Source organism: Eschrichtius robustus, chromosome 6 (genome assembly GCF_028021215.1).
Source record: "Eschrichtius robustus isolate mEscRob2 chromosome 6, mEscRob2.pri, whole genome shotgun sequence".
Lineage (NCBI taxonomy): Eukaryota > Metazoa > Chordata > Mammalia > Artiodactyla > Eschrichtiidae > Eschrichtius > Eschrichtius robustus.
Genome location: NC_090829.1, coordinates 31,583,420 through 31,655,508, shown reverse-complemented (window position 1 = coordinate 31,655,508; position 72,089 = coordinate 31,583,420). Strand labels below are relative to the sequence as shown.

At 41.3% G+C, this 72,089-nt stretch overlaps 1 protein-coding gene across 1 annotated transcript; it reads left to right on the top strand.

Annotated features, from left to right (window-relative positions):
• Positions 1 to 31,074: 31,074 nt before the first annotated feature.
• ERICH6 (glutamate rich 6) lies at positions 31,075 to 64,986 on the top strand. The gene is made up of 14 exons (XM_068545627.1): positions 31,075 to 31,375; positions 32,184 to 32,241; positions 36,784 to 36,875; positions 40,632 to 40,688; positions 41,010 to 41,065; positions 41,166 to 41,282; positions 43,992 to 44,105; positions 45,308 to 45,465; positions 45,909 to 45,979; positions 46,823 to 46,968; positions 54,528 to 54,613; positions 56,610 to 56,765; positions 59,234 to 59,462; positions 64,723 to 64,986. Exons 1-14 carry the CDS (start codon positions 31,093 to 31,095, stop codon positions 64,984 to 64,986), a joined length of 1,887 nt encoding a protein of 628 aa, XP_068401728.1. The 5' UTR covers positions 31,075 to 31,092.
• The last annotated feature ends 7,103 nt before the right edge of the window (positions 64,987 to 72,089 follow it).

Sequence of the window (72,089 nt, the reverse complement as noted above, 5' to 3'; positions counted from 1 at the left end):
AACTAACAAAAGGGGCCACAGCTGACATGACCCAATCCAAGGCAGGCCGTTCACTGGCTGAGCTCAATCAGCTAGATTCTCTTGATAGAATGGAAGGCAGTCAGTGGTGGGCCCTGGAACCCCACGGCCCTGGGATCCCAGTCGGGGCTCCACCAGGTTGAGGGAACAGGCACCAGCAAGGAAAGCACAAACGTGGGAACAAGAGGCCCTGAGACGTGGAGGGAGGCAGGTTATTTTCAAAATCTTTTATTATGTAAATTTTCAAAAGAAGGAAGGGTGAATAATGACCCATCACCAACTTCAACAATTATCAACTCTTGGTCAATATTGCTTCATCTATACCCTAACCTATATCCACATGTGTATTTTTCAAATCAAATCCCAGGCATTATGTCATTTCATCTCTCTATGTATATTTCAGTATAGAATAACTAAAGATTAGGACTTTAAAGTATATGACAATGGCTTTAAACTATATGACAATACTGATATCGCACCTATAAAAAGTAGTAATAAGTCCTTAATATAATCAAATGCCCAATTAATATTTATATTTCTCTGATTGATGTATACTCTGAATTGGGATCCTTTGTTTGCATTGGGATCCATGTAAGATCCTTACATTGCTACTGATGAAAGGTTACATCACTTTTAATCTATAGATTCTCCTTCCATCTCTCCTTTCCATGAAATTATTTATTCAAGAACCCAGGTTTCCATAAACAAGAGGAAAAGACAACCCTCAGAATGGGAGAAAATATTTGCAAATGAAGCAACTGACAAAGGATTAATCTCCAAAACATACAAGCAGCTCATGCAGCTCAATATCAAAAAAACAAACAACCCAATCCAAAAATGGGCAGAAGACCTAAATAGACATTTCTCCAAAGAAGATACACAGATTGCTAACAAACACATGAAAGAATGCTCAACATCATTAATCATTAGAGAAATGCAAATCAAAACTACAATGAGGTATCACCTCACACCAGTCAGAATGGCCATCATCAAAAAATCTACAAACAATAAATGCTGGAGAGGGTGTGGAGAAAAAGGAACCCTCTTGCACTGTTGGTGGGAATGTAAATTGATACAGCCACTGTATCAGAGAACAGTATGGAGTTTCCTCAGAAAACTAAAAATAGAACTACCACATGACCCAGCAATCCCACTACTGGGCATATACCCAGAGAAAACCATAATTCAAAAAGAGTCATGTACCACAATGTTCATTGCAGCTCTATTTACAATAGCCAGGACATGAAAGCAACCTAAGTGTCCATCGACAGATGAATGGATAAAGAAGATGTGGCAACATATATACAATGGAATATTACTCAGCCATGAAAAGAAATGAAATTGAATTATTTGTAGTGAGGTGGATGGACCTAGAGTCTGTCATACAGAGTGAAGTAAGTCAGAAAGAGAAAAACAAATACCGTATGCTTACACATATATATGGAATCTAAAAAAAAAAAAAAAATGGTTCTGATGAACCTAGGGGCAGGACAGGAATAAAGATGCTGACATAGACAATGGACTTGAGGACACGGGGAGGGGGAAGGGTAAGCTGGGATAAAGTGAGAGAGTAGCATTGACATATACACACACACATTTGCGTGTTTTACACAAATGTAAAATAGATAGCTAGTGGGAAGCAGCTGCATAGCACAGGGAGATCAGCTTGGTGCTTTGTGACCACCTAGAGGGGTGGAATAGGGACGGGGGGAGGGAGATGCAAGAGGAGGGGATATGGGGATATATGTATGCATATAGCTGATTCACCTTGTTATACAGCAGAAACTAACACAACATTGTAAAGCAATTATACTCCAATAAAGATGTTAAAAAAAAAAAGAACCCAGATTTCCTACAACAGAGTTTCCTATAGTTTCATTACATCCCCAGAATATCATTTAACATATTCCTCTGTCCTCTGTATTTCCTTTCAATGACTAGTTAAGACAAGAGTCTTGATGAGATTCATATTTGATTTCTTTTCTATTTTTTAACAAGCCTGCTTCATAGGTGGTGGGGGTATTGTGTACTTCCATAACAGGAAGGACAAAATAACCTGTCTTCCTCCTTCTCTCTCCCTCTCCCTCTCTCCCTCCCAGTTTCTCTCTCTCTATTTAGGTGATGTTATCAGCCACTGATGGCCCGTATTCATTTATTAGGGAATTACAGAATGATAATCCAAATCTATTATTCCTTCTTTATTGACTGGAAAACTTCTATAATAAGAAACTTCCCTCTTTTCAACTATTTGGTTACCCTAAGGTACACTTTACAAGGGAAAGGAAAGATAAATGCTTGATTATTTTCCTTCATCAATTTCCAAAATAATGAGGTGATTTCTTAGCATCCTCCAAAAGTAACCAGTGAAGAAATAGTTTTTTAAAACATCATTATGAATCATGGATTTAAACATTTTTTTAATGTATTTCAGTCCATTGTAGTTATTATCTTTACTGATAATCATATCATTCTATCTTGGCCTAGTGAATGTTTATGCAGCTTGGTTTCTGGGTCCTTTTGATATGACCATAGATGGCAGTCTTTGATGTTCCAGGCTTTTCCTGTCCTCAACCTAGAATCAACTATGTCTCCAAGGAAACTTGGTTTCTTTTAGTGGAAAATAATAATTCAAGATCACAGTCTAATGTTTATTGCAGTATTATTTACAATAGCCAAAACATGGAAATAACCTAAATGTCCATCGATGGATGAATGGATAAAGAAGATGTGGTATATATACACAATGGAATATTATTCAGCCATGAAAAAGAGTGAAATTTTGCCATTTGTGACAACGTGGGTAGACCTAGAGGGTATTATGCTAAGTAAAATAAGTCAGACAGAGAAAGACAAATACTATATGATCTCACTTATGATGTGGAATCTAAAAAAGAAAACAAAAATTTAAAAACTAAGCTCAAAGATACAGAGAACAGATTTGTGGTTGCCAGACGCAGGGGTTGGGGGTGGGCAAAATGGGTGAAGGGGGTCAAAAGTCACAAAATAAATAAGTCATGGGAAGTAATCTACAGCACAGTGACTATAGTTAATAATACTGTATTACGTATTTGAAAGTTACTAAGAGAGTAAATCTTAAAAGTTCTTATCACAAGAAAAAAAATGTTTATAACTGTGGTGACAAATGTCAGTTATTGCAGTGATCATTTTGCAATATCAAAACATTACTTTGTATACCTAAAACTAATATAATGTATGTAATTATACCTCAATTTCCAAAAAAAAGCTAAAACATTTTGAAAACAATCACAGTCTAGGCATTAGGAGCATTCCCTTTATTCTTGAACCAGTTTGAAAGGATTTCCTGCCTTATACCTAAATAGACTTTAACTAGACTTCTCAATGCTTCCACCAAAGTAAATCACAAAGAAGCAAATCTAATCACAAAAGTCTGATTTAAAATCTCCCCTTGTTTTAGACAAGTCTGCCAAAACAATTCAATGGGGGAAAATAGCTTTTTCAACAAATGGTGCTGGGACCATTGGATATGTACATGCAAAATAATTAAGTTGGATCCCTACCTCACACCATGCATTACAGTTAACTCAAGATGGATCAAAGACCTAAATGTAAGAGTGAAAATTATAAAACTCTTAGAAGAAAACCTAGGTGTAAATCCCTATAACCTTGGGTTAGGCGACTGTTTCTTAGCTATGACAGCAAAAGCACAAGCCACAAAAGAAAACTGAGGTAAACTGGACACCATCAAAATTTAAAACATTTGTGGGACTTCCCTGGTGGTCCAGTGGTAAACAGTCCACCTTCCAATGCAGGGGACATGGGTTTGACCCCTAGTAAGGGAACTAAGATCCCACATGCCACAGGGCAACTAAGCCCACGCGCCACGACTAGAGAGAGAAAACCTCATGCCACAACTGGAGAGACGCCCACGCACTTCAACAAAGAGCCCGCATGAGGCAACAACAACAACAAAAGATCCCGCATGCCACAACAAAGACCCGACACAGCCAAAATAATAATAATAATAATAATAATTTTAAAAAATCTTTTTAAGTTAAAACATTTGTGCTTCAAAGAACACCATCAAGAAGAGAGTGAAAGAGAGCCCACAAGTTTTTGTAAATCATATATCTAATAAGCGTCTAGTATTCAAAATATATAAAGAATTCTTACAACTCAACAAAAAGACAACCCAAATTTAAAAATTGACAAAGTCATTTCTCCAAAGAAGATAGACAAACAATCTATAAGCACATGAAAAGATGCTCAGCATCATTAGCCATCAAAGAAATGTAAACCAGCACTATTTATAATAGCCAAGACACAGACACAACCTAAGTGTCCATCATATATATATATATACATATATATGTATATATATATGTATATATATATAATGGAATATTACTCAGCCGTAAAAAAGAATGAAATATTGCCATATGCATCAACATGGATGGACCTAGAGAATATCAAACTAAGTGAAGTAAGTCAGACAGAGAAAGACAAATATTATATATCATTTATATGTGGAATCTAAAAATTAATACAAATGAATTTATTTACAAAACAGAAACAGACTCACAGACATAGAAAACAAACTTATGTTTACCGAAGGGGGAAGGGGAGAAGGGTTAAATTAGGAGTATAGATTAAAGATATACACTACTATATATAAAATAGATAAACAGCAAGGACTTACTGTATAGCACAGGGAACTATATTCAATATCTTGTAACAACCTATAATAGAAAAGAATCTGGAATTATATATGTATATATATATAACTGAATCACTTTGCTGTACATCTGAAACTAACACAAAATTGTAAATCAACTATACTTCAATTGAAAAAAAGAAAGGAATGAAAACCAAATTCACAAATCATTTCACACCTCCTAAGATGGCTATAATAAAAACGACAGATACTAACAAGTATTGATGAGGATGTGAAGAAGTTGGAAATCTCATACACTGATGATTGGCAGTTCTCCAAAATAAACATAGAGTGTCACATGACCCAGCAATTCTATCCCTAGGTATATATCCAAGAGAAATGAAAACATATATCCACACAAAAACTTGTACATGAATGTTCATAGTAGCATTATCCATTATAGTGAAAAAATGGAACAAACCTAAACATGCATCAACTGATGAATGAATAAATAAAATTTGGTATATCCGTATAGTGGACTATTATTTATCAATATAAAGAAATAAAGTACTAACACAAGCCATAACATAGATGAACCTTGAAAACACTATGCTAAGTGAAAGAAGCCAGATATAAAAGGTCACATATTGTACAATTCCATAGATATATATATACAGAATAGGCAAATCTACAGACACAGAAATAAATTAACGGTTGCTTAGGGCTGGGGGGATTCAGAGGCAATAGACAGTGACTGCTAATGGGCATGAGGTTCTTTCTGGAGTGATATAAATGTTCTAAAATTGGGGCTTCCCTGGTGGCGCAGTGGTTGAGAATCTGCCTGCCAATGCAGGGGACACGGGTTCGAGCCCTGGTCTGGGAAGATCCCACATGCCGCGGAGCAACTGGGCCCGTGAGCCACAACTACTGAGCCTGCGCGTCTGGAGCCTGTGCTCCGCAACAAGAGAGGCCGCGACAGTGAGAGGTCCGCGCACCGCGATGAAGAGTGGCCCCCGCTTGCCGCAACTAGAGAAAGCCCTCGCACAGAAACGAAGACCCAACACAGCCAGAAATTTAAAAAAAAAAAAAAATGTTCTAAAATTGATATTAGTGATGATCTCAAAGCTCTGAATACATCAAAAACCACTGAATTGTATACATCAAGTGGGTGAACTGTATGGAATGTGAATTTTATCTCAATAAAGCTGGTATATATATAGTTTTAAAATCTCTTCCTGATACTCTGATGCCTCCAGAACTTGAGGCAACATTCATTCATTCATTTATCTGTTTATTCAATACATATTTATTGGGCTTCTATTCAATCATTTATTTACTCAGCAAATATGTATTGACCACATACCCTGTGCTAGGCACTGTTCTATACACGGAGGATCCCACAAAGCATATTAAAAGAGTTGCTTACATTCTTGTGGATGAAAACAGGCCATAAACAAAATAGGAGGAGCTTATACAGTGTAAAACGTTGAAAGTAATTGATGCCAGGGAGAAAAATAAAGCCAGGAAGAGGGATGGTCAGCAGGGGAATAGAGAGGAGGGGTCGCAGTTATAAGCAAGGTGGGCAGGGAAAACCTCACTGAGAAGGTGACATTTGAGCAAAGATCTGCAGGAGGGAAGGGAGTAAACCATGCAGATAGCTGGAGGAAGAACATTCTAGGCAGGGAAAATAGCAAGTGCCAAGGCCCTGAGGTGGACATGCCTGGTGCGTTTGAGGAATATCTAGGGAGCAGAGTCAGTAAGAAGGAAAGTAGAGGATTCGAAGTTAGAGAAGTAAGGGGAGAGACAAACTCCGTTATTCTGTTGAGGTAGGGCATAGTGGAGTGTGCACATCTGAAAACAGCAGAAATTATTCTGGCCACTGGCTCCAAGCTCCATGCACATACAATATGCCTAGTTTCAAGATAAGGCTGTGATCACTGGTGTACTGGAGCTGACACACACCAGTGGTGACAGAATTTTTGAGGAATCTGGAGATTCAGTTGATAAACACAGCTCTTATTAAAAATTAAGTTATAGCAATTTATAATTAAATAAATTATACTAAAAACAAAAGTATTAAATACTGGCAACTTCCAAATTATTTTGCTACATCTAACTACTATCTAGGCTGTTACGGTTATTTATGTCTTTTGTATCTGTACAGTGGAAATATTATAAAAGGTGAGCTCTGCCCTTCTATTCCCAAATCTGCATCACACTCAGTGGTGTCACATTGGTAATTTGAAACGGGCCATGGTAGGAGTAGTTACACCACAGAAATCGGCAAATGCTACAAATTGGGGCTTGATTTATTGTCTTATTATCTAGACATAATAAAGTGAAGGAAAAAGTGTTACTAGTTCAGCTTTCACTTAAAAGTTTGTCACATTTGGGAATCCATTACATTGCAAACAGAACAAAAAAAGTGAGGAAATATTTTCCCAGGATTCAAAAACTCTTACCCAATTCAGCAAAGAAGTCACTCATATCATTGATGACAATGAATGGACTAAGTGAAATTCTGACAAATGTCTTTGTTGCTTCACTTTAACCTTGACGATATCAACCAACATCCATGTCTTAACACGCTCATTCGTCAATTTCAACCACAGGTTGGCCACAGATGGAAGAGTTCAGCAAAAAGCAATGAAAGCATTCTGAAGTAATCAAATGGCTATACAGAATTTACAATAGAGAGTTCTGTGTCTTTTTTAAATTTGTAAATCGTGTGCTATACAGGTCATTGACATCAGTAAGATTTATACTATGTGTGCATAATACATTCATTTTTGGAAAGCCGGTTATTAAACATTTACTGGCTACTAGCACACAATCCAATTTCTTCTTTTTTTTGGCTGCGTCGGGTCTTCGTTGCTGCGCATGGGCTTTCTCTAGTTGTGGCAAGCGGGGGCTGCTCTTTGTTGCGGTGCACGGGCTTCTCATCGCGGTGGCTTCTCTTGTTGCAGAGCATGGTGTCTAGGCACGTGGGCTTCAGTAGTTGTGGCTCACGGGCTCTAGAGCGCAGGCTCGGTAATTGTGGCTATGGGCTTAGTTGCTCTGCGGCATGTGGGATCTTCCTGGACCAGGAATCGTACCCATGTCCCCTGCGCTGGCAGGCAGACTCTTAACCACTGCACTACCAGGGAAGTCCCACACTATCCAATTTCGAATCAGCTTTTACAGATCTTAGGGACCAGACAGAGGGGAGAGAGGCTGCTCAGCCAACCCTCAGAAAGGGATGGAGTTAATTCAAAATCATTCTGCTCTAGAATTCAGAGTCAGCCAGGCTGGAAACCAGGAATTCCTTTCTATTTATATGGATGATCAACTTATTTTTTTTTATTTATTTATTTATAAATTTATTTGTTTTATTTATTTATTTTTGGCTGCGTTGGGTCTTCGTTGCTGCGCGCGGGCTTTCTCTACTTGCAGCGAGCGGGGGCTACCCTTCGTTGTGGTGCGCGGGCTTCTCATCGCGGTGGCTTCTCTTGTTGCGGAGCGCAGGCTCTAGGGGCGTGGGCTTCAGTAGTTGTGGTGCGCGGGCTCTAGAGCACAGGCTCAGTAGTTGTGGCGCACGGGCTTAGTTGCTCCGCGGCATGTGGGATCTTCCCGGACCAGGGCTCGAAGCCGTGTCCCCTGCATTGGCAGGTGGATTCTTAACCACTGCGCCACCGGGGAAGCCCGGTCACCTTATTTAAGGTAGGTGAGTCTAGCTCTCCGTTCACGGTAGTGATCCAGCTTCCTTTTCAAACAAAATTGCTTACCGTACCAAAAAAAGTTCATTTTCAAAAAAATATTAAGTAAATGATAATACAGGTAACACAAAGAAAGGACAAAAATTCGGCCTGAATGACTGAGAACCCAGCCTCTGGAGGTGCACACGTGGGCTCAAATACAGACATCCCTAGTGACCGATGGGTTTGTCCTCGTCTGGCCAACGGGGGCGACACCTACTCCACAGGGATGTTGTGGCAGTCAGTGAGCTCAGGGAAGCCCAGGGGCTGGCACAACCCGGCGTAGTAAAGATGGGCCCCAGGGAGGAGCCTGGTCTGGGCCTGGCCTCCTCCCTGATCCAAAGCAGGCACCGCCTTCAACTCACCCCCACCCTCCTCCACCTCCCCCTGCTCCCCCCTCAATATGTGTCAAATGTAAACATTCACACACACGCAGCATTTTTCCTTCTGTAATCACCTCCCCACAGCAGCCAGCACCCGCTCTCCATGACTCAGCATTCTGAGCCTAAAGTTGCTTTTTGCTCCTGTCCCTGGAGTTTCAGCTGGTTCCTGCAGCAGGACAGCTGCCCTGAGAGAGTGGAATAAAAACCCACCAGCACAGTTCATATATGAGTTTTGCTTTTTTATCTTTTTTTTAAACTCCCGGGGTGGGGGGCGGCCTCAAAGGTTTTTGAATTGGTAAAATAAACTTTAATAGATAAATACAGTGAAGCGTTGGTTGTGAGACTTTTCATCCCTAAGTATAGCTTCAGGGTGCATCAAACAGCTCGCGATGTAAATAAAAAGGCCTGATGCTTCTCCTGGGCGCGCAGGATAGAAAGCAGGGGCAGCCTCTGTCCTCCCGGCACCAACGGTTGCCCAGCGAGTGAGGGAGACCAGCTGTCACAGCGCAGCACACGGCGTGCTCTGTGGCTCTCCTTGCAAGGAATGAAGATTTGTCAAGTCTTCAAGTGACAGGCATTCACTGTCACAACAGTCACAGCCACCCTAGCCGGCACTGGTGCTGGACAGACGCCAAGGGCTGCCCCTCCACTCCCCACCCTTCCGCAACTGCCCTGGGCCCTGGCAGGCTGACCTCTGGGTTTCGCATCCTCCTAAATGCCTTGCCGTTTGCCCTCCAGTTGGATTGGCCTTTGCGGGGCAGGGGCAGGAGATCACAGCGGGGGAGGAGAGGGGTTCGGGGGTATGTATCCCCTCCACTCCTGCCCTGCAGGGCGGGCTGGCCCAGCGGCACTCCTGGCCAGAGCCCACAGTTGCCGTCCTGCCACCCTTGCCTGAGACTGCCAGCTGGCTCGTGACTGCCCCTTCCCCTCGCCCCATCAGGCCCAGGAATGGAACCGGCTTCCTGCAGGTACCATTCTGTCAGCGTCCCTGCCTCTGAACCACACCTGTGTCAATGGTCCCTTACACCCACCTCAGTTACCCAGCTGAGTGTCCCGCCCAGACCCGGACCGCCACCTGGTTACAGAGCGCTTCACACGTGCCAGGCTCTTCTCTGCATATTATATCCATTCACTCACCCAGTCCTCACAACAGCCCTCTGAGGCAGACACCAGTATTAGCCCTGTTTACAAAGGTGGAAGCTAAGGCACAGAGAGGTCAATTACTTGCCCGACTTCACACAGTAGTAAGCAACGGGTCAGCATTCAGACCCAGGCAGGGCAGCGCCTGCCGCTACTCCGCGTTAGGATGTGTAAGGGACCAGGGAAGTGGGTGTGTCTATTTTTGCTCCAGGGAGCACAGGTCCAGCCCTACAAAGTTTCTGGAGTCTGGGGTGTAGTTCAGAAACAAAAAGACCCTCCAGGCCCCTCCGGGGATCCCTCACTACCTCACAGCTCCTGGTATGGCCACATCATCGGGACTCAGGCACGACCTCTCCGCTCGTCCTGCCACCAGCAGCCCTGCTTCTCTCTGCTCACCTGCTCTCGTCCTCATTGCTTCTGTCTGCTGCCTTCCCTGTGTGTCCTTTAAAGTCCCCAAGAGAGGGTCTGATTGATGGGGAAGCCACCAGTGAGCCTGCCCCACTATAAAAGTCACCAGCCCGTCCCTGAGTCGGGAGCTGCGTGTTTACCACAGCAGGATGGGCTCGGGGGAAAGACCTCCACAGCCCCAGGGCAGGATTGTTTCATGGCAGAGAAAACAGAGCCACACACAAGCAAGAGATCACACAGCCTGCTCCAGGGTGTTCCTGTGGCGGGTGAAGGACGTTCCCTCCTGGGCCTCCCAGCTATTCCAGAGCCTCTCCCCGGGGCAGGACACAGGGGCAGGATGGCCTGGGTGAGGGGACACTCAGCTTCCCGGGGCCCCCGCAGAGGCTCAGCCCCAGGGCCATGCCAAGGCCATCCCTGCAGGTGCCCACCCCTGGTCAGCAGCCAGAGCCAGGGTGGGACCACCTAGAACAGAAGGACAGAACCAGGCCAGGGACATGTGAGGAGCCGCTCAGGGCCCTCTCTGTCCTCATGGGGCGTGGCAGATCCCTCGGTGCACACTCCTTGGGTGCCCTCCACTCCAGTCTCCCTCAGCTTCCCGGTCCCCAAACACACCCTGTTCACCACCCTCCATCTCTGCCCAAACCATTCCCTCCGCCCAGAAAGCCTTCCTCCACTGTCTCCCAGCAAACTCATTCCCACTCAACCTTTAAAAGACATTCTGGAGGGGCTTCCCTGGTGGCGCAGTGGTTGAGAATCTGCCTGCTAATGCAGGGGACGCGGGTTCGAGCCCTGGTCTGGGAAGATCCCACATGCCGCGGAGCAACTAGGCCCGTGCGCCACAACTACTGAGCCTGCGCGTCTGGAGCCTGTGCTCCGCAACGAGAGAGGCCGCGATAATGAGAGGCCCGTGCACCGCGATGAAGAGTGGCCCCCGCTTGCCGCAACTAGAGAAAGCCCTCGCACAGAAACGAAGACCCAACACAGCCATAAATAAATAAATAAATAAATAAACCAAAAAAAAAAAAAAAAAACATTCTGGAGAAAACCTCCCCAGATACCCCAAACTATATCAGATGTCCTATCGCCTCAAGAGCAAGGCCTGGGTCTGATTCCTTTTTGTATTTGGGGTCCTTCCCCAGATGAGGAACATTCTAGACGCTCCCTGCGTATTAAAGAAATGAAGAGACAAGAGCAAAGGACATGATCAGAAAATAGGACGGGGACTGTTGTCCGCCCCCCTCCCCAGCAAGCAGAGCATGAGAAGAGGCTTCAGTGCCATGTATTTGGGGAAGTGATCCCAGGGGACAGGGCTGAGGTGCTGGGAGAGGGGAACAAGCAAGGAGGGAAGGCCAGCACGCGGGTGGAGGGCGGGCTAGCAGCTGGTCACCACTGTGGGCGTCTGGGGCACAGCGCCACGGGCACTTCTGAGGAGCTGTGTGGAGGGACCTCAGAACCGCCCAGCTGACAGATGGGGCCAGCGGTGGGGAGGGGGGGTCCTCACCCTCCAGCTCCCATCCCCCAGGCATCAGAGGCTGCCCCACAGCAGGGTCAGTCCCTCGCACATCCAGAAGGCAACCAGGAGACCAGCGTGTCCACACTGCAGAGTCAGGGAGATGTCAGGCAGAAAATGAAAGAGTCTCTGTGCACCTAAAGTGAGAGCTGTCGGGCCACAGGTGCACAAAGCTGGCTGCCACAGAAGCGGCGAGAGAAAGGAGCTGGGCCCAAAGATGTAAAGCATCCACACAGGTCTGTACAAGGAGCAGGGGATGTTAAGGCTGGAGAAAGAGGGTGAAGGTTATGTTGCAGACGGCCTTGAACATCAGCCCAAGCATTACAGCTTTATTTGGTAGGCTACCAAGAGCCACTGAGGATTTCTTTGCGATACGGCAATAACATGGCCGCACCAATGGGTGGCTTGAGTTTGTTTCAGCCCCCTTCCTCCATAAAATAATAGCTCTTCACCAAGACCTCACCAAATAAACATATAATCATAGTAAAAACCAGTGCAGGTCCTCTACCCTACTGCCATCAATCAAGAGCCACTCCTAATCCCCTCCATATAGAAACACTAAGCCCCAGTTGGGTGCTGCTGTCTCTCTCTACCCGTCCATGAAGAAATCCCTGTAAATACATTTTGAAACGTTTAGTTCTTTTTATTTAGGTATATCTTTCAGATCTAAAGAAAGAGAAGCTTGGGAACGTTTAAGGAAGAAACCAGTTAAGAGAGCCTTCCTTGTTGCAACCCATAGGGGTCTTCAGATGATGGGGAACCAGCCAATTCCATCCAAATTTAAAAAAAAAAAAAAAAAGCAACTTAGAAAAATGATAGGAGAAAAAAAAAAAAAAACCTTCAAATTGGAAAAGCATCAAGAGGGTTGCACCTGGAGAGTGCATGAGGTGCCATGTCATGGCTTTTTAAATAATTCTATCAGGACACATACACTGAAAGCGGGCCTCTGGGGCCCCCTAACACATGCTCTGATGTGCTCCCTGCTCCACCGTAGGAAGCATTTCTTTATCTTACCTCCTGACTCTGGTGGCACATGTACGTGAATATGCTCCAGGGTTGCTTTCTTTGTCTTTTTGTGGTAAATTAGATTTTCCTGAGTAGTCCAAGATCAAAGGCAAGATGAGGGATTAAGATTTATTTTCTTGTGTGAGTCATAGCCTGGATCACCAAACACAGAGTTCACTAAATGTTTTGAGTGGTGATGACACTACTGAGACAAGATTATAGAGTTCTGTGTGATGTTTAATTAAAACTTTTCATCTGATCAAGGGCACTGTCACTGTCAGTGACAATGTAAATTACCCATCACCCAGCAATTCTGCTTCTGGGAATTTATCCTAAGGAACTAATAAAAAATGTGGGATAAGATTTTGCTACAAGGTTATTCACCAGGCTGCTCTTCAAAAGACCAAAAATTTGGAAATAGCCTGAATTCCCAAAGGGGGGGTGGGATTAGTTAAATAAAGGTAATACCATCATGTAATGGAATACTGTGTTCCATGCTGCCATAAATATAAACACTATATATATGTATAAACACACACACACACACACACACACACACATATTTATATTTTATGCTTTGACGTAAGGTGAAAGGAATCTGTGGTATCCCCAGGTTTGGGTGGATAGGATTATGAGTAATTTGTGTTCTTTTTGCTTGCTTTTTCCTTACAAGCATGAACTGCTTTTTGTTTTGTTTTGTAGCCGCACCACGTGGCATGTGGGACCCTAGTTCCTCGACAAGGGATCAAACCCACACCCACTGCATTGGAAGTTCGGAGTCTTAACCACTGGACATCCAGGGAAGTCCGAGCATGAACTGCTTTTATAGCATAGAAAAAATAATTAAAGAAACTTCCCTGGAGGGAGTCCCATTGCCCATGCACAAGGTGGTCCTAATTTCCCTCTTTTTCCAGCTTCAGCTCATGGAGCAGTTTGGTCCAGTAGACACTTACCCAGCTTCAGTGGGACATGCCAAGCACTGCAGACTTCTGAGGACACAAAGATGAAGAGGGGATATGGTCCCTGCCCTTGCGGGACTCATTTCAAGTGGGGTCACATACACCTCAACAGAAACTCATTAGCAATCTCAGGGAAACCTAGGATTTGAAGCACAACTGGGCCTCCCAGAGACCAGATATTATGTTAAAGTGCTTTGAAAGGCAGCACTATAGTAATGTGGGCTCTCAAACACTTCTCATAAGCAGGACCAACTCACAAGAGAAGCTAAGTGTCCTCAAGAAAACTGGTACACAGAGCGTGTAGCATGTGAGGAAATGGTTATATGCAGGCACACATAGGTAGAATCTGAGTAATGCTGCAGCCATCCTTCTGGAAGCAACACCCCCTCTGATATAATAATAATAATCTTTTCCTCCTATAGAAGAATACCATAAGATACTATATTAAAGGAAGACATTTCACTTTCCTTTGACACTAGACAGCTTATGTCTTTTTATGGTCTGAGTTGCAAGTGTGATTTTTAACTGCAATTGCATGTCTCCCCCTAGTGTTCATCTACATTATTGCACCCTGTTGTAATAGGGTGAGGAAAGGGTGAGGATAGGGTGGAGGTAGGTCTGGGTACCTCAACTTCCCAGAAGGAAAAAATAAGTGTATCGGACGTGTGATAGAACCGTCAAAAGCACTCAAATAACCGTCAATTCAATTGCAAAACATAAGCCATGGCTCTATATTTTCTGTAACCACATAAAATTTGCTAGTTTTTGGTTGGGATAATAATAACAAATAATATTTATTGTACACTTCCCATGTGCCAGGCACAATGCTAAGTGCATTGCATATATCAACCCATTTAGTCCTCATAATAATCCTAAGGGCGAGAACAATATGTCGCTCTGAGCTCGTGCAGTGTCTTGAATTCAAGGGAGGGGATGGACATAAAATGTCCCATCAAAACAAAGCAAAGGGGCACATGATATACAGAGCAAGGACACTGGAGTGAAAAACCACATGCAGAAGGCAGGGTCAGTGCTCCATACTGTTGTTTAATTGTTAATAATATCTGGGTGGTGTGCTTTCAGTTTACCCTCAAAAGTAAACCATCTTTTTTTCTCTTAGCAGCTTTATTGAGAAATAATTCACATCTCATATAATTCTCCCACTTAAAGGTACAATTCAATGGTTTTTAGTAAGTTCACAGAGACGTGCAACACCATAATTAATTTTAGATCATTTCTATCACTCCTTAAAGAAACCACTTACCCACGGGCAGTCACTGCCCATTTCCCCAAACCCTACTGATCCTAGACGACCACTAATCTACTAACGATCTCTATACATTTGTCTATTTAGCCTATCCTACATTTCATAAAGATGGAATCACACAACACATGGCCCTTTGTGACTGGCTTCTTTCACAGGGCATATGTTTTCAAGGTTCATCCATGTTGTAGCATGTATAAGTACCGTATTTCTTTTTATTGCTGAATAATATTCCATTGTATAGATATGCCACATTTTAACTACCCATTTATCAGTTTATGCACACTTAGGTTGTTTCCACTTTTTGACTATTACGAATAGTCAAAAATATATTATGAATAATGTTGATATGAACATTCATGTACAAGTTTTTATGTGAACATATGTTTTCATTTCTCTTGGGCATATACCTAGGAGTGGAATTTCTGGGTCATATGGTGACTCCGCGTTTAACACATCAAGGAACTGCCAGACTGTTTTCCAAAGTGGCTGCACCGTTTTGCATTCCCATAGTGCATATGAGAGTTCAATTTCTCCATATTCTTCCCAACACATGTCTTTTTTACTATCGTCAGCTTAGTGAATGTGAAGTAGTGTCTCACTGTGGTTTTGTTTTGTGTGTCTCTGATGGCTAATGATGTTGAGTGTATAAAATCACTTTTTCTGACACTAGTAATACAGTAGCCACAAAGACCAAATTAATATAATCTACTTTTACTTTTATTAACATTCTAAACACCCCAGATAAAATATGAGTAAGGAATAATCAGAGGAGATGGAGTTGGAAATTCTGAAGATGGCAAGTCATTCATTCATTCTTTTGTTTGAGTCCCTGTTAGAGGAAAGAGACTGTTCTGGGTGCTGGGAATGGGGCGGACAGCCACACAGGGGCAGTTTCTGTCCTCCTGGAGTTTGTCTATCAGGTGAAACCGACTAAGCAACTATTTACATAATGAAATCATTACAGTCATGAAAGGCTCTGTGAAAGAGAGGTAACGGAGTCTGTGAGACATATAACAGAGGGTCCTGACTTTGTCTGAGGGCTCAGGGAAGGCTTCTCGGAGGAGGGGAAGTTCAGGTGGAGATCTGCAGGGTGGGTTCACTGTCACAGGAAGGGGGGCCGTGGCGTGAGGAGGCGCTGAAGCGGTGAGGGCTTGGGGGAGGCTGAACAGGTGTGAGGTCTGGGTGCAGACACTGAGGTGAGGAGAGGCTGGCAGAGCAAGCCAGGTCATGCAAAGCATTGCGACTAGTGTTCAGGGTTTCAACCTTTTCCCCAAGAGCAACAAGAAGTCATTTTTTTTTAAGGGTTTTAAGTTGGGGAGCAGGTGTTAGGACTGGATAGGAAAGGATTGCCAATGATGGCTCTGGCTGCAATGTGAAGAACGCAAAGAGGGACTGCAAGCAGACCTTTCAGGAAGCGATTTCAACTATTCCAGGCCAGAGAGGAAGGTAACTTAAGTCTAGGGCTGGAAACAGTAGAGAGACGTGAGAGATGATTAGGAGGAATGTTAAAGAAACTCGGTGAATAATTAGATTTGGGGGCTAGGAAGTGGAAGAGGCAAGGATGACTCTGCAGTTGGATAGAAGATGGAGCCATAGACTTGATCATGGAAACCCCAGGGAGGGAGCAGGTTGGGGATGAGGAAGATCATGAGCTCATTCCTGAGAAGCTAAAGTTAGGTGCCCAGGAAACACCAGGTGGAGAGGTGGAGTAGGCAATCTGATATGAAAGTTTAGAACTCAGAAGAAAGAGCCAAGCTAGAGGTACATGTGGGATACTCAAGGTGTTGATGGTAAATGTGGCCTTGGGTGGAGATGAGCTTTTTTATATATATATATAAAATTATTTATTTATTTATTTATTGGCTGCATTGGGTCTTCGTTGCTGCACGCGAGCTTTCTCTAGTTGCGACGAGCGGGGCTACTCTTCATTGCGGTGCACGGGCTTCTCATTGAGGTGGCTTCTCTTGTTGCGGAGCACGGGCTCTAGACGTGCGAGCTTCAGTAGTTGTGACACGCGGGCTCAGTAGTTGTGGCTTGCGGGCTTAGGTGCTCTGCGGCCTGTGGGATCTTCCCAGACCAGGGCTCGAACCCATGTCCCCTGCATTGGCAAGCAGATTCTTAACCACTACGCCACCAGGGAAGCCCAAGATGAGCTTTTTAAGGGTAAAGGTATAGAATTAGAAGAGAAGGGAGCCCAGGGATGAGGGAGCCCATGTATCACTGCAACATTTAAAGGTCATACAGGAAGAGGATTCACCAGCAGAAGAGGGAGGCTGTGGAGAGAGTAAACCGGTAGGATGAGAAATGGGAAAGTTATTCAAGTCAAGAGATAAGACAGTTTCGAGGAGATAGTGATCAACAATATTGGAAACCACTGAGATGTACAACGTGACATGCTCTGGATTTAGCCATAGAGGTTATTGCTGACCTCAGCAAGATCTAACATGGCTGGGCAGTAGGGGCTGAAGCCAGGATGGAGTGAGGTGAGGGGTGTGTGGGAGGTGAGGAAACAGAGATGATGCAAGTAGGCAACTCCTTCAAGAACTATGGAGGTAAAGAGCAGAAGAGGGGGGAGTAGCTGGAAGGAGATGTGAGGTCAAGGGAGAGTTGAATTTAAGATGGTAAGATGAGGCATATTTAAATATGAATGAGAAGAATCCATCCTACTGGTAGAGATGGGAAGATGAAGATACAGAAAGGCAACAAGGCTGAGTGACAACCCAAGTGGTATGGCTTCTAGAGCTAGACCACTTGGGTTCAATTCTGGCTTCTCCATTTGCTGCCTGTGTGGCTTGGATCAGGGTATTTGGCCTCTTTATGCCTCAGTTTTCTCATCCGTAAAATGGAGAGAAAATGGAACTTCCGTCGGGAGTGTTAAATAAAAGAATATACGGGAAGAGCTGAGGTTTGGATAGAGTCGCTTTGCCAATGCAGGATTCCAAAGCCACATTGACTATTTTCACCCCTCACCTGAGCTTTGCCATTAGAGACACCCATTTGCTGCCTTTTAATTCTTCACAGCATCTACCATATAATTCCTGGCTCAAAGAGGATGTTGGTGATGGTAAACTATTTCTACAATTAAAATAAAGTGCCTGGCAGAGCTTCAGACTGAAAGTCAGCTCTTCCAAAATTACCTGTCAGCAAACACTGCAGGATTCCACTCCAGTGGGTGCCCTGGAGTCGACAACTCAGGGACTGAAGTGGATATCGGTGCCAGGGGCAGTGGGAGGGAATGGGGAATGAGACTTTCATGGTTGTGGAATTTTGGTTTTGCAAGATGAAAAGTTCTAGGGATGGTGGTGATGGCTCCACGAGAAAGTGAATATATCTGATGCCTCAGAAACGTGCACTTAAAATGGTGATGACGGTAAAGGGTATGTGACGTGTGTTTTATTTCACTTAAAATAAATTCTTAAAATAAAAAAAAAATAAAATAAAAATAAAGTGCCTGGGACTTCCCTGGTGGTCCAATGGCTAAGACTCTGCTCTCCCAATGCAGTGGGCCCAGGTTCGATCCCTGGTCAGGGAACTAGATCCCACCTGCCGCGACGAAGGTCCCACCCGTGGGAATGAAGATCCTGCGTGCCGCAACTAAGACCCGATGCAGCCAAATAAATAAATAAATAAATATTTTTATAAATAAATAAATAAAATGCCAAGGGAAGGGGGAAGGATAAATTGGGAGATTGGGATTGACATATACACATTACTATATATAAAATAGATAACTAATAAGAAACCTGCTGTATAGCACAGGGAACTCTACTCAATACTCTGTAATGACCTATACGTGAATAGAATCTTAAAAAGAGTGGAGGACTACCCTGGTGGTCCAGTGGGTAATACTCCACGTTGCCAATGCAGGGGGCCTAGGTTCGACCCCTGGTCGGGGAACTAGATCCCGCATGCATGCCGTGACTAAGAGTCCACATGCCACAACTAAGAAGTCCGCCACAACTAAGACCCAGCGCAGCCAAAATAAAAAAATAAATATTTTTTTAAAATTTAAAAAATAAATAAGAGTGGATATATGCATATGTATAACTGATTCACTTTGCTGTACAGCAGAAACTAACACAACATTGTAAATCAACTATACTCCAATAAAAGCTAATTTAAAACAAAGTACCAACAGAATGTGAATGTGTGCTTACCAAAAGTCATAAACTAGAAAGTTCACAGCAGCATGACTCATAATAGCCCCAAATTGGAAGCTACCTCAAAATCCATCCACAGAATAATTAGTAAACAAACTGGTATATTCAGACAATGAATACTTACAGCAATGAGAATATACAATCTACAACTACACACAGTGATAAAAATGAAAGAAGCCAGATACAAAAGAGTATATGTTGTATGATTCTAATTATATAAAGGACAAAACTGACAAAACTAATCAATACTGTTAGATATCAAGACAGAGATTCCCCTTGGGGGTGAGTAGTGACTGGAAGTAGGGGAGGGCTGGACAAAAGGGGCGTTTCCTGGGGAGGTCACGAATATGTACTTTAATAATAATTTTTAAAAGAACATTCTGAAAAATAAATAAATAAATAAATAAATAAATAAATAAATAAATAAATAAATAAAAAAAAGAACATTCTGTGCTTCCCTGGTGGCGCGGTGGTTGAGAATCCACCTGCCAATGCAGGGGACACGGGTTCGAGCCCTGGTCCCGGAGGATCCCACATGCCGCGGAGCAACTAGGCCCGTGAGCCACAACTACTGAGCCTGCGCGTCTGGAGCCTGTGCTCCGCAACAAGAGAGGCCGCGACAGTGAGAGGCCCGCGCACCGCGATGAAGAGTGGCCCCCGCTTGCCGCAACTCGAGAAAGCCCTCGCACAGAAACGAAGACCCAACACAGCCATAAATAAATAAATAAATAAAATTTAAAAGAGATAAGCAAAACATTCTTTCTATAAATTTAAAAAAAAAAAAGAACATTCTATAAAGGACATATATATTTGGAAAAAATACTTCTTAATACTTCCCACAGCCATCTTTCAAGTTCAAGTTCCTTTATCAGGTTAGTGAAGTAAGTACATACGTTCTGAGATGCAAAGCAGCAATAGGTTTTTGCATTGTTCCTACAAAGGCAATAACCCCAGACTCTAAGAAAGGCGTTTAAGAGGCACCGCTTTTCAGTGGAAAAGACTCGTGAGTCTTCTCAGGATTTGAGGTCTTCTATTTAGTTAAGACATTTGAATAGGTAGCTTTAAAGAGAGCACCTTCCTGATTCAGCCTGGTTATCCAAAAAACCTCAGCCCCAGGGAGAGTCACTTGGTCAGCCCAGGCAGTGTGTGAAACAGCACCTAACGGCCAAGAAACTGTTCTGACCTTCTCTACAACATGCTTGCCCAGAAAACTAGTGGATTGACAGTTACTTCTCCGCATGATATCTAAATGCCTGAATGTTTCAGAGACACTGTTGGGTGGTGGCCATAGTCCTACCTGACCTTCTCCTGCATAGGTCTCTTGACTTTATTTTTCTCTCCATTCCGGGTCTTTGCCTGGATTTCCGACAGAATGACTGCAGTAATCTAGCTCTGAAACTAACATAAGGATCTTTACCAAATTTTCTTTCAAACTGTACCTCCAGCTTGTTTCCACCATATTGGATTTGAGAAAGTGAGAACTGCCCTGGGTGAGCCGCGTGCTGCTTGGGAGTCGATCTGAATGGTGGGCTCCTCCCTGGCCTTGCTTCCCACACTTCTTATTCTCCTCATACTTGGGCTCCTTCCCATTTTCCCAGTTGTGTCCCCTAATGTCCCGCTCAGGGTCAACTGCCATACTGCAGGGTTAAAGATCACCCCTCTCTCTTTTCCCCACCTGCCTGCTAAATGCCATTTGGAATTTGAAATAAAACCACCCAAAGCTCAGCCAAGTGGTGGAAATCAATAATCAAAAATGAAGCCTGTAAATAGATTCCATCCACTCTATCCAGTCTTTGGTAATTTCCTCAGGAAACAATTATTTTCAAATTGATCTGTCCTTGTTTTCAATTTCATTTTTTTTTTTTTTTTTTTTTTTTTTGGCCGTGCCACCAAGGATTGAGCCTGGGCCCTGGCAGTGAAAGCGCTGAGTCCTAACCACTGGACTGCCAGGGAATTCCCTCAATTCCATTCTATAAATAGTATACAGAAATTCAGGTCCCTCACTTAGTAAATACAATCTTTCCTAATTTTTTTTAAAGAGGAGGAAGCAACTAAATAAATCACTCTGTGATGACCTAGGTGGGTGGGATGGAGGGGGGGATGGGAGGGAGGTCCAAGAGGGAGGGGATATAGGTATACATATAGCTGGTTCACTTCATTGTACAGCAGAAGCTAACACAACACTGTAAAGCAATTTTATTCCAATAAAAAATAAATAAATCATGTTTCATTTTGTCCTGAAGAACCAAGACCTATATTCATAAAATTCTCATTAAAATATAAATAGAAAGCTGTAAAAATAATATGGTGCACATACCTTAGTGAAGGAAACACACAGTGAAATCTGCTTATCAGAGATGCTTCAAGTGAAGAGCTTTAAGCGGCTTTCCAGGATATTCTATTGGAATTAGCAGGGAGAGAGAAACTGGGTATTAGGAAATCAAAAGTAAAATGGTTATGCTCATCTATGTTAAGGGGTTTACCTAGTCTAGACTGAATAATCCCCTCCATAATACCATGGTGAAGCATTCCAGAACTTTACATCTGAAAATGTAGTGCTCAATTATATTATTACTGTTATACACACCCCTTTTTGTCAACTCTCAGAAACAAAGCCGATCTAAGCTAGTCCTGCACAAGATGCGGTGTTCTCAAAGTTTGATCCCTGGACCAGTACCATCAACATCAGATAATTGTTAGAAATGAAAATTCCCAGATCTACCCCAGACTCACAGAATCCAAACTCTGGGGAGGCACTACCAAGCAACCTATATTTTAACAAGCCTTTTAGACAATTCTGACGCATGCTCAAATCTGACAACTGCCACTCGAATTCATCCTCCCTAACACACAGAGACATCAGGTGCCCTTATTTTTGTGTGAAGTCACACTGGTGTCTCTCCTCCTTGTCCCATTGGCCCATCCTGGGTATGAGATGTCATTCTTCCTCTCTTATCCAGGACCCACGACAGAGACTATTAATTGTTCAGGATCCATTCCACTCTTCTCTCTCCTCCTAATACAGGCGGGAAACTACATATCTAATCCTCTCTTGCCTCTAGATACGGCTCTGCAAATAATCAGTTTGGACCAAGAGTATATGAATGAAAGTGATGCATGCGACCTCCAGATGATATCTTTCAAAAACAAACAAACCTGGCTGCCTTCCTCTTCTTTTTCCCCTCCTCCCCAACTGGAATGCTAATATGACATTTGGCTACGAGGATGAGGACCACATTGCTTTGGTGGAGCAACAGGACAGACGTAACCTGGGTTACGTTAGATACTCCTCGATCAGAGCTGCCTCAAGAACCTAACCTATCTTCTTCTGAAGTATTATGTGAGAGAGAAATAAACACACTGTGACGTTGTTTGAACTACCGTATTTCTCTTTGTCATAACCTAGCCTGTACCTGCTTTAGAGGGCAGAGCTTCCTTCCTAGACTTATAATCCTATTTCCTTTCCTAAGGCTGAGATTTCATGCATTCGTTCCCATAAATCCACCTTTTATATATGTTCCCATCCAAAACAGTTGCCACTTTACATAAAGGACTTCGACTTCCACTACTGATGGGCTAGGTAATTTGGACCAACTTTCCCACTGAGGACCTCTACGAAAGCCAGGTGCAATTAATTTTAAAAATCTACTTAAAGGCATTGAAGAGCTAGCAAGGCAGGTAAAATAACTAAACTAAGAAAACGGAGAAGGGGGAAAACCAGAGATGCATTTGGACTTGCTCTTTTCCTGGGTACTTGCCAATTCTAGAAGAGGCAACTGAGAGGCCAAGCAAGATTTCTGACAGCCTTAAATGGGCTAAGGGAATTAAAAAAAAAAAAAAAAAAGAGTCTAAGCCCACCAAGTCTGGGAGAGAGGTGCCAGTAACCCCACACTTGAGACTGGGACACTGAAGGCTGCATTCTAAGCACAGGTTGAAGTGGAAATAGAATAACCCTTGTAGGGATGCAATCTAGCATTAAATCATGGCAATCACTGAAATTGGATTAAGGTGATCCTGGATTACGATCTCTTCTAGGTTCCTTCCTACAGCAAATGCAATTCCTCTCCAGAGAGAGATTACATAATCCTAAACCTCAAATTACTTCTACAATTTTTTCAAATATCCATGTCTGGCATGCAATAAAAAATAACCAAGTGACGAGATTACATGAACAATAACAACAACAACAAATGAGCAGAAAAAGAAACAATAGAAACAGACCTAGAGGATTCTGGATACTGGAGCTCTCAGACATAGGCTTAAACATAACTATGCCTACAATGTTAAAGGAGACAAAAGACAAGTCTGAAAATTTCAATTCAAAAGTATTAAAATATGAAGGACAGAGAAGATTTTTTTATGTAGATTCTATATTCCATATAATTTCCCAGTCGAAATTCTAGAATTAGGAAACCATGTGCCAACCCCTGATTATGGCGAGTGGTTTTGAGAGATCCCCCTCGCGGAAATCCCATGAAATGGGTTCTCCACAAGGAAGGAGCAGAGAGGAGAAATCTCAGCCATCGCTGTCCACCAGAAGGCTTTATAACCACTAGTACCAGATGGCGAGCAGACAGATCGTAAAATTAAACCAAGGGAAACGTGAACTTTCATAATGTTTCCATATCAAACTCATCCCTAGTATAAAACTTCAGCTATCAGATTTTCCTCTACTGCTCAAGCCATGTTCTTTTCCTCTACAAACCCCTGCTTTTTCTTTTGTCTCGGGAAGCCCAGACCCTGTCTGTTTGCAACTTTTCTGTTCTGCATTCGAAGCCTAAGCTCCCACAACTTTTCTACTGCGCCATCCAGTGAGGTTTGGAAGGAGCTTCTGGGTCAGCAAATGCGATGACGGGACAGACCAGAACAAGGCCCTGGGCACTGCCCTCAAAGACCTGAGGTTATTTCTTTGCGTCTGGAAACGGCAGAACACATTTCTACTTCTTCCTCCTCCATCCCCTTCTCCCCAGCTTCTCTCTGCTGCCCACACCCACCGCTCACCGGGCTCCCACCAGCGCCCACAGCAGGTGAAAGGGGAGCAGAGAGCTTCCCAGCTGCTGCGAGGCCTTCCATACTGAGCCATGTTTGGGCATGTTTCCTCTCACCTCCTGAGGGAAAGGCAACCCCACAGGGCTACGGCTGAGAGGCAAGGGGACTTAGTCCTCCAGGCCACAAGTTGGGGACATCATGAAAACTTCTCAGCATGATATGGGTATTTACTTACTTTTCAAAATAACTCGGGTAATATTGTAAATACACATTTGTTGCAAAATATCTATATACAGGTATACATAGAGCTAAAGTTAAAGGACTTCTTCTTCACTCTCCCACCCCACCCCCATTCATTCCTGCTTCCTAGAGGAATTTGTTTTTAACACTTAAAAAAAAAAAAGCAAGCCCTCTCCTGCATGTATGTGTATACGTGTGTGTTTATCTCCATCTACATCCAGGGTGCTGCCTGCCGTACCTGAGGGACATCACATGTGTGTTTGTTCCTTTCTTTAGAGAAGTTTCAGCTACTGAACTCTCTAGGCTAGAACAGAAAATCACTTTTAACTCCGTCATCTATTGCCATATAACAAGCCACGCCCAAACGTAATGACTTTAAAAACAAACCAGGACACTCACCATTTTACTTCGTTTACAATTCTGGAGTTCAGCTGTGCGGTTCTGACCTAGGCCAGCTGGTTCTTCCCTGTGGTCAGCTGGCGGGTGGGCTGGAATGCTCATTCACAGGCAGCTGGCTGGCTGGCTGACTGGTGGATGCAGGGCCCACAGCTGCAATAGCTGGGCCGGGCCCCAGCAGCTTAGCCCAGGCTTCAGCACATGGAGACTACAGGGCTCCCAGCAACAGAAACAGGCAAGCCTCCCAAGGCAGGAGTGCTTTTGTACTTCTGCTTACGTCATGTTTGCTAATGCTCCATTGGCCACAGCAAATCACGTGACCAGAGCCAACTTCAAGGAGTGGAGAAATGGACTCCACCTCTGGAGGGGAGAAGCCGCAAAGTTACAGGTACATTACAGAGAAGGGGAGGGAAGGAATTTGTAGCCACCTATTCAAGGGACCAGACTCCCTAAGGGCATGTGTAGGGCACCTGGGAATTCCTAGGGATGTCTCTCTGAGATGCTATTTCACCTGGTCAGAGGGGCAAGAAGTTCAGTGTCTAGGGGAAAGGCACACCCCCTCTTCAGATTCTTCGTGCTCTGAGTGTTTAAGGGAAAACTCCTCCCTCAAGGGCAGAGCCTGGGAGGGAAGGCAGACAGTGGTTCTGGGTCTGAGAGGGGTGGGTACTGGGGCCTGGTCTGGGGCAGCTATGATGGGAACCGAATGGGATAAGAGCTGTAAGTTTGTGAACCCAAGCGAGGGGCACTTAGCAACCAGGATGTGGCTTATCCTCTCTGGAACACTCAGGGCAGCAGCCTGCGCGGTTGAGATTGTGCCAGCCAGGCAGGTAAGGGCTTAAGAGATTAACTTGGAAAAGAGTGAGTGTGGCCACTTTCACACCAAGTTTATGGAGAAGCTTATATTAATTATACATATTTTAGTTAATGTTTAGTCACTAAAACTTGTCCTAATGTGTTTACTTCATGAAATTTGCCAAGCTGTACACTTATAATTTATACACTTTTCTGCATGTGTATTTTATTTTTTCTTTCAATAATTTTATTTTTTTAAATTTTTAACCTTGCTTTACAAGGTTGTGTTAGTTTCTACAGTACAGCAAAGTGAAACAGCTATACGTATACATATATCCCCTCCTTTTTGGATTTCCTTCCCATTTAGGTCAACCCAGAACATTAAGTAGAGATCCCTGTGCTATACAGTAGGTTCTCATTAGTTATCTATTTTATACATAGTATCAATAGTGTTTATATGTCAATCCCAATATCCCAATTCGTCCCACCTCCCCCCTTTCCCCCTTGGTATCCATACGTTTGCTCTCTACGACTGTAGACTGCATGTATATTTTAACTAAAAGTTTGCATTTTTAAAAATTGCCCCAGGTTGATCATAAAAGTGCCAAGGACATGAAGTTTTTCTGGTTTTGTGAAAATAGCATTGTCCTGGGAACCAGGTGACTTGAGTTTTAGTTCCCATGCAGTCACTAACTAGTTTTGGGCTAAGATAAACCATCAAGTATCTTTGAGTCAGAGTTGTTCACCTGTGAGGTTAGGGGTTATTTTAAATTATACCTAAAACCCATTTACTTTTATGTGATCCATCTATCTTTATTAAGTACCTACTAGGCCCTCTGAACACAGTGGAGGACAAAATAGATACATTTCCTGCCCTGGTGGGACTTAGAACCTAGTAAGTGCAAATAGACAAATACACAAGCAGAAATGCCTGTGATCTGTGCAATCTCTGAAGGGATTAGCATCAGGGGCGATGGGGGAGGGGGCACCTCCTGCAAACCCTGAAAGACGAGTAGGTGTTAGCCAGGTGAGGCAAGGGGAAGAGCACACAGGAGTAGGAACACATGCTGCAAGCCCTGAGGGGAGAGGCACACGCTGGATTCAAGGACTGCAAAGACATCAGTAGGACCTGAACACAGGAGTGGGTAAGAGTCTAATGAGACATCACTGGAGAAATAGGGCCACAGCTTATTAAATCAGCCTCCACCCAAACCCTGGCTGCCCTGTTCACTGATACAAGTCATTGATGGGACAAGGTGAACATAGAAACACGACCCAGACTCCTGAGACACCCTCAGAGGGCCTCTCCTGCACCAATAGGCTGTACACCTTACCCTCCTCGTTAAAGCTGCACTAGGAAATAAAGCAAGATTTTTAACCCCATGGCCAGCTACTCTTGGATGTCCAAGGCCTGGTGGATTATCAGCACTTACTGGAATGTTAAGGATGAAAATAAAAACTATAATCCAGAAAATAGAGTAAAGAGCAAACCTGTGCATATCTCCCTGCTCACAGATGTTGCACCTCTACACTCTTCCCACATGTAATGTTCCTATAGGGTCAGCTATCATTTATTCAGTTGCTCATTTGCTAAAAAATTCCAGACAGTAGGGAGCTAACAAGTGGAGGAGAATCCTACTTGGCAAGGAGTTTCCAATCAATCTGCTGCTTCCTTCTCAGCCTATAAATACACTTGGGTATTTATCATCTATGCCTATTAAATCTCTCTCTTCTTAACCTTCTCACTTATTTTTTGGATCGATGACAGGCTTTGAAAGGGGCATCCACATGGCTGCCTCCGGCCACAAACTTTAATTTCATTCTCAGTGCCAGACAATGAACACTCTAAAATGTGAATAGATAATGCAATATTTACAGTGTGCCAGGAGCTGTTCTAACTTATTATGTATATTAACTCATTGAACCCTCGTGACCAGCCTGTAAACCAGTTTCAGAGAATATCAGTGCCCACTTCATGCGCTTGTCAGGAAGATGAAAGTATTATTTTCATTTTGCAGATGTGGAGACTGAGGCATTGAGAAGTCAGGGATCTCAGGCAGGTAGTACAGCTGGTCAGTTTGGAGGCCAGCATTTAAACCCATGTCATCTTGCTCCTCCAATCCATGCCCTTAATCATGTCACTGTTGTCCTTCTCAATAACACCACCTGCTAGGTGCTTGGATGGAGTGACTAAGAGTCCTCTGGGAAGACCACAGTTAAGTTCCAGGAGAGGAATCAGAGACTGCAAGGGGGAAGGTGGCTTTGAGCAGGTTGTGGCCGCCATGAAAATAAACACTTTTACCCTTGCTTTCTCCCAGCCCCCATCTCAGCCCACATCCTGATTCCCATTCTGCTCTCTGAGGACTCTGGAAACAAACAAACTTGCCTCTCCTCAAACAAGTCACTTCCCTTAAGTAGAAGTGGCCAGCTGAATTTCATGACTTTTAGGATCCCTTCCAGCATCAAAATGCTTTTATTGCCCAGAAAAGGGTTGGGTAATTTTTCAATCCATTTATCTTAATTGTATCTTGACATCTCCACCTATACTTCCCTGCGCTGGCCCCCTTTTCTACCCTGGGCGAGCTGGAATGCTTTTGAATGGTTTTCACTCTCCTCTGCAAACACCCACATTTCCCCCTTCCTTCCAAAGCAGCTCAAATGTCCTCTCATCTGTGTTGACGGCTCCAATAGCCTGCAAGAGTTCTTCTTCCAACAATATTCTGTGGGTTTTCTCTCCGACTCCCTGAAGTGCCCGGCAATTTTGTGCCTCTCACCTGCCGTGTTCTGTCCCAGTGCCTGAGAGCTTGCCGGACCCTTGCCCCATGCTCAGGTACTGCTGGCAGGTAGTGAGGGCAGGACACACTTCTCCTACTCACTGCCATGGCCCAGCACCCAGCAGAGAGCTGGCTCATAATCCTCAATATATATTAGTTTGATCTGATAATCATAAAATATTGCTTAGTGATTCTCAACACTTAACTTTTCACTTTCTGCTTCCTTGAAAGCCCTGTTATTGTCTCCACATACATCTTAGGGGTAAGTATTATTATTCCCAATTTACTCCCAGGGAAACTGAGGCTGGAAAATGTAGGGTTATTTAGCAGAGATCATACGAGGGGACTTCTGGGCCTAACCCTGGTCACTTAATATAAGGATCAATCCAGACCCTTCTCACAACATCCAGATGTCCTCAGCCACGTAGAATCTCAGTTGGCATCCTTTACTTAGAGCTGAAGTCAAATAGCAGGAACACAATCCCTCCCACCAGGAACCCTTCTCAGTCTTAACAGGCTTTTAAAAAGAAGCTGAACTGTACGGTGAAGTTATAGCTTCCAGTCTGCGTAGTAGGTAAACAGATGTCCATTATATTATTCTGTATACTTTTTTGTGTGTATACAAATATCTTACACAAACTTTAGCAAGTATGAAACCAAGCAGGATCCTGCGGGACCCTCCCAGGTACAAAAGTTCTTCCGTGTCCCCTGTTTCTTGTTTGTAGAAGAAGGCTTTTGTCTCCTAGGAGCCTCCCCTGAGTCACAAAAGCCTGGTTCAAGAATTAATGATTGAAAGGATACAGACATGTAGTGACAAAAATAGCAATTAGGCCTAGAGAACTGGTAACAATTTAAACAGGAAATCGGGACTTCCCTGGTGGTGCAGTGGTTAAGAATCTGCCTGCCAATGCAGGGGACACAGATTTGATCCCTGGTCTGGGAAGATCCCACAAGCCACGGAGCAACTAAGCCCGTGTGCCACAACTACTGAGCCTGGGTTCTAGGGCCCGAGTGCCACAGCTACTGAGCCCACATGCTGCAACTACTGAAGCCCGCATGCCTAGAGCCTGTGCTCCACGACAAGAGAAGCCACCACAATGAGAAGCCTGTGCACCGCAACAAAGAGTAGCTCCCGCTCACCACAACTAGAGAAAGCCCGTGCGCAGCAACGAAGACCCAACGCAGCCAAAAATAAATAAATAAATAAACAGGGAATCAGCCAAATAGCAGTCACAGAATCTTTAGTTCTCCCTGAAGGACATAGATAACAATATCTGAGACACATTCCTGAGTTGTTTTGCAGATACTATAACCACCACAAGAGGGAAAAAGCTAACTTCATGATGACCAGACTGTAGTCATAATATAAGCTGCTCCATCCTGAGCAGTACTGAACCTATGGCTAGCACAATTCCAGGGACCGGCCTCAAGAAAATGGCAACAAACTGACCCTGGAGTTGAAGATTTACTGTGCTTAAAACAATCAGGATGACGCTGACCTGACCACCACATGACCAGTTTCAAGATGATGGTCAGAGCTGACTGTGCTGCTCTGCACATAGCCCCCGCCTGCACATCCTTGAAGCTTTCCTTTAAAGGCTCTTGCACTCTGATCTGGCCGTTGGGGGATGGTTTGGGGGACACTAGTTCGCCACCTCCCCAGGCTGCCAGCTTCCTGAACAAAGCACCTTTCTTTTTCCACCTACCCTTGCTTCTTGAACATTGACTTTTGAGCAATGAGCAGCCAAACCTGAGTTGGTTTCGGGCTCCGGGGGTAACAAGCACAATGAGCTGAAAACAAAGCCCCAGAAAGACGCAGGAGATGCCTTGGTGGCCAGATGCCTCAAGCTTTTTCCACCTCCTGGCTGGCTGGATGAAACAAGCATCAGTCAGGCCCTGGACTAGAGCAAGGCACTCACCTCGGTCGCAAAATGTAAGTGGCATCAAAAATCTCACTAATCAAGATAAACAATATTTAAGGCAGTGTTGTAAAAAATCAAACCAGCAAACTACGACCAAGGACCAGTGCCAGCTTTTGTAAATAAAGTTTTATCGTCAGCTCCAGCAAGCATCCCAACGCCGGCATCAGCACTACCAAGAGGCCTTATGGGTGCCCATAGCTAGTAGCCACTCCCCCTACCCAAGTCCAAAAAAAAAAAAGACTGGCTCCCCAATATTTTATAATAAAATTAAATGCAGTATGGTCTACAAAAATATTGAATCATTATGTTGTACACCAGAAACTAATATAATACTGTAAGTCAACGATACTTCCATTTTTTTAATTTTAAAAAATTTTGAAAGACTGGCTCCAAAGGAGCTGAGAGAGATTGGAAAGGAAGATCAGTTCACGGCAGGCCGCTAGGGCTCTCCGAGGCTCCGGACAGCAGGTGCGAAAGGAGCTTCCAGCGGTCCTAGCTCCCCACGGTCGCTCCCTGCCCCTCCGCCCCTCTCCCCGCAGCGCCAGTCCTCCGGGCTGAAGGGTCCTGCGACTTTAATCTCCAGACTCGGGGGCCCGCGCGGCCGGCCGTTGCCCAGGGAGACGGACGCACAGGAGGCCTCGCGCGCCCCAGGCCTGGACCCGCCGGTGTCCCCTGCGCTAGCCGCGATCCCGCTTCCCGCCCGCCGCGGCCAACATGCACTCGCGTCACAGCTTCAGAAAGCCCGAGGAGGAGGGGGACGAGATGGGCATGGAGGAGGAGGAGGAGGAGGAAGAGGAGGACGAGGCGGCGGCGGGCCGGGAGGAGCTGGCGCTCCACGGGACGTTCAGCGAGGAGTACCTATGGAAGCTTTTGGCCTTCGGAGATGGCAATGAGGAAGAATGGAAAGCCCTTCGCCCCCGCTTAGCCAGCGTCGTCAGCCCCAGCCTGAGCCCGACGCCGACGCTCAGCCGAACGCCGAGCCTGAAGTGGAGCCGGACGCCGGCGGCCAGCGAGAGTGCACCCTCCAGCACCTCCTCCCAAAAAAGTACCGCTCCCCGGCCCGCCCAGCCCGTTCCTCGAAGGCTGCCCTGTCCCTAGGCGAGAGCAGGTCCAACTCCTCTAGAGCCTTCGTCTACCCGGGAGTCTGTTTCCAAATACACACAAGACTTCACACACACCCTTATCTCAGTCCCTCTGGTGTCAAAGACACTGAAATCTTGACTGAGCGGTTGTGATGGTCCACAGTTTAGGATAAAGGGGAAACGCCTCGTCAAACTGGAAACAGGCAGTGCTGTACGGAATGCTCATTTTATAACACTTGGTGCATTCAGTGATCGCGTCCTCTTACATTCATTCTCTCCCCCCGCCGCCCCGCTCAAACACGCGCACGCGCACACACACACACACACACACACACACGCGCGCGCCACTCCTGAAGAAGGAGTAGTGCTTTAAGGGTGCTCTGCTACTGAAACAGCCCAGCCAAAAACAACTCACCTTTGTGCTTAACTTCCTGTACTGAAACCACTCCAGCCACTTCCTTAAAAAGAGAGGCACAGCAGTTACTTAGGGTAGATTTGTCCATCTCCCAGCATTGACATTTTGGTCCGGATCATTCTTTGTTGGGGCCGCGTGTGTTGAGGGCAGGAGGATGGACTGTCCTACCCATTACAGGATGTTTAGCAGCGTCGCTGGCCTCTGCTTCTGACCATGCCAGTTAGTCCCTACCGGGCTTTGTGACAATCAAAAATGTCCTTAGACGTTGCTAAATGTTTCCTGGGGGGCAAAATGGTCCTTTTGAGAGCCACTGAGTTAAAGGGAATGGCTAAATTGTTTAATCTTTCATTCAACAGGTTTTCCTAAAATATTTCAGACATTTAAGAAAGACATGTCTGAAACGAATTTAGATAGGTAAGGAATTGTTTTCAGTGTTCTATATTATTATTTTTTGAAGCTGATGATGTTTACTTTTGGAATAAACATGTCAGGAAGTAGAGTAAAATCATCCAGGGCATTTACAACTAACTTATTCAAAAAGGTGTTTTTTAATCTACACTGTTAGACACTTTGGAGGAGATGGACAGGGTCCCTGCCCATCACCGGCTTATTATCTACCTGTAGAGATGACATGTCTACTTACTAATATAGCATGAAATCATAAATGCCATGCGCACACAGTAAGTGCTATGAGGCTTTAGGACGTAAGTCTCTATTGGCTAAATTCAGGAGTGATCAGGGACACCTGTGGTGGAGAGTCGAAAGTACAGTCTTTTCTTTTTCTTGTTGTTGCTATTGCTATTAGCCTCCAAGCACTTCCAACTGTAATAGGAAGACACCAGAGAAACACATGTGGAACATCTTTATCAGTCTTCCCTGAAACCTCACACCAAACATGGGTCCACAGTCTCACATTATTGTTCACCTAAGCTTTGCTTTTATACGCAACTTTCCATTTTTAGGCAGAAAGAGAATTGTTCTTCCCCACTTACATGTTTTTATTTATCCAAGTCAACATTTTAATAAAAGATAATATATGTACATGGTTAAAACATTAAAGTAGACAAAGCTATAAAATTTAAAATTTCTGTACCCTTCTCTGCTCCCACTTCCACTCACCAGAGTTAACAGATTGTTAACAGTTTGTTTCCAGTATAATTTAAATAGCATATTTTCATTCCTTGATTTATTAATTTTTGACATAGCTACTGACTTCCCACCATGAAAGCTGAGGAATGTAACACACTACTTCCCTCCTCTCCATTTTCAGTAGTTAGATTATTTTTATATTTTCTAACCTTTAGGACTTTAAAGTATTTAAACCTCTACTTCTTGATTTATCAATTTTAGTAACTATTAACTCTATTTTGAAAAATTAACACCTTAATGCACTTCTACTCCCTTCTCTCTCTCCTCTCACCCTTTCCTCTCCCAATTAACGACAAATTATGTAACAGACTTTATTAAAATATATAATATATAGTCCTGTAAAGTCATATTACTTTACCAAGTTTTATAGTGTTTGCAAATTTTGTAATTATAATTAGCTCTTAGTGCTTTGGGTACACGTTGATTCAAAAAGTTGAAGACCAATAACCAATACTCATAATTTCCTGCTAAGAACCCAATGATGTGACTGCATTCTTGCACAAGAAAATGAAATCCTATGTCTGTAAAACTTGGCTCCTAAAAGAAGAACTTCTCAACTCTCAGTTGTTTTTAGTTGTCTTCAATTTTTCTGAGTTGGGCTCAACAGCCATACTTTCTTGTTTTCCATATTGCTTTCTTTCTTTTATTCCTTTTCTTTTTGCTGGAGAAACTCCTCAGGTAATTATTTCATATTGATCTCATGGGTAGTCAAATTTCTGAGTTCTTGCCTGTCTTGAAATTTCTTCCTTTTGCCCTCATACTTTATTAATAATATAACCTGGCATAAAAGAATAGGTTTAAAACCATTTCCCCTCAGAGCTCCGAAGACATTGCTTCATTGCCTTCTAGTATCCAGTATTGCTGATCAGTCTGCTTTTCAAACCCTTCTGATATTTATTTCCTTCCCTTCATTTTCTCTATTCTTTCCTTCGGAACTCCTACTAGCTGGCTGTTGGACTTCTTGGATATCTTCAAGATTTTTGGTGTTTACATGCTACGATGCTAGTAGCCTTTGTACAGAATTTTTTATTTGGGGATTCATATAATTTCCAAGAACCGATTCTTACTCTCTGAATAGGTGTGTGTGTGTGTGTGTGTGTTTTTAAATCTCTTTGAGGGTACTGTTATAAAATACTAAAGTTCTCCTTTGTTCTTTGTATTTCTTCTTTTTTCTTTCAAGATCACTTGTTCTGTTTGTTTTTCTTGGTCCTTCTATTCCATGCTATGGATTGTCCTTAAGTGACCGGTAACCCTTGGTTATCCAATTGTATTTATCAATGAATGACTGATAGGTAAGCTAAAACTAGGATAGGAGTCCTGCCACCGAGTGGTTCTGTTTCCTGACTGGGCTGGCGGGGGAAGGCTGACTGTGAGTCCTGCGTGGGTGGGTAGGGCAGTCACAGCCAGCTGCCTGTGGGGTGTCGGCAGGGAGCAGGCAAGGTGGGTAAGCCCACTATTACTAGTCATGATAAGGACACTTTACTGTGTGGTTGGAGTTCCTCGTGCATTTCTTTCCTGGGACTCTCCCTTCCTCCTTTTTCACCCAGGCCTGTTGGGTAGGTCCTGAGTAACTCATCCTGCAGTCTGCTTCTCTTTCAGACCTAAAACTTCCCCAGGCAGGCTTTTTAGAAACCAGTTCTTTGGGCTTTATCTGGAAATAGACACAACTGCTGCCAACTGCCCTGTGTAAGAGGAGAGGAAGGGGTCTGACTGTTCACTCCTTGAACTACACTGATGACCGTCTCCAGCCCCCTCCCCTCTGCATTTGGTCGGTCCGGGCTAGGAGCTTCTCAGGAGTTCCCTTTGGAAGAAATTTACTTATGTCTCTTATCTTGAGCTGTGGTGGTCTCTGCTCTAGTTTTCCATCAACCTGAGGCCATTTATTTTCTTTCTTTTAAGGACTTCTTCAATATTACTTGGCTACTGATGACACCACTCTTGTTTTCCAGGGCTATTGCTTGTTTTCCAGGGCTATTGCTTGTTTTCCAGGGCTATTGCTCGTTTTCCAGGGCTATTGCTTGTTTGTGGGTTTGAAGTGTTTGTTAGTTCAATAAGATCTTGGAAGGAAGGGGAGAATTGTGTGTTCAGGTGCCATCTTGACCTGGACTTTCTATCATATGGGAACCTCTCTTTCCTAAATCAAATTCTTAATTTCTCCTCATAAATCTTCTTAAGAAGATGCTTCTTCTGTACTTCAAAGCATTCTCTGGTGAATTTGGTGATACTGTGTTTTTAAGGAAATCTGTCCTTAAAAGGCATAGAAATGCAACCAATATTGGCTCAATTTCTACTTTTAATTGCCCTATTACTATTCTGGGGCAAACTTTAGGAGGCAGATGAATCCGGAGAAACACAGGTTTTGGAGCCAAACAGGTCTGGGCCCCATCTGCCTCTGCCATGTGTGATTTTGAGAGGGCCCCCCAGAGCCTCGATTTCCTTGCCTATAGAAAAGGAATACTACCTGCTGTACAGCACAGGGGACTCTACTCAGTACTCTGTAATGGCCTATATGGGGAAAGAATCTAAAAAAAAAAAAAAAGTGGAAATATGTATATATATAACTGATTGACTGTTGTACACCTGAAACTAACACATTATAAATCAACTATACTCCAATAAAAATTTTTTAAAAAAGGAAAGGGTATACTAATTCCTACCTTGATTGGTTTTTGTAAAGATAAATGAAGTAATGTAAGTAAAGCAACTACTATGTGTCTACTAGAACACAGTAAGTTCTCAGGAAATGTTAATTTTGTTCTTATCCTCCGATGTCTGCCATCTTTACACAGAATTTCGAAAACAATCTTTCATGTTGGTTCAAGGGAGGCAAAGAGACCTAGATGAGTTATGTATTGATTTTGTTAACTACTGTATTCGGAAAACACTGAAATGTAAAATGTTGTCTAGGGATTGCTCGTCAATGTTCCTTTACTCTTGGTCCCATAACTTTTTTCCATGGGAACTTAGACAAACAGGACTCCCCCAGACACTTGTTCAGGTGGCTTCTGCAGAGGAGTTCTCTACCCATTATAGGACACAGTCATTTCAGAATTAAAACAAAACACACAATGTTTCAAGGAACAAAGCACCAAAAAAGGAAGGTTAAGACATAAGAGAACTGAGAAGGTGAAAAAGTGACAATCTTAAAGTTGACTAAATTATTTGGGAAATTTTTGTTTGATAATTTTAGAAGAGCCAGCAAATTATGGCAAAAAAAAATTGAAATTCAGAGAGGCAAAGGAACTTGAAAAGCAATAGTTATTGTTTACTTGTTACCAGTAACAGTCATTTTAGCTAGTAAAAGTCAATAAATTCCTGCTTCCTATCATGTCAACGATAACTGACTGATTAAACTGCTTGTGGAAAGAATACAGATTGCTTAATTACAACGCATTAAACTTCAGCCCTTTAAAAAGAGCTTGGATTATTTTAAAGCTATTTTAAAATGAACAACACGTTCTAATTTAAATTCAAGTAAATGTTTAAACACACATACCATCATCGCTGCCACCACCACCAACACACAGCACAGATAGCGGGGTAGTAATTTACTCCGTGAGAGAAATAATACAGTATTGGGAGCCTCCAGGATTGAGAGAGGAGTGCTTTGCAAAGAACAGATATGATGCAAACACACTGTGTCTGACTTTACTGAAGACCTAAGAACGGAAGAAAATATTTCAAAGGAAAAAGAAATCAGGATCTTCTAAGAACATCTGTTATTTGATTGTTAAATGTACTAGATTTAGAAGAACTGCTAACAACTCTATAGGTATACTGAAAACTAACATTTTGTCTAAATTTCAGGGCTGTCTATCACAATCTGTATCCAAGAATTCCAACATCAGTACAAACAGAAGAAAGTTGGCTTCAAGAATTGTCAGGCATGGAGCAGCCGAGTGAGTAGTTTGGTTTTTTAGCTTTTGCTGGGAGATGGGATTGTACACTGGAAAGGGCACTTGTGTAGATGGCCAGGAGAGCTAGGATTGAATCCCAGCCCCAAAACAAACTAACACCATGACAACTGGGCAAGTCACTTAACCTCATTGACTCTGTTTCTTTCTCTGTTGGCCATAATAATCCTTCTGTAACAGGACTGTTATGAAGATCAAAATGGAATTCAACATTTAAACTCCTTGGCACTGAGCCTTTAATAAATGGTAGCACCTGTGTTCACATCAAGAAATAATCTGCCATCATATTTTGAAACACATCTTTATTTTTTATTATAGAGGTAACATGCGTGCTGTTTTTTAAACATCAAACCATTAAGAAAAATATAATGTAAACATTAAGTTTTTAACTTATCCCAGTATATTCCTCAGAAGTAATCGTTATGAATAGCCTTTCCTTTCAATTCTACTATTTGTTTTATGTTATATCACTTATTCATGAGATGTTTATTGAGCACACACCAAGCACCTGTCATAGGTCAGTTTCCTGTTCTAAGGTAACAGCAATGAATAAAGCAGACAAACCCCCTGTCTCAATGGTCTTCTATTAAAGTGTGGGAGGTGGAAGTAATAGTGAGATAAATAATACACAAAATAAGTCAATACACAATATCTTACATAATGTTAAGTGCTAAGGAGGAAAATAAAGCAGGGAGAGGGATGGGAAATGTTGGGCAGTTGGGTACAAGCTTACCCAGGATGCTGAGGGAAATCTTCAATGAGAAGCTGAAATATTTGAGTAAAGACCTCAAGGAGGAGAGAGAGTGATAATGATCTCCGGGGGAAGAGTTTTCCAGGCACAGGGAAGAACAAGTGCTTCCCTCTAGAACAAGGAGGCAGCCAGCTTGGCTGCAGTGGGGTAGGTAAGGAGGTGAGTCCTACGGGATAAAGGCAGAGAGACAGTGAGGACCAAATCTTACTCAATGAGAATGAAGTGGGAAGTCACTGGAGGGCCTGCACAGAGGAGTGACATAATCTAACATAAAAATTTAAAATTAGACATATAATTAATATTAAATATTAATATAATATTAAACCTAATATTAAAAACATGTTAATTATTCCCAAATTAATCTATATATTCAATGTAATTGTGATGAAGTTTTTCAATGGAGTTTGACAAGTTGATTCTTTGGTCCTGCTCTGCAGCGTTCAAAGATAAGTTGAGGCATTTTCACATTTTTAAGAGTTTATTTGAGCAGATGTGGATTGGAAACAGGCAGCGCCAAACCAGAAGTGGTTAGGAGCACTCCACAGACAAGAGCTAAGGAGAGGTTTTTATACAGAAGTCGTGGGAGCAAAGCAAGGAAATCATTTGATCGGCTATTGTTCAAAGTTGCATTACAGTAGGTCCCCTACATACGAACGAGTTCCATTCCGACAGCGTGTTCATAAGTCCAATTTGTTTGAAGTCCAACAAAGTTAGCCTAGGTACTCAACTAACACAATCAGCTATATAGTACTGTACTGTAATAGGTTTATAATACTTTTCACACAAACAATGCATAAAAAACAAACACAAAAGATAAAGAAAACATTTTTAATCTCACAGTACAGTACCTTGAAAAGTACAGTAGTACAACAGCTGCCATACAGGGGCTGGCAACGAGTGAATAGGCAAGAAGAGCTACTGACAGGAGGAGGGAGAGGAGGTGGGAGATGGTAGAGCTGAAGGATCGTCAGCAATAGGAGACGGAGGGCAATTTCACTCACGCCTGACGTTGATGGCACAGGTTCTAGTTCCTTGCCAGATTCAGTTCTATCTACCCTCTTGAGAAAAGGATCCAGCGATGTCTGGGTAGTAGCTCTTTTTTTCTTGTCATAGAGGATAATGGTAGCACTGGATTGCATCCTGAATGGCTGCTACAACCTTCGTGTACCATCCTATGCCTCAAAAGCTAACAGTGCCTCCTCAAATAAAGAAAATCCCCTTGCCATTCCCTGCACAGTGAATCTCTTCGGTTGTTCAGTTATTTCTTCTTCCTCTTGTCTCTCTTCGTCCTTTCTCTGGGCCTCCAATTCCATCAGGTCTTCATTAGTAAGCTCCTCGTGTTGAACAGCCAACAGTACTGTACAGTAAAGTGCACAAAAGCACAACCACTTGTAGAGGATGCATGCACGTGACAATGTACGCCAGACACGTGAACTAATTTATGTGATTGGACATGGGAACGCACGTTCATATCTTTGAAAGTTCGCAATTTGAAGGTTCGTATGTAGGGGACTTAACTGTATTTGGGAAAGCCCGATTGGCTGTTTGCTATGAGCTGTTCTTAACCTTGAGGCATTAACCTTGAGGAATTGACTCTGGCTTAGGTTTCACTTTGCTTACGATTGGCTACCAAGGCATTAGAGCCCCCTCATCTAATGGCTTCCTTGTTCAATTACTTTAACAGCAGGAACCTAATGTACCTTTTCAATTTTTTCATATCGTTTTTTGTAGGTTTTTTTTAATAGAGAACTGATATGCAGCTCTTATTAGTTTATTCCTAGGTGTTTTACAGTTGTCTTTTATTGATGTAGTAATTGGAATCTTTTTTTCCTATTATATTTTCTAATTGGTTATTGTCAATGTATAGGAAAACTATTGATTTCAATGTATCAATCTTGTATCTGACTCCCTTGCTGAACTTTCTTATTCTAATATTTTATCAGTTAAAAGTCTACTAGACAATTACATTTCCTGTGAATAACAGCAGTTTTATCTCTTCTTTAATTTTTTTTTACTTAGCAGTGTATCAGGGACATCTTTCCATGTCAGGAAATATTGATCTAATTCCTTGAAATGACTATGTAGTATTCCCTTATATACCTACAGTAACTGTGACTTATGTAATACACCTGACTGTTAGATGTTGCAGGGTTGTTTGGTTTGGTTTGGTTTTGTGTTTTGACCTCTTCCCTATGACAAATAATGCCTTAATGAAAGTCTTGTTCATTCGTTTTTGTTTTTTTTTTTAATACCTGCGCTGGCATTTCTGTTGGGCAAAATGCCCAAAACATATTTTTAAATTGTTCAGGTACTCAACATAGGAAGTATGTCATCTTCTGAAGCCCATCTCTTTCTCCAGCACCAGCCCTGGCTATACAGGGAAAATGGGTCTGCCCTCTCCCTTTACCTCTGTCTCATTGTAGGTTGTTCTGATTGGTTTTTCATCATCCCAGTCCTGTCTGCTTACCTTTCTAGACATTTACTCCAAGTGGCTCGCGTGTTGATAGATGGCTGTTTTCCCCATTTCCAGTATTGCCATGGAATATGCAGAGGGAATTATTCTGGTGGTTTAGTTCACTGTCTTGAACTGGGAACTGCCCTCTCACCCCGCTCCAGCACTCTTCTCCCTGAAAAATCTTTTGCAGAATAATAGTCATAAATTAGACAGAATAGTAATTTTAGAAGGCAGAACACAAAAGGGTCTGTAAACCATGATTATAATCAAATAAAATATGCATTCGTGTAGCATTCTAAGACTAAAAACAGCAAGGAAGCATTTTTTAATGTGATTCATTAGTGGTGAGTCTTCTCTGTTTGCTACTTACTGTTGATAAAATGTTATTTGGGAAAAGGCAAAAATTTTAAAAAATTAAAAATAAAACACAAAAAGGGCACTTATTTTTCCAAGAGGCATATCTTCTTTTCTATTGGACTTCTTTCATCCTTTGTCAGGATTGATGACAAATGTACACTCTTTTTTACAGAGAAAGAAGTGCCCTCTGTAAAGAAGGAAGATGAACCTGAAAATCTAGCTTCTAAATTAAGAGGTAACTGGATGTTTGGCGTCATCCCCTCTGCTGGCAAAGGCAAACTGCCCTTAGGGGACCAGCCTTAACTTGGACGGTGTCCAACCCCTTTAGAAAAGAGCTCCCCTAAGAGTATATGCAAGAAGGTGGTGAAGGTAGGGTTTCAGGGCATTTAGACAGCGTGTGTGTGTGAGTGTGTGTGTGTGTGTGTGTGTGTGTGTGTGTGTGTGTGTGTGTCTGAGTGAGTGTGTGTCATGGGCTAGAATCTTCAAACTACAGAAAATGGAATACACTGCACAAAGTTTTTAAACATTCCTTCTAAATCTGTCTTTTTTTCTTCAGCACAATGGATAATTAACCCAGAAGAGCCAAAACTAAATATTTTATGTGAGCTGGAGGTAAGAAATGTTTATCAGTCCAACTAGTACACTGAACTCATGGTAAAAATCACTGATTCAATCTTCAATTTTTTTCTTTCTCCCTCTTTTTAAAATTTAGTTTAAGGAAGACTTCATAACACTTTTTGAGCCCTCTCTGAGAACACTACCCAGCATCGGGCCACCATCTATTCTCTCATTCAAACAAGAGAGTTCCAATTTAGGCATTAAGTTCAAGGTAATCTTCATTTATATTTCTTTTTGCTTTTACTGTAATAAATGGTATAAAAAGCCACATGATGATCTGCACAAAAGACAGTGAACATACTTTTAAAAAAGCAGGCAAAGAGCTCATTTACTTGGAATAGCACTTAGGGTGGTTGTATTCGTTTCCTAGGGCTGCTGTAACAAAATACCAGAAACTAGGTGGCTTACAGCGACAGAAAAGTATTGTTTCACAGTTCTGAAGGCTGGAATTCCAACATCAAGGTGCCAGCAAGTCTAACCTGGAGGGGAGAGTCCCTCCTTGCCTCTTCTGAGCTTCTGGTCGTGGCCGTCAATCCTTGGTGTTCCTTGGCTTGCGGCTGCATCACTCCAGTCTCTGCCTTGGTTGTCCCAGCATGCTCTGTGTGTCTCTGTCCAAATGTCCCTCTTCTCCAAGGACACCAGTCATATTGGATTAGCGCCCACCCTAATGACCTCATCTTAACTTGATTACATCTGCAGAGACCCCATTTCTAAGTCAGGCCACATTCACAGGTACCAGGGGTTAGAAATTCAACAGAGCCTTTGGGGGAGCGCAACTCAACCTATAACAGTGGTCATAAAGCCTGGCAGCGTAGGTGAACGTTAGCTGTATTTGATCACATTAAGTGACCAATTAACGTCTGCATTCAATGGGCAAGGGAGAGGTCACCTTAGTAATTCCAACAGGATACAAACCACCCTGCTTTGCCACAGAGGTAAGGGACTGACCCGTAGTATGATTATTTCCAAACTTGCACGGCATGGCCATGTGGAGAGAGCTGCACACTCCCCAGACCAGAAGCTCCTTGATGACTTCTTTTGGGGTACACTAAAAGTACAGGCTTATTCACTGAAATAAGAGATACCAATCATGTGAGGCAGGACGGCACAGATGTGCGTGCAGGAGTTGACGGGAATGCCGTGTGGATGCACCAATGTGGTTGGTGTTCATTGTCATTTTGTGCAGCACGTTGAACTATGCGATTCTAATGCCTGGTAACACATTAAATACATCACATAACGTAATATGGGTCAACATTTACTGTTTATATTTGCCCAGGTTTCTAAATTTTATGGTCACCTTATAGACTCTTCGGGCTGAAATTCTTTCTTCAAACACAGCACCTTCCTTTTTCTGAAGCACAAAGGCTTGTATCCAGGAGGCTTCTTGAGCTCTCTTCCCCTGACACCCAGAGATGCGCCTGAACCTGAGGAAGGCCTTGGGGACTTCCTTCCACAGAGCTGTCCCTACACCGGTCCCTGGCCAGGGCTGGCTCCACCTGCATCCCTGGGCCGACCTTCCAGGTCTTCTGAGATGGGCCTGGACACTGGTCTAGTTCGGGGGCAGCAGCAGCTGGTTGGCCAGCTCTCCTCTTCAGCCACATCCTCTTGAGGTGGAAATTCCAACCCCACTCATGTCTTTTGAAGCATCTTTACTTACTTCGCCCCCAGGTGAAGGGGTGAAGGGGTGAAGGGGCCACGGGCGGAGGAGTTCCCTACCGAGATGCTGGCGGCACAGTCTGTAGCTGGCCTGGCGTTGCCAAGTTCTTCCTGCCCATTCTGTCATTTGGTAGCTGGCCTGGATTCGTCACCACCATCTCTCTATTACAAGGCTTCCCTCCCTGAGTGTTCTGCTTTCAGCGACGTGCAGTACTTATTATCGGGTAGTTTCAAGGGCCTAATTATACTGGATGGTACTCTAGGGTCCCTGGCTGCACCGGCCATCTCAGTCACCGTTTGGCCCCATGGCGGTCATTTTGCCAGGCTCGGAGAATGGTTTCCATGGCAACCATAGATGCCCTGGTGGTTTCATGACATGCAAGTCACGATCTGGGTCTCTTCCTGGAGGCCTGTGCCGAGGCTTGGCTGCTCACCTGCCAGGAGCCTCTGCAGTCACAGCTGTGACCTCAGATCACTAACAGGGCCATAGTGCATCCATCCCTCACTGGGTCACCTGCGCCCCTAACTCCCAGCCTCCTCTTGCTTCCCCTAGCCTCCCCTCCCCCTCCTGGATTACCTTCACAGCACAGACAGGAGAATTTGGTGCCCCAACTGGGGCTTCCCTTGAGAAAGGACTCTAATTTATTTTAGAAAGTTGAGTATTGTAAACAGTGGCCTACGTAGTAATGTCAAGACTTTTTCTTAGCTGACACTTCTTGAAAGAGTTTATGGTATTTAAACACCTTAGACCATTTCCACAAAATCAAATATGTGTTATCCTTTGTGTCACACACTGTACATCCCCCTGCTCGACAAGGGACACTGATGTCGACAGTAAAATCATTTCTGCAACATTCTTCTTACACTGAGGAGGCATCCCAAGGACCCACAGAGCTCCTGATGGGCTCAGCCGCAACCCAGTGAACCGCACCAGACAGAGGCCTCCAAAACACCACCTCAGCCTCCTCAGCCCTTAACAGCCCTTGAATAGAAATGATGTCTCATTACTGGAATATACAGATCCTGCTGGCTTGGTGCCTTCTGATATAGGATCTCAGACCCCTGGAAGTTCCCTACTAACCATCTCTGGGAGCCCTCATGGTGTCTGACAGGAGTTCTCAAGCAAGTTTGTACATCCCTCATCACCCCTGCTGTCTGACTGGACATTCGCTGGCCCTGTCCAGGGCTCTGGCTCCTCCTGCTCTGAGAGGCTCTGGGCCTCCTTGTGGGCACGTCTTCATTTTTTTTCTCCTCTCTGAAGAAAGAAGAGGAGGAGGTATCGCCCACGTGTGAATTCTGTGGGAGCGATCTGAGAACATTTCTCTCCAATGTGGATCTTTCCTGTGACTACAGTAGCTCTGAACTAGTAGAACACGTAAGTTCTAAAGCAGGTTCACTGAGGAAATAGTGTTACTTTTAGACACTAATTTAAACATAAGTAGTATTTTCTTCTGCATCTTTCCACTGCATTGCTTTTTTTTTTTTTTTTTGGCTGCACTGCATGGCTTGTGGGATCCTAGTTCCCTCACCAGGGATCGAACCTGAGACCCTGGCAGTGAAAGCCCAGAATCCTAACCACTGCACTGCCAGAGAATTCCCTGCAATGCCATTCTTAAGAGAGTTATGTGTTAGCCGTCAGGGCAATGCAAATCATAACCACAATGGGATACAATTTCACACCCACTAGGATGGCTATAACCCAAAAGACAGATAATAACAAGTGTTAGCAAGGATGTAGAGACACTGGAACCCTCATACACTGCTGAAGGGTAATATAAAACGATGCAGCCGCTTTGGAAAACAGTCAGGCAATTCCTCAAAAAGTTAAACATACAGATACCACATAACCCAACAAACAATTCCATTCTTAGGTATATACCCAAGAAAATAAACAACATATGTCCACCCAGAAACGTGTATACAAATGTTCACAGCAGCATGATTCATAACAGCCAAAAAGTGAAAACAACCCAGACATTTATCAACTGATGAAAGGGTAAATAAATGTGGGGTATCCATACAATGGAATATTATGCGGCCATAAAAAGAAATGAAGTACTTATACATGTTATGACATAAATGAAAACATTATGCTAAGTGAAAGAAGCAAGTCACAAAGTACCACATGTATGATTCCATTTATATGAACCGTACAGAACAGGCAAATCTATAAAGACAGCAAATAGATTAGTGGCTGCCAGGGGCTAAGAGGAGAGGAGAATAAGGAGTAACTGTTAATGGGTACAAGTTTCAGTTTCTAAAATTGATTGTTGTGATGGTTGCAAAATTCTGTGACTATATTGGGTTGGCCAAAAAGTTCATTCGGGTTTTTCCTACAATGTTATGGAAAAACCTGAGCGAACTTTTCGGCCAACCCAACACTAAAAACCATTGACTTGTACACTTTAAATGGGTGAATTGTATGATATGTGAATTATATCTCAATAAAACTGTTACCAAAAAAATGCTATGATAGATTGTTATCCAAAACCCCATTACCATTTTTTGGGATTTTTCCCTCCTGTAATTATCTTCATCTAGGACTGATGAGATGAAAATGACCTCTTTGTTTTTCAGACCTCCTGTTGTAGTTATTTCCAAAACCTGATTGACTACATCTATGAGGAAAAACAAAAAATCCAAAGCTCTAAAGCTGAATTAATCTGTATTGACCCTCATGCCGCCCACGGCAGTGAAGTCGACAGACTCAAAGCAAAGGAAAAAGCTTTGCGGAGGTAACAGTGAGCCTTTGATATTGAAACTCAGATAGGCTCACTTAGTTAAAGAGTTTTTTGTAAAATGAACCTCATTTTCTCAAAATAGATAATTTTGATGATGCATTCCCAGTGAAGAAACAAAAATTGGCCAAAGCAAACCTATTGCAATTCCTGTTGGACATTGTAAGAGTCAGAAGATTTCAGAAACTCAGTGAACTCACTGACTTAGAGTAGAAATTTGCCAACCCCAAATTCTCAGGGCAATTCAGAATTTCTATATTGGAGAAATCTGTCCACTAAATATAGTAGAAACACACGCACACTGATTAAATGACTTGATTCACAAGTGACAACAGATAAAAATAACAAGGAATAGCGTTTAAACAGTAAAAATTTATAGTATACTGTTTTAACCTTCCAACGTATTTCAGACTTATGCATCATATTTTTTGATTTTGTAGAAAACAGGAGCGACAAATGGCCAAACACTATGCAATATTAACAAAAGAACAGACTACTTTCTCTGAAGAAGGTAAGTTCCTTAACGCTGATGTTATAGATCAGAAGGCTCATATGTTTGACCAAGAGCAAAAACTGACGTATTCTAAAAATAACATTTAAATTTTTCATTTTGCTCAGTACATCAGTCAAAATGGCTCAGAAAATCCCGCTTTTCCGTCATCTGGCTTTTGAAGTTTTTAGTCTTCAGCTCACTGTTGTTATTGATTGAAAGAAATTAGCAACATCTATAGAGCACTTTACAGATAGCTAGAAAGAGCTTTTGAGTTCATTGTCTCTCGTTTTATCAAACATACATTCCATTTTGTTTCAAGCTAGGATGTGGAAAATCTGTCAAAAATAAATCAGATTCCTTTCTTATAGGCAGGCCCCATCGGTCAGCTGGCCAGTATAGCTGTAGTACTGGTACAACTGAAGGGGCACCGATTTTAGAATCCGAAGTTCTGGATTTATGTCCTTGCTTTTCTCCTCATAGGCTGCCCAACTGGGGATAAATTATTTAGTCTTTCTGAACATCAGGCTCCTCTATGACTCAGAGCCATTGAAAAGATACTTAGAGAAGATTTTTTTTTCACCTAAACCCCTAGTATAAAATTCCTTGGTATTCAACTGTTTTCTACTAAACCTAAGGCCAGAAAATTCCACGTAATGAAAATCATCATTATTTTTCTTTCAACCAAATGAGAATTTCTCATTTTTTTTAAACAAAAGAGGGAGGTCCTCATTTTTCTTCCATTAAAAAAATGTCCAATGAATCAATGCATCCGTAACAGAGTTTGAAATTTCATTTTAGAAGAGAGGTTTTGGAAACTTTTAAACATCATATATGTATTTCATGTGATTCTTTTCCCATTAGATGCAAAGCAGTATAAAACAATTTCTTATCAACTTTCCATGGATATTCCAGAAGTAGAGTCAGCTAAGGAAGAACTAACTGATTATCAACTAGACAAAAGAAATATATCCATTGTTTGTTGTGATTCTAGGATAGCATGTGGAAAGGTAATTAGCTTGTAATTTTTTTTATTTGCTACTCTTTAAAAATCAGTTTTACCTAAAATTATAAAAGCTGTCATGATGAATATGGCAGCTTGGCTATATGACACATTTAACTATTTGTCAAAAAGAATTGGTATGGACTTGGCCTTTTAACTTATATTAGACTTTAAAACAATGCTTTACATATGTTTTATGAGGGGGTATTTTGGTTAAAGCCTTTTTACTCTAAAATGTGATCAGTGTATAGTAAGGAACATTTGGAACCCTTTAGAAAACTAAAAAGAATGGGAGAAAATCATCAGAAGTCTCACCCACATCCCAAAAATCATTATTAATATTTCAATATTATCTAGATCTGCACTGCCCAATATGGTAACAAGTACTCCACATGGCTATCCAAATTTAAAATAATTAAAATTAAATAACATTTAAAATAATTAAAATTAAATAAGTAAATAAAATGTAATTCTTCAGTCATGCCAGCCACATTTCAAGTGTTAAATAGCTGTGTGTGACTAAAGGCAACCATATTGCAGGGCAGATATAGAAAATTTTTATGGTCACTACAAGTTCTATTAGACAGCACTGTTCTAGAGTTTTTAAGCATAGGTTTCTGTTAACACACTTGTAATTATATTACACATGTAATTTTTATCTCTTTAACTTAATTATCAACAATTTTTCCATGACATTAATAGCTTACATTAACATCATTTTAATATCTATGTGCCTTTTCATATAGTTTAACCATTGCTTTCAATATCTTTGTGTATAAATTTACACTATACTAAATATAGTTCCCCAGAATAGATCCCTAGAAATTAAACTCCTGAGACCAGTTTTGTTTCTCCTGGGTGATACAGAATTTAAGGCATGGCAGTGAACTGAGGTTCTGACAGAATCAAATCCAAATCCTGTCTGAAGGAAGATCATTTATCTAGCCCTCAAATCACTCCTACAAATTATCTTTCAAGTTCAATTACCAGCACACAGTGAAAAATAATTAAGAACACAAGGAAACTCAACACCACAACTGAAAACTCAGAGGATTACTATCAATAAGAAAAGATCTACAAAGACTTCGAAAACTGAAGTAATCTAACTATGTTTATGAAAACAAAAGATCAGCTTGAAGATATATGGAGGGAACAGAAAACTATAAAGGGACATACAATTGAAAAGAAAAAAATGAAATTATAGAAATGAAAAATACAAAAACTGAAATTAAAAACTTAAAAGATGAGAGTTAAATGCACGTTAGACCCAACTAAAGAAAGAACTAATGACCTGAAAGAAAGGTTAAAAGAAAACTATCAAAATTTACCCAAAATTTACATGGGGGCAAAAAAAGGTAAGGAATACGGAAGAGTGTGTATAATATGAAAATAGAATGAGGGGTCTAAAATGTATTTGTTCAGAATCCCAGAAGGAGAGGAAAATGATAATCAGGCAGAGGCAGTATTTGAAGAGATAATGGATGATAATTTTCCAAAACTGATAAAATAGACCTATTCACAGATTTAAGAATCCCAATGAATCCCAAGCAGGATGAATTAAAAAAATAAAATAAAGTAAAATAAAAATAAATCCTAGGGGCTTCCCTGGTGGCGCAGTGGTTGGGAGTCTGCCTGCCAATGCAGGGGACACGGGTTCGCGCCCTGGTCTGGGAAGATCCCACATGCTGCGGAGCGGCTAGGCCCGTGAGCCACAACTGCTGAGCCTGCGCGCCTGGAGCCTGTGCTCCGCAACAAGAGAGGCCACGATAGTGAGAGGCCCGCGCACTGCGATGAAGAGTGGCCCCCACTCGCCGCAACTAGAGAAAGCCCTCGCACAGAAACGAAGACCCAACATAGCAATCAATCAATCAATAAAATAAATAAATCTTTAAAAAAAAAAAAAATCCTAGACACAGTATAGTGAAACTGCAAAACACCAAAGACAAAAAGAAAATCTAAAGATTAGCAGAGAAAAAGAAGTCTGTTTACATTTAAAAGAGAACAGTTAGAAATCAGATAACCTCCCAACAGCAACAATGGAAGGCAGTATAATGTCTTCAATGTGCTGAAAGAAAATAACAGGCAGTCTAGAAGCCTATACCCAGTTAAAATATCTTTCATTAAAATATGCCCCCAAAAGACATGGTCTGGCAAAACAGAGTTTGTCACTAGTAGCCTCTGACTAAAAGGAATTCTAAAGAATGTTCTTTGTGTAGTTGGATAGTATGAGATTCAAGAAAGATGAAGAGCAAATAAAAGCGTTCATGGGATATATGGATAAAACTAAAAGTTGACTGATAAAACAATAATAATAATAATGGCTCAAGGACTTTCAAGAAACAGTATAGAGCAAAAATGCTTGAAAAAATAGTACATAATCTGGCAAGAAAGCTAAATGCAATTACAGTGTTCTAAAAGTCCTTGGTTTGGGAGAAGGGCAAACACATAGTTTAAACTCAGACTTTGATAAATTAAGTCCGCTTGCTGAAATTTCTGGGGTAGCCAGAAAAATAACAAGTAGAGAGTATAACTTCCAAGCTATCAGAGGTAGAGCAAAAAAATTAGAATAATTCACTTTAAATGCCCCCCAAAAGATAAGAAAGGATAAGGGAAAAGAAAAACACATAACAGAGGACAAATAGAACACATCAAGGAATGTCAGTAGTTATGTGTAAATAGAGTAAATACTTCAGTTAATAAACAAAGAGTGTCAGACAATTTTTTAAGGAAAAATTCCAACCATATACTGATTACAAGAGACTATATCTAAAATATAAGGATAGGGGCTTCCCTGGTGGTGCAGTGGTTGAGAATCCACCTGCCAGCACAGGGGACACGGGTTTGATCCCTGGTGCGGGAAGATCCCACATGCCGTGGAGCAACTAAGCCCATGCACCACAACTACTGAGCCTGTGCTCTACAGCCCACGAGGCACAACTACTGAGCCCGTGTGCTGCAACTACTGAAGCCTATGCACCTAAAGCCCGTGCTCCACAACAAGAGAAGCCACCGCAATGAGAAGCCCACTCACCGCAACGAAGAGTAGCCCCCGCTCGCTGCAACTGGAGAAAGCCTGTGAGCAGCAACAAAGACCCAACACGGCCAAAAATAAAATAAATTAAAAATAAAATAAAATATAAGGATACAAAAAGATTAAATATAAATAAACAAAAATGATGTATCATGAAAATATTAAAGAACATCACTGAGATAGAGGACCACTTCACAGTGACAGAAGTTTTAATCCACCAGGAAGGTATAATGTTACAAAATATGTTTCCCCTATTAACACAGCCTCAAAAAATATAAAGCAAAATTTCACGGAAGTAAAAGGAAAAAAATTTCAATCCATAATCATAATGGGATACTTTAGCCTGCTTCTCTCAATAATTGAGAGGACTATTAGACCAAAAAAAAAAAAAAAAACAGCAGTGATACAATAGAATATTTGAACAACCCATTTAACAAATTTGACCTAATATTCATGGATTGGAAGAGTAAATATTTTAAATATGACATTCTTCCCAAATTGATCTATAGATCCAATGCAACTGTAATTCAAATTCTAACAAGGTTGTATGTTTGTGTGTGCAGGGGGAAGGAAGGTCTTGACAAGTTGATGCTAAGATTTACATGGAAATATAAAGAATCTAGAAGAGCCAAGACTTTCTTGAAGAAGAAGCCTGGGAGGGAGGGGAACACGCTCTATCAGATACTGAGATCTATTACAAAATATAGTAATTAAGACAGTGTAGTGTTGGGGCAGGATAAACGAAGAAATCCATGATACAGAATAGTTCAGAATCAGATTTATGCACACACAGACTTCTGATCTATGCCAGCAGTGGCACTGCACAGCAATGGAGAAAGGAAAATCTTTCCAATACATACTGCTGGGACAATCGGATATCCATATTTTTTAATGAAATTGGAATCATACCTCACATCATATAAAAATCAGTTCCAGTGGATTAAAGACCTAAATGTGAAATGCAAAACTACAATGATTTTTTTAAAAAATAGGAGAATAGCTTTATTACTTCAGGTTAGGGAAAGATTTACTAACCACTTTTAAAAAGCAGTATCCATAAAGTAGTTGATAAATTAAACTTAAAATTGGGGGACTTCCCTGGTGGTGCAGTGGATAAGACTCCACGCTCCCAATGCAGGGGGCCCGGGTTCGATCCCAGGTCAGGGAACTAGATCCCACATGCATACCGCAACTAAGAGTTCGCATGCCATCACTAAGGAGCCAGTGAGCTGCAGCTAAGGAGCAGGTGAGCCACAACTAAGGAGCCCACCTGCTGCAACTAAGACCTGGTGCAACCAAATAAGTAAATAAAATATTTTAAAAAATTAAAATTTGAAAGACAAGCCAAGAAGGGAGATATTTTGCAGCACATATGATATACAAAGGGCTTTTATCCTAAATGTATAAAGAACTTTTATAAGTCCACATGAAAAAAAAGTCTACCGAATAGAAAAATGAACTTAAAAAAACTTGACCACTTCTCCAAGGAGAAAATTCAGATGATCAATAAACATATGAAAAGGTGTTCAACCTCATTAGTAACCTGGGAGAGGAAAATTGAAACCACAATTAGAGATCAGTCCATACCTATAATATTGGCAAAAAAAAAAAAAAATTGTGAAGTCTGGTACTACTGAGTGTTGGAAAGGACATAGAATAACAGTCCCTATTATTTGCCTCTAGTGGGAATGCAAATTGGTACAACTTGAAAATCATTTTGGCAGTACCTTGTAAAGTGGGAGACAGGCATATGCTGGGGTTCAGCAATTCTACCTCTGGGTGTAAGATCTGAGAGTAACTGGGTACCAGCATACATGCAAAGGACGGTTCAGAATATCATTGTTTATAAGCCAAAAACTGGGAACAACCCAGATATCCATTAACAATAGAATGGATAAGTAAATAATGATGAAGTCATACAATACAATCTTATACACAAATGGAAGTAATTGGACTACAATTACACACTGGGACGTGTATGAATCTTACAAACATAATGTTGACTAAAAGAAACAAAGTATTAAAAATTCATAATGTTCGATTCCATTTATGTAAAATTCAAAATGGGAAAAATTAAATTATATTGTTTAGAGATTACAGAACACTGACTTTGGGGTAGCACAGAGGGAACTTCTGGAGTATCAGCATTGTTCTATTTCTTGACCCAGATGGTGATAACATGGTGTTCACATTATAATTACTCATTAACAAAATAGCATACTTTAGTGCTTATCTGAATGTATTTTATATTTCATAAAAGTGAAAAATGTATTATCTTTCAAAATAAATGGCAACATTTACATGAAAATTTAGATTGTTTCATTGTTTAGCCCTAGGAATTCTTGTAACCATTTTTTTACAATTCAAGATTAGGAAGAAACAGAATTAAACTGAATCTTTAGTTCATTTTAAAACATTGTTGGGGGATTCCCTGGTGGCACACTGGTTAAGAATCCGCCTGCCAATGCAGGGGACACGGGTTCGAGCCCCGGTCCGGGATGATCCCACATGTCGCGGAGCAACTAAGTCCATGCACCACAACTACTAAGCCTGCGCTCTAGGGTCCGCGAGCCACAACTACTGAAGCCCGCACACCTAGAGCCCGTGCTCTGCAACAAGAGAAGCCACTGCAATGAGAAGCCCGCGCACCGCAACGAAGAGTAGCCCCCGCTCACCGCAACTAGAGAAAGCCCGCCCGCAGCAACGAAGACCCAATGCAGCCAAAATAAGTTAATTTTTTAAAAAAGACATGTCTATAAAAAATAAAAAAATAAAACATTGTTGGCTACAAATTCATTCCCCTATTGAGTATTACATAGAAAGTAAAATAGTTAAGCTTAGAGGTACAACAAGGAATATCTCTTTGTATTTCTTTCTTCATCTTCCCATATTCCACTAGTGTTTTTCTCAAATGAACTTCAAGAGCAACCTTGAAAAGACACCAGTTGCTGCAGCTTATACTGGAGTGTAAAGTCAGTTTATTGAAGTATAATTTATAGTAAAACTCACCTTCTTATATGTACAGCTCCATTAATTTTGACAGTTATGTAATCACCACTACAACCAGGACATAGAATATCTCCATTGTGCTAGGGCTGGGTTTTTTTTTTTTTTTTAAATCTTCTTTTGTTTTTATAACAATATGCATATAAAGTAAAAGTAGATAAATAAAAAATAAACCTGATTGAAAAATTGGCATAAGACCTGAATAGGCATTTTTTTAAAGAAGACATACAGATGGCCAACATCATTAATCATCAGGGAAATACAAATTAAAACCACAATGAGATATCACCTCACACCTGTCAGAATGGCTGTCATCAAAAAGAACACAAATAACAAATGTTGACAAGGATGTGGAGAAAAGGGAACCCTTGTGCACTGTTAATGGGAATGTACATTGGTGCAGCCACTGTAGAAAACAGTATGGAGGTTCCTAAAAAACTAAAAATAGAACTACTGTGTGACCCAGCAATTCCACTCTTGGGTGTATATCTGAAAAAAATGAAAACACTAATTCGAAAAGATACATGCACCCCAATGTTCATAGAAGCATTTTTTACAATAGCCAAGATATGGAAGCAACCTAAGTGTCCATCAACAGACAGATAAAGAAGATGTGGTGTGTGTGTGTGTGTGTGTGTATATATATATATATATATATATGTATATATATATATATATATAAAAAACACACATACACACATATATATGGGAATACTACTCAGCCATAAAAAAGAATGAAATTTTGCCATTTGCAACAACATGGATGGAGGGTATTTGGCTAAGTGAAATAAGTCGGAGAAAGACAAATACTGCATTATATCACTTATATGTAGAATCTAAAAGAAAACAAACTAGTGAATATAACAAAAGGGAAAACAGACTCACAGACATGGAGAACAAACTAGTATTTTCTAGTGGGGAGAGGGAAGTGGGGAGGGGCAAGATAGGGGTAGGGGGCTAAGAGGTACAAACTGCTACGTATAAAATAGATAAGCTACAAGTATATATTGTACAGCACAGAGAATATAGCCAATATTTTATAATAACTATAAATGAAGTATAACCTTTAAAAATTGTGAATCACTATGTCGTTCGCCTGAAACTTATATAATATTGCACATCAACTATACTTCAATTAAAAAAAATACCTACCATATGATAAGTTCTTTTTAAGTGCTTGCTGTTATGATGATGATGATTACTTAAAATATAATTCTGACTGAAGCCTGAGCACTCTCTTCTATCTTGTTCTACTGAATAAAAATTGTTTTTAATTTTTAAATAAAGACAAAAAACAAAAAACAAAAAACACTCTTCAAACAGATAAGTAATGCCAGATTCCTGCCAGAAAGGTTTAATCAGGTTATCTGCAGGGGTTAGGGACAATCTTTAATGATTCCTAAGGATTGTTCCCTGTTGCTGATGCAGGATCAAAAATTTAAGTTAAGAAATGGTTTGTGTGAGTGTCTAGCAAGCAAAGATGTCTGTTGCCATCATGTAACTGTCCTTTTGTTTTCTACGGTGTATAGATCATGACAAATGAGCTCTTTGAAAAGCACTACAAACATGGGAGCAAGTTTCTGACTTCATTTCCAGACGGGACAACACAAATATTGTATCCTTTCTTTCAACAACTTATTTTCGTTAGCTTTCTTCACAAAAAGAAAGATAAAGAAAAAATAGATTGAAAAATATGAAGAAAAAAAAAAACAGTTATTACCAAATCCTACCACCCAGAGCAAAGCTGTTAACATCTTTTTATACATCTTGCCTTACTTTTTTCCTATGAGCAATTATATAATTCTTTAAAAATTAATTCTTCAACTAGTTATTCACATTTTGTAACTTGTTCCCTTTACATAATATTATACAATAAATATTATACAATAAATACTCATAAATGTTATGAGTATATAATATGCAATAAATATAGAGATACAACACCATCTTTATAAGCACATGGCATTCCAACATAGTGATGTACTGTAATTCCTTTCGTCTATCCCCTGTTACTAATCAAAGGTGGTTTCACAATTTTTGGCTGTTTTATACAACAGCTACATGAACAGCTTTGTGCATACTTCTCTGCACACTTATCACTTCCTTGAATTAAATACCTAGGGATAGAAATTCTGGGTAAGAAATTATGGGCGTTTTAAAGCTTTAATAGATTTTGCCCCCCAGAAAATGTGTACCAGTTTACACATCCATGAGCAGTATGTCATTTTTTAATACAAAAATTCAATATCCATTTTATGGAACACTAAGTTATTGATCACTTGAACCTCTGCCTGATGATCAGACCATTTGCTATTTTGACACAAAGGCCATTTAATATCTCCAGGAAAGTAAAACAAAACAAAACTGTGAAATGAGAAGGACTTTTTGGCGAACTAAGGGCCTCATTTTGTAGGAGAAAGTCATTTTTAGTCATAGTTGCCTAAATGTTTAGTCAAATCCCAGTAAGAAACCAGAAAAATGGCTTTCATGGCATAGGAAGTGTAATGAAGTTTTAGTTCCCTAGGCCCTTTGAGAAAGAGTGTAGGTTTTTTGTTTTAATTATATCAAAAAATTTTAAATAACTTCCCCAGCTTGTATCATTAGTTATCATTTCCTGCCCTGGCTTTAATTCGTTTTCACTCCTTTGAAGGCTATGGCTGATTTTCAAAATGATTCAGAATCAATTTTGTGTTTACTTCACCTCTGGACTTCCGATCAGCTGAGATAGGACTGAATATTAACAGTTAGTGAATTATCCTCAGTATATTTTATACTTTTTGATGCTAAGTGGAATTATTTTAATTTCATTTTCAAAATGTTCACTGCTAGTGTATAGAACTACAACTTATTTTTATATATTGATCTTTTAGCCTACAACCCTACTGAACTCTTTTGTTAGCTCTAACATTATTTTGTGGATTCCTTAGGATTTTCTATATACAAGAGCATGTTATCTGCAAATAGAGATAGTTTTACTTCTTCCATTTCCAATCTGAATGTCTTCATTTCTTTTTCTTTCACAAAATTTTCCTGACTGGAACCTCCAGCGTGAGGTTGAACAGCAGTGGAAATGGTGGACATTTTTGTTTAGTTCCTGATCTTAGGGGGAAAACACCTAGTCTTTCATCATTAAGTATGATGTTAGCTCTGGGGTTTTGTTAGACATTCTTTATCAGGTTGAGGAGGCTCCCTTCTATTCCTAGTTCACTGAGTCATTGATTATGAAAAGGTATTGGATTTTGTCAGATGCTTTTTCTGCATCTATTGAGATGATCATCTGTTTTTTGCTCTTTATTCTATCAATATAGTATGTTTCATTAATTTATTTTTAGGTGGTAAACCAACCTTGCATTCCTGGGATAAACTCCACTTTGTCGTGGTACATAATCCTTTTTATATGTTGCTAGATTCCATTTGCTGGCATTTTTGTTGAGGATTTTTGTGTCTCATAAATATGTTTTGATCCACATAAAAAGCATGAAATTATTTTGTAATAACCCTCCCATTTTCAGAATGCTTTCTAGTTTCAAAGGGCTCTCTTATAAATTGAATTTATTCCCAGTATAGTTAAAGACCATTAGAATAACTCAAATGACCTTATCTGATCTCAGCTACCCATCTGGAAACCTAGCCATCATCCGAGTGCCCAGTAAGATAAATGGCTTCACTTGCATAGTCCAAGAAGACGTGCCCACTAACCCTGCAATCCTGGCAGTGCTAGATTCTTCGGGTAGAAGTTCCTGCTATCATCCCAATGGAAATGTCTGGTAGGCGTCTAGGTTCCTCCTGCTGTGATTTTGTTTCTCGGGTTTTGTGAAATTTTATTTTTCCTTGCATTTTTTCAACTTTATTGAGATATACTTGACATATACTGTGTAAGTTAAAAGTGTACAGCATGTCGATTTGATACACTTATATGGTGCAAAATGATTACCTCTATAGCATTAGCTAACACCGGCAACATGTCACATAATCACCATTTCTTTTTTGTGTTGAGAACATTTAAAATATACTCTCTTAGCAACTTTCAAGTTTATAATACAGTGTTAACTATAATCGCTATGCTATACATTAGCTCCCCAGATCTTATTCATCTTATAACTAGAAGGACAAAAATAGCTTTAAGAAGATTTATTTACATTAGTGGTCTTTAGATAGTAATGTTCAACTCAGATAAATTTTTGATTTATGTCATTCCATATGCTGCTTAGTGGAAAAATCCCAGGCAACTATGTAAAACAAAGCTCATCATATTTTCTTCTATAAACAGAAATTTTAATATTAGAATTTATTTAAAATTTATTTAAATTTATTTATTATTTAAATTTTATTTAAATTTATTTAAATTATATGGCCATCCTAGGGATCTGAGATATGAACCCCTCAGGCAGTCTCTCTACAGGCTATGCCCTGATAATGTTATCCTGGCTTCATCTATGGAAATAATTCACAATGGACAGCTGCCATACTGTGTTGTTACTGTTTGAGATATATCCCTAACAAGTAGGCTTCCCATAGCCACAACCAACAACAATAATATACAAACAAAATCTCTAGAGAAATGAAGGTCCTAATGCCTTCGATCAACTAACTTATACACTCTGTGACTTCATATTATTTCATTTAGCCTGAGAAAGTGAAATTTGGGTTCTAACTTCAAATACAATTTAATCTTTTGAAGCTTTTCAGAAAGAGATATTCTCTCCCTTTAACTTATTTACAGGTATAACAATCTTTTCTTGAGACACTCTGCCAATAATTGACAAAAGTTTGAACACTCTGCCAGTACTTGAGAAAGTTAGGACACAGGGAGATATCTGTACTTTTAGTTCAAAGCAGTAGTCAATCCATTACCTCCAAGTCTACTGGAGACTTTCTGCTTATCCTTCAGGGTTCAGTAGCAGCTCTGCATCACATCTGGTGGGGCACTATATCAATTGTCACCAGATATTCACTGGCTTCTAAGACTTCTCCCTTTACCAGCAAAGACCTCCCAGCCACCGACTGTACTCCTGGGCCCTCTGACATGACTCCTTGACACTCTCATAGCCCCTCTCGCTGCTTCTTGTGTAGCAAGCCCACCTCCCCTGCAGGACTGAAGTCCCTTGAAGGCACACCCCGCATCTTTGCCACTACATAACATGTATCTGTACATGGCATAGACTCAAAGAAAGTTTATTAAATAAACAATTTATCTAGATAATTTTAGCCAAGTGTTATTTTCACCCACATACCAAGATAAAACTAAATCTCCCTCCTCCCAGATACAAAGATAGTCACCTCAATTTCTCAGTTGTACTTTTGTTATCAGATTACTGCCACTCATCAAAGCTGGGAAAATACGATGTGAGTTATCTTACTCTAGGGAGCCCTCATGGCCAATTCATCTGGTTTAAAAAAAAATCATTTATTATCAAATTAAGCCAGCTAAGTACCTAGAACTCTACCTATCCTCTCTCCTCGAGAAAGAGATGGTGACCCCAGATGGAAGAAAGTGAGAGGGTATGCAAAGGAGCTCATGGAGTAGGATGGCAGTCACTGGTGCCACTAGATCTCAGATTGTGCAGGGCTACATCTGTAGGTAATGTGGTAAAATGTGGCATTAACACCTCTAAGGGATTGGGGAGGCCCTACTGGCCTCAGTTCCCCCTTCTGCTCCATTACCAAACTCTTCTAAACCACAGTGATCTCAGAGATGATCCCTGAGCCTCTCCTGCCCACACTGGCCCTGATGAGAGGCCTCCTAGAAGGACTCCTGGCCCCCAGTTGCTGGGTACTGTTAGAAGACAGGTCTCTGTACTGAGGCCAATTTGGCCTTTCCCAGAACTTGCACTCACTGATCTTCATTCTGACACAGGGAAAATCTAAGTACTAGTCTTCTCCCCTCTTCCAGGTAGAGCCTGCTCTCCTGTATTTCTTTTTATCCAAACTAAACCTTCTGTGCTCCCTCTTCATCCTCCCCAGCACATCATTTTCCAGATCCCTTTACCATCCTGGTTCCAGCCTTTGGACCCATTTTGGTTTATTACTACGTCTTAAACCATACCCAGTACTTCAAATTAGTATAGAATTCGGTCACAGTATTATTGCTCCTAAGACTACCTGAGGTTTTCCACTATTCATATGCTATTGGCTAGTATAAACTGCTACTCCCTTTGGTTAGCAAGTGACCGGGCTAATTCAAGGTTGAATTATAATGTTACTGTTTATGATTTTTAATTTCCTTTCTGCCCAGGGTATACATCAATATCTTGGGCGGTCAATATTCAGATCAAGCTGGCAACAGAGTAAGGGCTTGGAATTGGTCAAGTTCCGTCACTTCCTCACCTTTTGTTTCATTTAAACCTGTCTTTCTGGCTTTGAACCATTATGTTGGAATCCGCATCTTAGAACAAGACAAGATTTCAATCACTTTTCTAGCAATGGGCCAACAGGCAAGAATCAGTGTCGGAACCAAAGTGAAGGTAGGTACATTTTTATAAACAGTTGAAAGCATTTAGAATAATAAGAGTAAAACAATGTTTGTTAGTGTTATTATTGATAGATTATACTTGTGTGTAATCTACTGTGCACTACTGTGAATTTTGGAGTTCAATGAAAAAACATATAGTGAAAGTTTCATATGGAATTGAGGCAACCTTACTGTTTTTTCTTCCTCAGAAATTCCCTTTAGTTCAGACTTGAGTCCAAATAACATTTACTGAGTGTTTACTCTCGACTGAAGTAGTGCAGCTTTGGGGGTTTGGTTTAGGGATTTTGTATTGGGTTCGGTTTTCTCTGTGCTCTAGCAGAAAGCCCCTGGCTGAGTCAGGAGACCTGGGTTCTGACCATGTTCAAGAGCCAGCACAAGCCCCATCTCCTTGGAAACACTTCCCAGAGCTCCTAGCCCTTTGTCCAATCAGGGTCGAAAATGTCCTTCTCTGGGTTGTCCGTGTACGCACCTCTGTCCCTGCACTTGCTGAACCATGTGCCTTACTTGCCTTCATGGCTGTCTTTCCTACTGGATGGTGAGCTCCTGCAGGACAGAGTCTGTCTTACTGATTCCTTTATCCTGCCCGGGGCATGGCCCAGAGTACACTCTCAGTGACCAGCAATGCTGCACAACGGTTAAGAACACAGACTTCGGGTTACAGAGACGTAGTTTCAAACCTCAGCTCTGCCACTTAGCTAAGTGGCTGAACTTGAACTTCAGTTCCCTCCTCTACAAAATGGGGATAATGATTCCTCTCTTACAGATTGCTGTGAAGATTCAATGAGAATGCAAAGTACTTAGCATGGTGCTTGGAACTAAGTACTTAGCAAATGATAGCTCAGTAGAGATGTAGAGTTTGTCAGTTATACCTCAGTAAAGCTGAAATATATATAGGCATGTAGAGAAAGATATAAATAGAGATCTATGTCACATATAGAGCATATATAGTATGTGACTTTGAATAAGTCCCCTAAACTCTGAGGATCTTGTTTCATCAATTATTCAAGGAAGAGATTGTTCCAAACTTCAAAGATGTCTTCAGCTTCTAAAAAGTCTATATGTTTAAATAAGTGGAAATATGACTTCAGGATTCCACACAGGCAGGGATATTTCATAAACACCAAACAAAAAGGAGACTTCAGATTCAGCCAACATGGAGCAAGGGTCTACAATGTGCTAAGCACTATTTGAGCTACTTCCAGCCAGTCTAGCTACTGCAGTCAGCTGTCAGGCTCCAAACAAGCTTCTTCCTTAGTTAGAAATTTACAATATAGCCTTTTTTTTTGGTTCATTACATTCATGGTAAATGCATTTTTACCAAAAATGTCAAAAATGCTCTCTTTCTCCTCACCTCCCTCCTTTGAAATGAATTTTAATCAGAAAAAAGAGTTGGTGCAAAAGAAAGAATTTGATGTTAAAAATGATTGCTTTTCTCATCATCCTCATGATCACCCTTTCATTTTTTTAAAATTCCAAAAGTGATATGTGAATACATTCTCATATTTGAAGATTCAAATAATATAGAAATATAGAGAGTAAAAAAATGAGATACCCCCCTTCATCCTTCCTTCTATTCTAATTGTCTTCCCAAAGGTAATCACCACTGAAAATCTGGTGTGTACTTCTCTTTTCTATGTACTTATAAATTATTCACATACATTTTTTTAAAATAAAAATTGGATCAGACTACACTGATTGTATTATTAGGCTTGTTCTATGTTTTTGTTTTCCATTTAACATGTGTTAAAGATCCTTTCATGTCTACATATCCAAGCATATTTGTCTATTCTGTTGCTACGTAGTATTTCATATGTACTATAGTTAATTTATGTTGAATCTAATGCCTTCTCAGTGGCATTGGGCACAGTTGCTCACTTCCTCCTCCTAGAAGAATTTCCTCCCTTGCTTCCAGGACCTACTCTGCCTTGATTTTACTTCTACCTCAAGGGATACTCTTTCTCATTTTTCTTTGCCTAGTTTCTTCACCCCCGCCTTTTTCTAAATATTGAGGGGCTCCAGGGCTTGTCGTTGGGCTCATCTTTTCTCCAGCTATACTCACTCCCTAGGTGATCTCATTAGTTTTCTGTCCTGAAATACCATCTGCTTGCTGATAACCCCTCCATTTATCTCCAGGTGGATCTCCCAGGAACTCTAAACTTGAAGATCTGATTCCAGCCCTCCATCCCCATCTGGTGTCTAAAGGGCATTAGAAACTTCACAGAGCAAAATGACATTTGAAAGCGTGCTCTACCTTGGGTCTTCTCCATCTCAGGAAATGGCAACTGCTTTCTTTCAGTTGTTCAGTCCCAAAACTTTGGGGTTGCTACCCTCCTCTCTGTTTCACAACCCCACGTCTTTCATCTGCAAGTCCTATAAACTCTACCGCCAACATATCTCCAGACTCTAACACTCCTGGCATCCTTCAATACTACCAGCCTTATCTGCCTCATGTACCTAATCCATCTCTTGTTTAAATTATTGTAGTAGCCTCCTCCTAAGTCTCCCTGCTTCCGGTCTTCCCAAAGTCAATTCTGCCACGATAGTGAGGGTGATATTTTGAAAACAAAAGTCTGGTCAAAACTAGTGACTTCTAACCTTACTCAGAGTAAAAGCCAAGATCCTATAAAATAACTGCAATACTGTATGTGATCTGGACTTCCTTCTATTAACATTCCCTCTGTAGTCCTCTTTTCCTACCCACTCTGTTTCAGCCACCCTGGCCTTTTTGCTGTTGCTAGACAATACCAGGCATGTCGCTGCCACAGGGCTTTTGCGCTGCTATTCACTCAACTTAAAATATTCCTCCCCCATTTAGCACATAGCTGCTGCACTTCCCTCAGGTTTCTGCTCACAGAGTCCTTTCCTGACTACCCCGTGTAAACTCGCACCACCCCCACCCCTACCCTGGAACTCTGAGTGCCCCTTTGGTCATATATATATGCCACAGGTTCTAATATGTAGTGCTCCTATTTTCTTTCACCTCTAAAGGGTTTATGATTTGTATTCTGATTTCTTCAACTCAGTAGTTATTGAATTTTCAAATAGATTTCTTAAATTTGCTATCCTTTTCTTGTTAATTTCTAAATGGTCAAGGAATATCGCTTGCATTTTTTTCCCTGCTGTTAAAACGTACTGATATTTTCTTGGTGGTTGATGACATAAGTTATGACTGTTCCATGTATATTTGACCCCCCCCCAAAAGGTTTACTGTTTATTAGCACAAAACTGTATATGTCTAAATGTTCTATTTATACTTCTCTCTATATCCTTTTCTTTTTGTATGGTTGATTTATTTCTGAGAGATGTATGAAAGTCTCCCAATATGACTGAATTAGTACATTTTTCCTGCAATTTCTATCAGGTTTTGCTTTATCTGTCTTGAAGCTCTATTGTTAGAAAATTAAAGGTGTCGACTGTCTTCATAGTGAGTTATACTTTTCACCCCTGGGCCACCTCACTTATTTGCCCTTCAGCTGTGCCCATTACATGACTCAGCATATCACTGAGGGATTTTGTTTCTGTTTTGACAAAAATTTTTAATGTCATCAACACGTATTATTCCCAGTTTCCCTCTTAATGGTCTTTGCCTTAAATGCTACTTCATATGATGTTAAATTGCTACACCTGCTTTCTTTTAGTTTGCATTGGCTTCATACATTTTTTTTTTTCATCCTTTGATTTGCAACCTTTTTATGTAGTTTTGAGTTCGATGTGTCCCTGCAAACACATCTAACTTTTGTTGCTTTCCTCAACCTAACAGACTTGATCTTTTAACACGTTATATTTTAATGGTTATTCTAAAATTAACGTATCTTTTTTTCTATATGCGTAGAACTAAGTTCCAAGTCCTCTAGTTATTTCCCTTGACAACAATAATTCTCCCAGATCCCTCAGAAAATAGTAACTATATATATACATACATATATATATATCCTAAGGTCTGTTTCCCTGAAAATTAGCATCTCTGATAGGTAAATCTGGTGCCTCTCATTGAGAATCCCTGTTTTCCTGCATGTTCTCCTTACCGAAGTGTGCTTCTGCTAACTGTGGAGGAGAGTGGCACGTGCTGCTGAGGGGTGGAAGGCGAGCTCCAGCGCCAGGCTTCCAGCCTCAGCCTGTGGGCACCGCTGCTCAACACAAAGGGGAGGCCAGGGGACCATGGCAATATTTACCTCAAGGCCTCTCCTCCTCCCATTGCTGTTGACTTTGAGCTCAGAATGTGTGTTTGGGATTAGTGGTTCCACCTGGTCATTTATCTCTCTACGGATGTGGTCCCAGCTGCTTCCTGATTTTCAGGAATTCCTTAAGATTATTCCTGCTGATAAAAAAATCTTTCCTATTTCCTATTGATTTACTCTCTGAACATGTTTTCTGCCATTTTATGGGATTTGGGATCGAAGGTAAACTAAAAATGGAGATCCATCCTCATTACTCAGCCATCTCATCCTCCTTCCCCCCTCCCTCCCTCCTTCCTCCCTTCCAACGCGGGGAAGGATGAAAATGCAGGAACATGCTGCGAGTTCTCACTTCTCTGGCAGGTAAGCGGTCACTCAGCTTTGCAGGAGGTAGTAGGTGGGCTTGCATTTCGCCCCTCCCCGCCCCACCCCGCCGAGGCTACGCAGCCCTCGTGGGCTGCCTCAGAAGCCGCAGCTTGGAAACACCTCAGGCAAGGCTGCCCCAACAGACCCCTGACCTTCCCGCAGCTGCGAGGAGACAGCATCAGCCTGAATCACTCAAGGCCGTAAGGAAGTCGGGAGCGTGGAGGGCAAGGAGGGTCGTGGGGAGGTTCGTGTGGAAGGGCCTCCTGGAGGTTGGGGCGCACTTTAGGAGAAGGAAAGGAGCCTTAGTCATCCCGGCTCCTTCTGGAAAGCCCAGCTCAGGGCCTTCCCAGCCTCTAGGCCCGCACCCACCATGCTCTCCGCACTGGGCGTGTCCCAGGGACCGGGTGCCTGCAGCATCTCTGTGCTTCCCCCAGCAGATGCTGGTAAATGATTTGAGTACACTGTTAAGCATTTGAAAGAAAGTATCCGATTTCTGTGTGGTCTGGCCTGCTCTAGTCTCTCAAATTTCCAGAGCATCTCAACTCATTCCTGTTCGGATTAGAATTAACACCACTGCCCCTATTTATAATTAGCCTCAAGAGGGAATCCAGCCCCAAATTAGTGTCGCCTCTCGCCTCCTCCCAACTCCTGCTTCTGCAGTCACCATTTCCACCCTGGACCCTGAGCTTCCCTTCTCTCTTTCCTGAAAAGCTACCAAACCCTAAAGAGATTCCAGCACTCCGATACCTGAACGAGGATGACCTTCTTCTGCTGGCCAGTTTAATAAAGATCCGACGCCTGTTTCATAAACTGGAAGGATGTGTGAACTTCCCCTCCAGCCAGGTTTGGGAAAAATTAAAGCAACCTTCCTACCTTTCTTCACTTTCTCTAAAACTAATTGCCCTTTGTCACAATTCTGGTATGAAGCAAGATACAATAACAACAATAGCAGCTTTGATAAATGAAAACATTTAACAAACAGTGATGGTGCTTTCCTTTGTTTTCTTGAGTTTTTCCGGGAGGGGGTGTGGGAGATTTCAAGAAAAGTGTATAAAATGACTAGGAAATACCAAGAAATGTGCTTTATTACAAATTTAGAGCACATCCAGAGTCATCACTGGTTTGCATTCTTGGTGGGAAAACTAAACAACTCACTCTGCAGACAGCAGAGAATAAACAAGTCAGCCAAAGTGCCCCTATCAGCCAAAGTTCCATCAGGAAAACCGAAAGCAGGGAGGGAGCAGGTGCTTCCACAACCTTCCCCTTCCGAAAGGCTGGGAAAGTGAAGGTCAAGGAACTGCCCTGAGGTCTTTGGGGAAATGAGGGAATCTCAGGAAGCCAAGAAGCCAACAGCACCAAGGAAGAGAGTGGCAGGAGCTCCTCGGAAGAGCTGCAGCCTCACATCCCAGCCAGCGCGGGAAAAACAAACAGCTGCCACCCCCCGAATGTCCACCGTCCTGCCAGAGGTGAAGGATGGCTGCTGCTCCTCTCCCGCCTCCCACACCTCAGGCAGCTGCCTCCCCCTGGGGAAACGTAATGGTTCCCGCTGGCCAAGGGTTATGGAACAATATGTATCTCCCAGTCCGAGGGGAGGGAGGAGGGATGTTGCTGGATCTGCAATGACGGCCCAGCACAGCATCCTCTGCTCAGTGATAAAGATGCTTTAGAGCAGAAAGCAGAGTTGAGAGTCGGATATGGAGAACTCTAAAAGCTGGACCGCCCAACCCTGCCCTCTCCTGAACTTCTCTGACTTCTCAGTTCCCTGTTCTTTGGGAGAGGGAGGAATGTAGTTGGAGGGGCCATTCCTTACAGTGAATAACAAATTTGGTGCTAACGTGCAGCAAGAGAGATTAAGCCTATCCACCGGTGATTGATCAGTTAGCGTGAGGTACTACATCATACTGTTTTCCTACTAAGAGCCCGCGGAGGAAGCATGGGGAGGAGGAGGAAGGGACAGGAAGAGTGGAAGGATGCTGTGTCCCAGGGGGGGCTGAGTGCTGGGCAGCAGGAAGTAGCTGAGCTACTGGGAGACTAGGGGCTGGTCTTGGTATTAATCCATTCACCACCTTTTTGTTTAAAGCTGCCTTTAACAAATTTACGGTTACCAAAGGGAGAAGCGGGTGGGGGAGGGATGAATTAGGAGTTTGGGATTAGCAGATACAAACTACTATGTACAAAATAGATAAACAACAAGGCCCCACTGTATAGCACAGGGAGCTATAATCAATATCCTGTAATAAACCATAATGGAAAAGAATATGAAAAAGAAAATATATATGTATAACCGAATCACTTTGCTATACACCAGAAACTAACACATTGTGAATCAACTATACTTCAATTTAAAAAAAATTTTTTTTAAAGCTGCCTTTAGGGGACTTGCCTGGTGGCGCAGTGGTTAAGAATCTGCCTTCCAATGCAGGGGACACGGGTTCGATCCCCGGTCAGGAACTAGATTCCACATGCATGCCACAACTAATAGTTCTCATGCCACAACTAAGGGGCCCACAGCCCGCAACTAAGAAGCACATGTGCTGCAACTAAGAAGCACATGTGCCGCAACTAAAGGAGCCAGAGAGCCACAACTAAGGAGCCCGCCTGCTGCAACTAAGACTAGGCGCAACCAAAATTTAAAATTAAAATAGAAAAAAAAATTTTTTTTAAGCTGCCTTTGGGCTTCCCTTGTGGTGCAGTGGTTGGGAGTCCGCCTGCCAATGCAGGGGACACGGGTTGGAGCCCTGGTCTGGGAAGATCCCACATGCCGCGCAGCAACTAAGCCCGTGAGCCACAACTACTGAGCCCGCATGCCACAACTGTTGAAGCCTATGCACCTGGAGCCCGTGCTCCGCAACAGGAGAGGCCACTGCAATGAGAGGCCCGTGCACCACGGCGAAGAGTGGCCCCCGCTCACCGCCAACTAGAGAAAGCCCGCGCGTAGCAATGAAGACCCAGTGCAGCCAAAAATAAATAAATAAAATAAACAAATTTTTAAAAAGAAGCTGCTTTTAATTATCTTACTTTTTAGGAACTATGTCAACACTGAGAATTCAATTTTCTTATTTTTTCATTTCCATTCTTGCTAATCTCCACTGCTTTCTGAAAAAGAGGTTCCGAGGCTTACGTCTTGATCAATGCTAAATGTCTCTTTCTCTTTTTTTATTTTTGCCTTTTGCCTCTTCCTTTTCACTGATAAGTGAAATTTTGTTTCCTATAAAGTGAGACAGAAATATTGAGCTAATATGTTTCAATATAGCTCTGAAAAATAGCATATAACAGTATAACATGTAACAATCACAACAAAGCCTTAACTGGATCTGTTTTTGTACATCATTAAAAACTATTTTTGGGTGTGCTGAGCCCTAGTGGATACTGAATAAGGCCTTGATTAACTGGAGATTGGCAGGATAATGAGACAACATCTTTCAACAATGTTGCTTCATGTTTAATAATAAAATGTTATTTTAAATTATTTAAAATTATAATTTATGTGTAATAAAGGAATTTATGCTGCTTCTTTAAAATTAAAAATGAAAATGTTTGTATCTACTTCTAGCTATCTTTTAGGGTCATATTTCAAGGCAACTGTTTATTTATTGAAGGGATTGAGTTGTTAAAAATAACAATAATGATAAATTTTGAGTTATCTATGTATACCAAAAGGGCATTGAGATATGCCACAGATTTTATTTATCAATGTCCATTTTTCCACTTCTCTGTTTCAGGTAATCTTGGTTCTGAATAATCTATTCTGTTAATTCATGGGGTGTTTTTTTTTTTTCTCATTTTCACAATAAAAACCTCTTCAAAAAAATTAATCTCTTCTAGGAAACCTTAAACAAAACAAAAAGACAACCTACTGACTGGGAGAAAATATTTGCAAATGATGTGACTAACAAGTGCTTAATTTCCAAAATATACAAACAGCTCATGCAGTTCAATATCAAAAAAACAAACAACCCAATCAAAAAAATGGGCAGAAGACCTAAAGAGACATTTCTCCAAAGAAGATATACAGATGGCCAACAGACATATGAGAAGATTCTCAACATCACTAATTATTAGAGAAATGCCAATCAAAACTACAATGAGGTATCACCTCACACGGGTCACAAATAATAAGTCCACAAATAATAAATGCTGCTGAAGAGGGTGTGGAGAAAAGGGAACCCTCCTACACTGTTGGTGGGAATGTAAATTGGTGCAGCCACGATGGAGGACAGTATGGAGGTTCCTTAAAAAACTAAAAATAGAGTTACCATATGACCCAGCAATCCCCCTACTGGGCACATACCCTGAGAAAACCATAATTCAAAAAGAGTCAGGTACCACAATGTTCAATGCAACTCTATTTACAATAGCCAAGACATGGAAGCAACCTAAATGTCCATCAACAGGTGAATGGATAAAGAGGATGTGGTACATATATACAATAGAATATTACTCATCCATAAAAAAGAATGAAATAATGCCATTTGCAGCAACGTGTATGGACCTAGAGATTATCATATTAAGTGAAGTCAGACAGAGAAAGACAAATATCATATGGTATCACTTATATGTGGAATCTAAAAAATAGTACAAATGAACTTATTTACAAAACAGAAACAAACTCACAGACATAGAAAATAAACTTATGATTACCAAAGGGAAAGGGGATGGAGGGATTAACAGATACACACTACCATATATAAAATAAACAAGGATTTACTGTATAGCACAAGGAACTATATTCAATACCTTATAATAACCTATAATGGAAAAAAATTTTTAAAAATATATACACTTATGTATAACCGAATCACCTTGTACCTGACACTTAACACAATATTGTAAATCAACTATACTTCAAAAGAAAAATTAAACTCTTCTAGCCATACCCCTGAAAACTAACACTACACCTGCAATTAACACAATATTGTAAATCAACTATATTTCAATAAAAGAAAAAAAATTAAACTCTTCTAGCCATAAAGTTGTCATATAGTAATATTGCATAAATTGAGGGAGCAGAAAACACTCTAAATGTGTAAGTTTTTCCAGATGTAAATTTCGAAAGAATTATTGATATACTTAAAGCTTAAAGTAGAACTACAAATCCTTGTCTCCATTTATTCCTGATCTCAGGATTATCACTTTTTTTTTCTTTTGTTCATGCATATTTTACATTTTATGTGTACCATTTTGAACAGATAAAATGATCATCTTTGAGAAGATACATATATGCACTTCAATGTAACTGATGAGTAAAGAAATGAAAACTTTCTGCTTCAGGTAAAGGTGGCAGCAAAGCGTGTCAGCAAAGCCTTGGGGAACTGAGATGTAAGAGCACATCCAGCGTATGGGCCTCCGCGCAGTTCTAATAGTGTGTGAGCAATATACACCAAAGTGCGTTTCATTGGTGGCTTTTCCTGCTAATGAAAGTCACACCAGGGAATTCCCTGGCGGTCCAGTGGTTGCAACTCCACGCTTTCACAGCCGAGAGGTCCGATAATAAATAAAATTAATTTTTAAAAATAGATTATAGCTAGGTCACATTAGACTAAAAATTAACAGGAACTGGAGGCTGATATCAGAGTGAATGATTTAATTATTGCTATGACAAGCTATATTGATAAGTACTGACAACAGCAAAAGTAACTTTGTACTATACAGACATATTTGTCTCTCTTTCACAGAGAATAGATAGCAAGTGCAGTGCACATACAAAACACATCCACGTAATTTCCATAAGCACACTTTTTTTTGCAGCGTTTATTAGTTATCAGTCCTAATACAGATGAAGTTGTGAAGTATGAATCAACTTCTGCTTCATTAAACTATGAAGACAAGGTTTAAAATAAATTACCTTCTAGTGAACGGTCCTTGGCCCTCCAGAAGGAAACGAAGCAATCCATCTAGAGCAGTGATCTTCACTTTTCCATTCTCAAGCCCTTAAAAAAAATTTTTTAATGCACGTTCTGCCTTGTACATTTTTCAGCTGACATCTATGATTCATCACAAGTTTAAGCAGTTGCAAAGAATCTGATTTCCAATGTATTATAAATCTTGACATTTTGAAATAAAACATTACTTTTTGAAATGAATCCAATGGAATCTAAATACCATAGCAATATGATACCCGTCATTATCCATTAAAAATATATGAATTTATTTTATTTTATTTATTTATTTATTTTAGGCTGCATTGGGTCTTTGTTGCTGCGCCCAGGCTTTCTCTAGTTGCGGCAAGCAGAGGCTACTCTTCGTTGCGGTGCGTGGGCTTCTCATTGTGGTGGCCTCTCTTGTTGCAGAGCACAGGCTCTAGGCGCGCGGGTTTCAGCAGTTGTGGCACGTGGGCTCGGTAGTTGTGGCTCGTGGGCTCTAGAGCACAGGCTCAGTAGTTGTGGTGCTTGGGCTTAGTTGCTCCGCAGCATGTGGAATCTTCCTGGACCAGGGCTCAAACCCATGTCCCCTGCATTGGCAGGCAGATTCTTAACCACTGCGCCACCAGGAAGTCCCTGAACTAACTCTTCTTAACATCATTCTTTTTTTTTTCTTTTTGAACTTACACTTTCACCCTACTTCCTTCAAAGAAGTTTATTGGACTGTGATATATTTTTATGCCTGAAGACCTACTACTGATCATCTGCTCATACTTCTTGACTACAAAAGTATATATTTATTTTAAAAAATTTTAAACTTCACTTCCTATGATCTTAAGGCTGTAAGTGTTCAAAAAAATTATTTTGATTGAGTTAACATTACAATTACTAGTAGCACATAATTGATCAAAACAACATGACAAATTTTAATAAATTGAAAGTAAAATGTTAGTGGAAATTTATGACTCACTCTTTTAAAATTTGATTTAAAGCAAAGAATTGCAAAGCCCTTGACAGTGATCTTCAAACTGGCGGCTGTCAATTAATACACAGGCCCCAACCACTAGGACCTAAGGTGACAGAAAATTCTTCCTCCCAACAGTGTTTGTGCGTGTATGTGTAACAGTATCTGTTTCATGACCAAGAACCATCTCCATTTTGCACCTCATATGGTGGGGAAACTGGACCAAGTATATTTGGGGTGTCAATTCTACCCTGGATATTCAGCTAAAGCTGATCCCCTGGAGAATCCTTCACCCCTGGGTGTCCTCATATCCCCAGTTTAAAGATCACTATTCTCGTCACTTCAGTATGTATTTAAAAATTTTTACGTAAGTGAAAAAACCACAACATACATATATATATATACATACATATAAAATATACATATATATTTTATATTTATATGTACACATAAAATATACACATATATTTTATATTTATATATACACATACATATATTTTATATTTATATACACACACACACACACACTCACACCCACCCCTCAGATGGCTGGTTCCACCATCTGATTCTAAATTTAAGTTGGTCTAGGATGGAGATGGGCTTCAGTAGTTTTTTAAAGCTCCCCAGCTGATTCTAAAGTGCAGCTGAGGTTGATAATGACTGGATTAGGGCTAAAAGAAGGGAGAAAAGAAAATTCCCGAAAGCATCATAATCAGCACAGACTCCTGCCTACACTCAGCAGGGCCTGCTTTTTTTTGTTGTCTTTTCCTTTTGTACTGGAAGGAAAAACCATCCCCTCCACCATGGAAGAACTCTGGGAATTCGGGGACAGGGAAGGGGTTCTTCCCTGTAAAGCATACTGTCTCATGCAGAGATCAAACTGACAGTATTTAGACTCAAAGGAGACATGCTTTTTTTTTTTAAAACCAAATTTTTACAAGAAATTCAATGCATCCATTTTAAGTGTAGTGTCCTTATCTTCTGTATTGGAGGGCTTCCTCTTCCTCTATAAGCAATGTATCTTGTTTTCCTCCTGCTGCTTTATAAGGTTTTTCTCTTTATTATTGGTTTTCAGCAGATAGAAAAACAACAGCAAAAAAATCAATACACCAAAAGTTGTTTCCTTGAAAATATCAACAAAATTGACAAGCCTTTAGTTAGACTGGCCAAGGAAAAAAAGAGAAAAGACTCAAATTACCTAAAACAGGAACAAAAGAGGAGACACAAAACTTACAGACATGAAAAGGATTATA

Excerpts from the sequence above, each read along its gene's own strand:
- ERICH6 (XM_068545627.1), top strand. The coding sequence starts at position 31,093 with ATGGGCATGGAGGAGGAGGAGGAGGAGGAAGAGGAGGACGAGGCGGCG. Across the intron at positions 36,876-40,631 it reads GTCAGGCATGGAGCAGCCGA|AAGTGCCCTCTGTAAAGAAG; the intron begins GTGAGTAGTTTG and ends TTACAGAGAAAG. Across the intron at positions 41,283-43,991 it reads ATTTAGGCATTAAGTTCAAG|AAAGAAGAGGAGGAGGTATC; the intron begins GTAATCTTCATT and ends TCCTCTCTGAAG.